This window comes from Quercus robur, chromosome 11 (assembly GCF_932294415.1).
Source record: "Quercus robur chromosome 11, dhQueRobu3.1, whole genome shotgun sequence".
NCBI classification, from domain to species: domain Eukaryota; kingdom Viridiplantae; phylum Streptophyta; class Magnoliopsida; order Fagales; family Fagaceae; genus Quercus; species Quercus robur.
This window is the reverse complement of record NC_065544.1, coordinates 24,242,285-24,314,373: the sequence shown is the minus strand read 5'-3', so window position 1 is coordinate 24,314,373 and position 72,089 is coordinate 24,242,285. Positions and strand designations below refer to the sequence as shown.

The following is a 72,089-nucleotide window of genomic DNA, read 5'->3' as shown; positions in this document are numbered from 1 at the left end:
GAGATTCAAATGCTGTGCAAAAGGGGATGCCGGACTGCTCAGGGACGCTTGAGTGCTTTTTCAAAAAATGGAAGCAAGTATCTCAGGAAATCTTATATAGCAGGGAGAAACTGAACAAGCTCACTCTCGCCCAGAGAAATGAGAAAATACCAACCGTTGATCTAGCGCCCCACCGTTGGATTAGAAGGACATAAAGCCGTCAAGCGCAATAATTAGCGCCATTAACAGTATTGAGGCACGTGGGGCCGCACCTCCACACGGGCGAAACAAGAATCTACAATAAATGACCCTATAGAATGTCAAAATCGCATCTTTTCTCCTTGGATGAGAGGGAAAGAGCCGAAATTTTGTGGGGCTATTGTAGGGGTAAAGTCCCCAGATCAAACAATAGGCCTCGGGCCCTCTATAGAGTTCAACCCAGTCCGAGGAGAAAGTGTGGGTGCCAGAAAGGGCCCCCAACCCAATCCTTATGGGCCTAAGCTTGTTTTAAAGACAATCCGAGGAGGGGTGTCTCCTTGGACGTGCCAGATATGGCTCAGACATGCATTCTACCAACAATAAAGAATTGCTCCACAACTGCCACATTAAATGTAGGGTAGCTACTTTTCTGGCCGCATTAATATGGAGAAGACAGGAGAACAGTGTTACCTTGGCCATAACAACTCACAGAAAGATAGGGGAGATGTCCGATGGGACGGACACTCAAGTGAAGGCCCAAATGATCAACAAGTGTAAGGCTCTGATGACTTTAAGGAGGCTATATAAGAGAAGGACATCCCCATGAAGAGGGGATCGGAAAAAAGAGCAAAGGAAGAACAGAAGAGAGAGAGAAAGACCATAGCCTTTGATCAGGAACAAAAGTGCACCCGCACGTCTCCTCGGACCGAACATCCAGTGGACATGAAGGAGATATTCTTACGTTCAATTGTTGCATGGCCCAAAATTAACTAACCCTCACTTCGTTAGGGCCTAGTTCTGTAAACCGCTCTCTACAAATTCATTGTCTAGAGCTCTTTGGGCCAGAATCACCTACCTACTGGGCCTGGGCCCCAAAATTGACCCTACAATAATAATAATAATAATGAGATGAAATTTGTTATGTAAAGCACCAAATCTACCAAAAAAAGGAGAGTTAATTGATTTAAAAGTAACATACAAATATTACACTTTCCCCTTTTGCTAAAAATACAAATAAGCTACACTTTAATATTTGCGCACATATATAAATAACCTTTACAAATAACAGATTTAGAGTAAGTAATACATCCTCCTAGAGCACGGTGGCGTACATAGTATTTACTCCTCTTACATTTATGGTACATTTCACTAATAAAATTAATATTACGATCTACTATAAATATGAGAGGAGGGACACCAAATTACCATGCTTTGGAAGCACATAATTTTCCTAAAGAATTGCACAAGAAGTACAAATGTTATTTCTTAAAAAAAAAAAAAAAAAAAAAATGTTATTGCTTTATATAATATGCATTCTCAAAAGTGGGAACACCACTATCATTGCACTATCACCCGAACAACATGAAGATTTCCATCAGTCTTATGCTTCCTTTCTCCTTCGCAATTGCATTGTTAGTTGTTTACATGCTAATATTACAACCTGACCAGTTACATGGCAGGGAATATGACGTTCGTGTGGTCAATGGCTTCACAAACAACGACTCGCTTCCTTTGGTGATTTGGTGTGCATCCAAAGACAGTGATCTCGGAGGACGTGCACTCCAAGAGCACGACGACTTCAGCTGGAGACTCAGGACCAACTTATGGGGCACCACTCATTTCTTATGCACCATGAAATGGGACCAAAAGAGGAAGAGTTTTGATGCGTTTAAGGGTCCCAGGGATATTTATCGCTGTGGTCCTCTTAGGAAGTGCTCTTGGTTGGTGAGAGAGGATGGGTTTTATTTCAGCAATGATGAAGTGAATTGGAAAAGAGAATTTTCATGGTATTAGCTTTCATGGTTCTTCGGTTCAAGCTATATATCCTGGATTTTGCAATGCTAATTGGGCTATGTTAAACTTGTATGAGGTAGATCAGATCAGTTACTGACTATAAAGGAAAAGTAAGTTTATGTTTCAGTTTTCACTCTAATTAAATGGGTCTGTCGTATTTTACTTTATATTTGATATTCTTCTCCAAAAAAATTAAAAAAATAAAAAAACTTTATTTTTGATAACATAGTATCATAAAGTAAGGATTCATTGAAAAACTGTTATGCAATCATTAGCTTTGAGAATACTAGAACAACTTAGTCATACATGGACTGGAATAGAGTACACTTCATAATTAAAATTTTATTTAATTTAACAGTAACATGACCTTAGATACATCTTTAAATTTATATTATTTGATCTAAATCATGAAATATATCTATTTCAAATTAATATAACATACAAGATTGAGCGGTAGAGATTTAGTTATTTCGGATGGAAAATACTTGTTGCACCACCTAAAAATTGCACTAAAATCATGACTAAAGTCATGGTTTTCAATTTGAAAATCGTAACTTCAAATAATGTTTTTAGTGCAATTTTCACACAAGTGTGAAGATGTGTGCAACAAGTAGTATATAATAAACATCACTCTATTTTGGAATGGAATATGATGGATATAAATCATAAACCATGGTAATTCTCTATGTTCTTTTACTTTTCCTTTTTTTTCTTATTATCTATTATTAGTATGTTTATAATTTAATAATTTCTTTAACTATCTCATCTTCTTTTTATTTCTTTCTAATCAGTGGTGGAGGAAAAAATTTTCCTGGGGAGAGGGGATGATAAATAAATAAATATATATATATATATATGTATATAAAGAAAAACCAACTTTTTGGAGGGCTAAATATATGTATATACATGTAAAGTATGTTTGTGTACATGATCTAACATATTTTTCTCAAAAAAGAAAAAATATATGTTATTGTATCATTTATAGTAAATTTTATATCAAAATTATCTTTCTACAACTCAAAAAAATATTTTCCTAAAAATTAGCTTTAACTAAAAAAATTTGTGTTCCTTGTTCTTTTATGGTACTAAAATCATTTATAGTGATGCTATACTAAATTTTCTAGCAAACTATCTTTCTATATGATTCTTATTATAAATTAAAAAAATTCTTTCTACATGCACACAATTTTTTTTTTTTTAAGAAACAAACACACACAAGGAAGAGAGAAAATGGTTCTAACACAAAGGCACACCACTTAAAATATATATATATATATATATATATTTATCTTGGTTCAATTCTTTGATCCTTTTTAAGTGGTTTAAAATTTAACATTCAAGATAGATGACGGGATAGTGATTTATAAATCTTAAACAAATTTTCCCTTAAAATATTCATCATTGACATGGTTTCCCATAATTTACTTATACCTTAAGACATGAATATTAAATTTTATAAACTAGTTAATACAATCAACTTAAGAAAAATGTTAAGTGTGTTCTACTTTTAAATTACTTTTATCTTAATTGATGTTCTTCAAAAGTTTAGGCTTTTGCTTTTAAAAGAGATTTTCTAATCTATTCGTGTAGTCATATGTTTTATATGCACCTTATTTGAGTTAGATATAAAAAGTAATATCAAAATGTACCTAAATGATATTCTAGGCCTTTGAATAGGTCATAATATAATTATTCTTAATATATATCCTAAGGGTCATTAAGTAAATTAAAACCTATTTTATAATTTTTGAAGTAAAAGGAGGGATGAAATTAAAAGGCAAGTTGAGGGGCCCATGGCCCCTTTGCAACCCTTCCCTCGTCCATTTTGCCAATTTCATGATCTAGGTTAGCTTCTACATATCTAAAAGTGTATATATAGTCTAGTGAATCCTTTAAAATTTTTAAATGACTTATACACTATTAAATCCAAAAATAAAATCTAAATTATAAAATGAATGAAAACAACAATTTTTTAAATGGAGATGATCATGTTCCCCTTTGCATTGCCACATCGCTATTATTAGTAACTATTTTTTTATAAAGCAAAACTTAGATACAATACTTATGTGCTATTCCTTAGGTTCCCATTTTAAAATTCTACCATGTGGATGTTTTTTCTTATGGGAATCTAGTGTACTTTTAAGTTAAGTAATCACATGACTAAATCTTAAAAGGGGAACCTAAAGTACTGTACTTAAATTTTGTCATTTTTTATATTTTGACATGGTAATATAGATAGATTGTAGAATCAGACACTTTATATATTCTTTTTTTAACTTTAATATTCTCTCCGCCATTGCCCTTCTATATTGGAAATTTCACCATTGTGCAGAAATCCTCTCTTATGTGGTTAATTAATTGTGAATAATAAGAAGAAAAGAAGTGGTGAATGTAAAGTAATAAAAAATTAATCATAATTTACCAGGTCAAAAAGATGTTACAAAAGTAATAATATAAAAATTGTGATACTAAAAGGAAGTCTTTCGACCATGTGTACGTATGACCAATCGTCCCTACAGTGCTAAACTTAAACGTCAAGATTTGACATACACATGTCAATATATATATATATATATGTTCCATCAGTACTCCGCCTAGAATTTGTTATCCATACAGTTTCCAAATTCTGCTTCATCGCCGGTCACATTTTAACTTCAGTCAACTTCAAAAATCCACTTTGAGTTTGATCAAGAGGGATACTAGAATACTTTATAGAATACACACATTCGTCTACGTTCTATCTTTCTCTGATCTTCTCTTTATATGTATTTTGGTGTTTTATATTTAAGAGTGGCAATTCTATAAGACCCACTAACCGAATATTCAACTAAGAAACTGAGCCATCGATGGCAGACATCAATGGGACATCACGGTAGTCGGTAGGATAATCAAAATCTTTCTGTCGGACGTTATATGGACCATGCAACTGATATATAACTGTGGTTGGTAAAAAAATTAAAGAAAGAGAAAAACAGGTAATATAATAATTAAGACTGCCATATCCATTCTTTTACCTCTAAACTACATATTGATTGATAGAGATGTAGGGTAATATGCTGATAGTATCCAAAAAAAAAAAAAGTATCAAATCTTAGAACTAGGATTGATACAGACCATTATATATAAATGCTGTTGGAATAAGACTTGCTCCATCAAAAATTATATCTACAGGGGCTTGGTCCTCCCCTTGGCTTTTTGTGAAGCATCCCATGTTTAGGAACTTTAACTGTTTTGAGTTTGAATAATCAGGATCGAGTTTAATTTTACTCCTACTGGATACCAGTGTATGCATTGCCATATGTATAACATTTTTCATATATATATATATATATATATATAAGTCTGTAACCCATGCATTCATTCACACAAAAGTTTACCATAACATGATTTTGGACATTTTTATAATTGTATTTGTATATGAAATTATATATTTCACTATTTAAAAAAAATTAATGTACCATAATTCTAAAATAACATATAAAATTGTGTGATTTTAAATTTTAATAACATGTTATATTATAAAATAACATATAGAATAAAATTTAAATTTAATTAAAAAATATATTAGAATATAACATGTAAAAATGTGTGGTTTCCAAAGCTTTATATATATATATATATATATACTAGTGTGGGTTGCACGTGCTGGCCCTTTAGTGAGAGAATTAATATAAATTTTTTTTGTTGAAGAAGTATGAAGTCATGTACTTAAATTTAAAATAGCTATTTGAATATCTATGTACTATGACAATTTTTTAGAACTTATTTACTAAATGTAATATCTATTAACCAAAAAATGCTACAAATAATGATAATGAATGTCATCATCTTTCAACAATATTTAAATTTTCGCAATGAATGATAATATATGCTACAATTTTTTTGAAGATCTTCATTAAATTAAATATTTGCAATCATCTACAATGAAGATTTTTTTATTCATATTTCATTCTTTATTATCTTAGTTTATGAGTCTAACTACGGTGTTTAGCTTACTTATTTTTAATGAATACCCTTTTAAGTAGGAAAATAAATTAAAATAAGAACAAAATAAGAAAAGACATATGTCATCAAAGTTTTTATTAGATAAAATTATAAGTGTAGAAGATTTAAATCTGATAAATTAGTGTTCTCTAGGTAACAAATAGAACACCATATATCATCATTCTAACTTTCCAAGCATGACTACCAGTCTACCACATAAAATTCAAAATACACAAAGAAATTTTTTGGGACATTAAAATTTAGTAGAAGTATATTAGACATTGCACAATAGAATATTTTAGGAATTATAAGATTTTGTTAGGGTTTAACTAAGAGAGAACAACATGGGTATATGCACATTTACAAAATATAAATGATGAAATTATTCAACTTTCCTTTAGGTGGGAATGCAACTATCCCGAACATAAAGGAGGAAAGTGTTACTTCGTCAATTTGTGTGTGTTATGTTTGTGTAAAACAATGTGTGTGTGTGTGTGTGTTTATTTTATTTTATTTTTTTTTTTTTGAAAACTTGAAACAATGTGTAAAAAAAAATCAACCTAAAAAAATTATGCATTAAATAATGAATTTTAGTTCAACAAATTGAATAAACCAAAAAAGAAGTCTAGAAACACAACAACAAGTGACGATATTTTTACAATACCTTTATTTTTAGCTATGATGAGTCCTAGTCTAATATTTTATTATTTTATTTTAGAGTAATGTTACGTTCACAATATTTTCATAATAAATCTTAGGTGGTAAATTGCTATTGGTTTTAAATTTGGCTAACCACTTTTAACCGTGTATTTAAAAATAAAATTAAAGGCCAATGGAAGAAAATTGTGCCTAAAACAATGAGTTTTGGCTTACTAAATTTGACTAAACAAAAAAAGAAGCCTAGGAACACAACAAAATGTCACACAAAAAAAAAAAAAAAAAGTTTAGGAATATAACAAAACGTCACAACATTTTCGTAATATTTTTTATTTCCAACTGTGGTAGGTTCCAGTTTGATATTTTATTATTTAATTTTTACGTCCACAGCATTTTCACAACAAATCTTAGATAAAAAATTATTACTGGCTTTAAAATTATGTATTAAAAAAACAAGCAAAAAGACAATATTAAAAAATTGTGCGTGAAACGTACAGTGAATTTTGGCTCACCCAATTTGATTATATATATTAAAAAAGAAGTCTAATAATATAACAAACTATCAAAACATTTTCACAATACTTTTATTTTTAGGATCTGAATAGATATATATATTTTTTTATTTGAGAGAAATGGTACATCCATAACATTTTTAGAACAAATTATAAATGATAAGTTGTTATTGGTTTTATCCACTACTGATATCACTTTTTTATCCTTCAAAAAGACCTTGCCACATAAAATTTGTTACAAAATTATTGTGAAAATGTTATGGACATAGCATTTCTTTTTATTTTATTTTCTTTTGATCTATAAGGAACTGAGATCTCGCGATTGTGAAAATATTGTGACAAGAAGAAGATGTTATAACATTTTCATAATACATTTATTTTTAGTTGTGATTGTTCTCAGTCTCTTATTTTATTATTTTATTTTGACCTTTAAAAAACTGACACCTCAATAATTATGAAAATATTGTAAAAATTTGTTGCGTCAGTGTAATTGTGTATGCACATATAATATTTAAAAGCACAAGCAAAACCAGCATATTGTGAAGAAAAAAAAAAAGGGCCAATGAACAGTGTAAATCGTCAATAATTGTGAAAATATTGTAAGAATTTGTTAAGTCAGTGTAACTATACATACACATATAAATATTTAAAAGAAAAGACAAAAACAGTACAACCAAAACTAGTGTACTGTGGTTTGTGGAAAAAAAAAAGCCTAATGAACAATGTTGTGAAAGTGTTGCAAAAAATGTTATAGAGGTAGCACTTCTTTTTTCATAATACCTTTAATTTTAGTTGTGGATAATTCTAGTATGATATTTTATTTTAACCTATAAGGAATTAACATATCAACAGTTGCAAAAATATTGTGACAATTTATTGTGTTAACTAACAGTTTTATATATAAAAATAAAATAAAAAGAAAGAGTGGACAGGATATTACCCGGGGAAAAAAAAAAAGCAAAGAAAAAGAAAAGAAAAAAAAAGCAACTGTTCAAAACTTGGGAAAAAAAAAACAAAAGAAAGGGACTCACTAAACCAAAGCACTGTAGCTATAGTGCATAAAATAAAGAGTGGACAGGATATTACCCCCCAAAAAAAAAAAAGAAAAAAAAAAAGGAAAGCAGTGTGGAAAAAAAAGCAGCAACTGTTCAAAACTTTGAAAAAAGAAAAGAAAAGAAAAGAAAGGGACTCACTAAACCAAAGCAATGTAGCTACAGTGCTTTAGCGCATTCGTGCGATATATATATATAGTGTATTTCTCTAATTAATTATAAGTGGACAACCTGACAAAAATCAGATCAGATTGTGTAATTATTTGAAAAGTATGGCTCCCTACATGTATAGCCGAATACAAATAATCTTCAGTAGAGCCCTGCATTATAATTTATAACCTGGCACCGCAAACACTTGTGGCATAAGTGTAACTATAAAAGTGTGGCACCAGTACTTGCGAGCCAACATCATTACACACTAACTACTAAGATCATCAGCTAAACCTGGAGGAAGAAGGAGTAACTCACAATGATCATATATACATTTGAGTTCCTTCGTAAAGCTGATATACACTTGGAATTTCTACTTGGCATTTGGTGGAACTGATTTTTCTCTAACCAACTAATTGACAGTGCCTTTGAAATTATTATTATTTTTTCTTCAAATTAAATATTATCTTGACATTCTAGTTCATCAGATAGATATTAGATATAGATAGTGAGGCTTCGGGGGTAGGGTCTTTCATTCATATATAAAGCTTTAGTTGTGCATGTGGTAGTCAATTAGTCAAGTCATTTTCAATATTCCCCATGAAAGCGCTTCATCAAATTTCTGTCACGCATGCCTGCTTTGCTGTTGCATCCGATATGTAAGAATATGATTAAGTGTAAGAAATAAAATGAAAAGAACTGTGTCAAGTGTCAACTCAACTTGCATCAAGCAAAAGCACCACACTACAAAACCAAAGAGGCATTTTCAATTTGAAAAGCTCTTGCACTATAGCAGCAGTCTCTTTCTAATTTCAATTGCCAATAAACATGAAAATGGCGGATGGGAATGATCCTCTTCTATAAAATTTATCCACTAACACAAAGATATCAACAATTCTTTCCAGGAGATCTTTTTATCTTTGCACTGTTTCCTTAACAGCGATCTATCTTCTTGGCTCAGTTGAAGTCAGCCATTACTCAACTCATAGTCGTTGCATTTCTGTCCCTAGTGCATTTGCTAGGGCCACAACACAAACGTGAAGGGTCACATGGCGCATGTACGACATAGAACTTTAATGGTTTTGGCAGCTTTAGAGAAGATGCTAGGAAGGATTTCTCTCTTATATTCTTGTTTTTTTTTTTTTTTGGATAATTCCATAGTTATAATAATAATAGGAATAGAAGAATGAAAGTCCATGTTCATGTTCGAAGTACCTAAGAATTCAATTCCAAATATTAATTTCATCAAAATTCAATTTCAAAGACCTGAGAATTCCAATGATTTGATTTTGAAAATTGCAGGATTATATATTGAAATAATTAACAGTTAAGTGATCAAATTGAACTTTGTTCAATAGTTAGAGGACTCAGTTAGGAGTTTAATCTCGTAATAATAGTGATAATAAACATTGAAAATAAGTTGAATTTATTAGAATTTTTCTTTTCTTAGATTCAAATATGAAAATAAGTATTTATAAAATAAAACAGGTGGTGCTTAGGCTCAATTGAATGAAGGTTTTGGGCTGATTTCTCCAATTTATTTGTATTGTGGGTCAAGAATATCCTACAATGGAAGGTCTAAAAAATGGCAATACAACTTCTACAAGAAACAAATGAGAGTTATCCTTTCAATAGGGCATCCTTTCTCATGTCCCCTCCCTTCTCGAGACCGAGAGCGTAACAGCGTGGCCTGTCCTTTTTTAAGAAATCCGGATTGGACTTCCTTATCCCCGGAAAGTATTTTTCCTTACCACACTCGTGTGCCTCTCCCTATTTTTTTTCAATCCCCTCCCCTTTACCCCTCGTTTTTATTTATAGGATCCCCTTAATGAGGATGTCATGATGAGAGGGCTACTCCCCAAGTTGGTGGGTCCCTCTGTGCTATATTCCTGACCATATGGGACCCGCCACTCGCAGCTAATGTGATTTTCTTAGAACTTGCATCAGGTACCAGTTAGTGCTCGGTAAGCGAATTCCTCCAAGACATTATCTTTTGATCTCGGTATAATAGGAGATGCTCAGTTAGACTGTGAGCTTAGGCCAAGCCCATCTAGCAGATGGGCTAGGTGCTCAGTTAGCAAGCAGGGCGGAAATGGCCCGTTGTAAAAAACGTGTCATGAGTTCGGTATAGATCGATAGCTATGGACCGGACAAAACAATAACACTTTTATGATGTCCTCTTTTCTTATTTCTCACATTTTTTTTATTTTTTTTATCAATTTTGTTATCAAAGGGATGTAACAACGTACCTCCAAAACACTTTTTAATTGCCGTTTGCTAAATGCTAACAAGACAGTTAAAGTCTTTTATTGCTAAAGCCTAACTTTTTAATTGTAGTTTGCTAACCGCTAACAACTTCTGCAACTTCTAGATCAATAAATTTTTTCTAAGTAAAATCTATTCTTACAGCCATCAAATCCCGAACTGACACAATTCTATTAGCATTTATTCACTATCTGCTAACCTTTTGTTATTTGTGAGAAGACACTATCTGCTAACTTACTTCATCCAAGACTAACACATTTGGTGAAAAACAAAAAACAAACAAACCTATTTGGGTGTCACACTACGTACCCGTTCGTCTAATTCATCATTTTATTTGGTTGCTTTTGTTTCATCTTGTTATGAACAAGCATCCTCTCAAGATTGGTTTGTACATCCACATGTACAAGTGGAGACTTTTAGAAGAAAATATATATCCTTGATAGCAATAACTGCATCAATGACAATATAAGCATTCTCTTCTTCTACCTAATACATGAATAATGAAAATCTTCGTCCTTAAAATCTACGTCAAATCCTTTCACACAAAAAAATAATAATAATAATAAAAGCTGCATCAAATTTTGTTTTAGTACTTATTAAGATGTTTTTCCCCCTCTTATTTTAATTGTCTAAACTATTTAACAATGGTACTCTATTTTTTCTGTACGTACATGAGATATATTGGGCTTTTTAAAACTATTTTTCCCCTCTTATTTTAATTTTCTAAACTATTTAACAATGGTACTCTATTAATTCAGCTTCCATGGTTGAATTAGCAATTCTTGTTTGCTTTTTAAATTTCCAACAAATAGCATCACTATCTGAAGTAAAAATATAAATAATGGTAGAGAGAGAATCACCTGACAAAGTATTCCAATCGACTTCATTAAAAGCTTCAATCACAGCTTTTTATAAAATAAGCCATAACTTTTGGTACCAATTAAATATCTCATGACTTACTCAATAGCTAACCAATGTTCTCTACCAGGCTTGCTAGAAAATCTACTAAGCACTCCTACTGCATATGCAATGTCAGGTCTAGTACAATCAGTAGCATAACGCAAATTACCAATGATGCTAGCATAATCCTTTTGATTAAAAATCTTATAATCATTATTCACAGGAAATAAATGAACACTAGAATCAAAAGAAGTAGCTACACTTTTTATCATGAAAATTATATTTTCTCAAAATTTTCTCAACATAATGTGATTGATCAAGAAATATTTCATCACATGTTTTTGTAATTTTCATGCCCTATATAAAATTAGCCTCACCAAGATCTTTCATATCAAAATGGCTTTTAAGCATTTTTTTTTTTTTTTTTGTCTCATTTATAACATGCATATTTGAGCCAAAAATCAACATATCATTCACGTAGAGGCTAATAATGACATGTAAATTATTCCATGATTTAGAATAAATACATTTATCACATTCATTTGATTTATAACCATTCTCAATCATGCAAGAATCAAACTTTTCATGCCACTGTTTAGGTTCCTGTTTTAAGCCATATAGGGATTTAGTTAGCTTGCATAGCTTTCTTTCTTTTCTAGGCTCTACAAAGCCTACGGGTTGATTCATATAAATTTCTTCCTCTAAGTTTCCATTTAGAAAAGCAGTTTTTACATCCATTTGATGAATTTTCAAATAAAAAATTGTAGCAATAGAAATTAACAACCTAATAGATGTAATTCTTATTACTGAAGAAAATGTATCAAAAAAAAAAAAGATCATCTTTTGGTTTAAAGCCTTTTGCAACTAGTCTAGCTTTAAACTTATCTATTGATCCATCTGGTTTTAACTTTTTTCTAAGGACCGATTTACAACCTATGGTCTTACAACCCGATGGAAGATCTACTAATTTCCAAGTTCTATTAGAAATTAGAGACTTCATCTCATCATTAACAGCCTCTTTCCAAAATATAGTATCAAGTGATGTTAAAGCTTCTTTTAATTAAATTTTAGGGATCTTCCTCAATATTAAAAAAATAACAATCATGACTAAAATCCTTTTCAACTCTAGCTCTTTTACTTATTCTAGATTCTATTTCAAAATTTTCTTAATTTTGTAAATGAGAAGTACAAGAATTAGGCTGTGACAAAACATTTTCTTCACCCCCACTATTTTTTAATTTAAAAGGAAATTTTTGTTCATGAAAAATTGCATCACTAGATTCAAAAATTATTTTTTTTTCAAGATCAAAAAATCTATAGGCTGAACTATTAATCACATAACTAAGAAAAGCACAGGTAGTAGCTCTTATACCTAACTTAGGTATTTTAGGGCCAATAAGTCTTACATAAGCAAGACAACCCAATACTTTCAAATATCCTAAATTTGACTTATGTCTCTTCCATATCTCAAAATGTGTGGTATGTGATTTTTTTATGCGGCGCCCTATTCAAAACATGACATGCAGTTAAAATAACTTCACCCTAAAAATGTAAAGGTGCACCAGATTCAATTAACATGAAATTTGTTAACTCAATTAGAGTTTTATTTTTTCTTTCAGTCACACCATTAGAAGCAGGTGAATTTGGTGCAATAGTTTAATGGATAATTCTCAAAAACTGAATAAATGAGTTGAATACACTTGATTCATACTCACGGCCTCTATCTTTTCTTATTCTTTTTATTTTTCCACCGAATTGATTTTCAACTTCTTTTAAAAAATCTTGAAATTTTTCAAAAGCATCACTTTTAGTTTTCAACAAATAAACAGTTGTATATTTTGAAAAATCATCAATAAAAGTGATAATATATCTATTTCCTCCACTAGTTAAAATTCCCTCAAATTCACATAAATCAGAGTGAATTAACTCAAGCAATTTGGTAATTCTTACAACACTTTTATGAGGCCAATTTGTAATCTTAGCTTGACTTTTCACATTTTTCAAAATCTTTTGACAGTCTCGGAATTAATCTTAAACTACTCATGATCCCCACATATCTACTATTTATATGATACAAACGAGCATACCAAAAATTAATAGAAGCAAGCATATAAACTGAACTAGTAGATGCTTTATTATTCTCAACATTAAACTTAAGCATTCCATAACAAGCATAACCATTGCCCACAAATAATTCCTTTTTAATGATTACATAATTATCAGATTCCATAGTCTATTTGAAGCCAGTCTTGTTAAGCAAAAAGTTTGACATCAATTTCTTCCTCATAGACGGAGTATAAAGTACATCTTTTAATGTTAGCACACGTCCAAAAGTGAATTTCAAATCGACCTCACCATTCCCAAGAACCTTGGTTTTGCTAGAATCACCAAGCATAATTGTTTTTTCTTCTTCAAAGGGAGTGTACAACTTGAACCAATCTTTGTCATAGCAGACATGCCTATTAGCACCAGAATCTGCCCACCATCCTTCAACATATTGCACCATATTGATGTCTGTAAATATAGTCACTAAAGACTCTTTGGTTACGTTAGTCTGCGGAACAAATTCATGTTTCTGATATTTGTAAAATCAAGCAATATGCCCACTTTTGCCACAGACAAAACAAGATCTATTAAATTGATATTGTGAAGGGGTCCTTGGTTCTTATTGTTATTTTTATTCGGGTTTCCCCTTCCTTGAGATTTATTATTATTTTTGAAAACTCTCTTTTTAGACTTCAATTGACCATTTCTAGGAAAATAATTTTTGAGCATATTATTATTGGCTAAAATAAGGTTTACCTTTGGGGTGAAATTACCATTGCTCTCTTGTGTCATGAGTGCATCTTATCCTCTAACCTCCTCCTCCACACGGATGTGTGTGATCAATGTCTCTAAAGATGTCCCTTTTTGTTTGTACTGCAAAGTCTTTTGGAACTCACTCCAAGATTGTGGTAGTTTATCAACTATGCCAACTACTGCCATATTATCTCCAATCTTTATGCCTTCGAATTTCAATTCTGCCATGATCATCTGGAAGTCTTGTGCTTGATCCACCACAGATTTCTCATCTACCATTTGGTAACAAAAAAATCTACTAGCAGTATAAGGGCTTGTTGAGATCTCCAACAGTCTCATTTAGCTTCTCTTGTGTAGGCTCCATGTGTGGAATCTCCTTAAAATTATTGGTGTAAACACAATAATAATGGAAATAATACAAAGAGGAACTGAATAATACTTCTGAATATTTTTTATTTATTGGCACTCGCTCTCTTTAGGGAGATTTAAGCCTTTGGTTGGCTAAACTTTGTAAAACAAAACACCTCCTCCCTTCACCTCCATTTGTGCACGTATCTAGCCCAATATCCGAATCAATACATATTAGCCCATTAATCACCACAATTAAAAGAATAAAAGAGTTTCTCTCCTTTTCAATGTGAGATTAAACATTCCATTAACTCCTTATCTTCCATATTAACTCCCATATCTTTATATTTATATTGTCATATAAATGCATTTTAATTAATTAATATTAAAATGCTCCAACATATAGTTTTATAGAAGGATCTTTTCTGCTTAGATTTCAGTCACTCCTTATATTGATTTTTATTACTTTTAGTTAACAAACTTATTAAGAACAACAATTGAAATAATTTAAAGAATTTATAATTTTAATTTTTAAAAAATTAATATATAACACCTCGAAAATTATAGGGCATTATATAAATTACTCAAATCTTTAATTAATAATATTTGTGTGTAACACTTGCCACGTAGAGAAAATAATCATTTAGTTTAACTATAATTATGTGGGTGTTAATTAGCTCAACTAGTAAAGTATACTATCATAAATAGATATTTAAGGTTTAAACCCCACTTACACAAAAAAGTGATTGGTGTCTTAACCTGATGATCAGAATAGTAATCTTATATTCACAATGGATTAAATCATTTACATTGGTAAATCGTAAAATAAAACAATAATTTATGAACCATGTTTTGAAGTTCAAACCCAATAAACCACTGAGTAGTTATTCAATATTCTGAGAATACAATAACATGATGTTCTCCTATAAATAAAAGAATAAAAAAAAATAACGGTGTTCTATATTTGATATAATAGTAAATTTCATTACTTAAATTCATGATAGATCAGTCATTCATATGAGAGAGGAGAGTCACATCATTTCTGGCAAACCTAATAATTTTTATAATCAAAGAGTTTTATAACTTGATAGCATTATATTATCTCCTTTACAAGGAGATTCAAAGTTTAAATCCCTCTCTCACTGGTAATATCAATTATAAAAAATAAAAGATAGATGACAAACCCCAAAAGGCCGACAAACCCCCCACCAAGTTCCATTCCTAAAACGCAAGCAATGCCATGCGACACTTCATACTTGAATGGCAAGTACTTTCTCTATTACGTTTGTATATTAAACTTCTAGAAGTGACAAAAAAAATACATGAATATTGGCTAGAAAGTCGACCATGTCTGCAATTGCCAATTATTCACATAAAGAATCCAACTATTGGTTTATCACACGTCTATTTTTTTTTTTTTTTTTTTTTTTGTTTCCCTTTTCCCGGAAGATTGCTTACTTGATAGCAGACTGCGGTAATTAGGGGTGTGCAGAAAGCCCACCGACCCGCCAAACCTGACTCGACCCAACCCAACCTGTCGGGTTAGGTCGATTTTTAGGGTTTGGTGGGTTGGGTTGGGTTACAAAATTTTTTTTTTATAGCAAGTCGGGTTGGGTTTGGGTCATAAAATTACAAACCCACCAAACCCGACCCGACCCACCCATATTTAATATATATTTAAAATATATTATATATTTAATAATTTAAAAAAAAAAAAAAAAAAAAAAAAAAAAAAAAAAAACCAGCTGTAGGACACTTAGATTCCTAGTATCATATATTATATATATATATATATATATATATATTTTTTTTTTTTTTTTTTTTTTGTTTATCAACTCAGTTGGATACTTAGACATATTTTGTTTACAACTGAGTTAGAATATTAGTTTATATATTAATGTATATTTTGTTTATCAACTCATGTGGCAAGTGTGATATATTTTTTTCTGCTCAATTTAATAATAATAGTAAAAAAAAAATTGTCCAACCCATGGGTTCAACCCAACCCATGTGGATTGGGTTGGGTTGAACCATAGTGGGTTGGGTCAAAAAATCTCCTCAACCCGACCCATGCACACCCCTAGCGGAAATCACAGGTCACGACATGCAGAAACAAGTACAGTAACACGAGAATAATGCTTCATCTTCACATATATAATAATTAGTTTCGTTAATTAAATTGAACTTACTTAGTTTAGATCCAATGCTTTAGTACATTGGACTCGTGTCTAATTTTGGTCTTACATATCCTATGTACTGGAGTAAGTGGACTCAAGTTTGTCCAATTAAATTTAAATTAGCGGTGGAATCCAGTATTTCTAATTGAAAAATTTTCGTGCATAAACTTTTGACAAATAATTGCGTACATGAAACACGTGGCTCCAGATACCATTTGAAGAGTTTCCACCACACCATTAAGAAACTCATCTATACTCTCCAGGTCAAGGCAGGGGCCAAGGGAGCCCTTCACATAAGTTTGTTGATTAGTGTCCCTCTAGTAGAAGTAGAATTAATAATTAAAGAAGCCCAATATAAATCAAAGGCTTTTCAATTGTTTTAATAAGTAGTAAGTAGTACTATAGTATTTCAATATGCCAAGAAAAGGGATGGCCTGCATTAGTGTGTCTCCTATCTTAATGGTGTCTATCAATTATAAAATTATGAATGATTGTTTTCACTAAAACTAGTTCAAATTTAGTTAATTAATTGATTCTACCGTTTTCATAATAATACTTAATTTATTGATAAGTTTCTGCAACAACTATCATATAATTCTTCTTAAAAAAAACTAACAGATAATTTAAACAATTATGTGCTAGTTACTGATTTTCAATTAAAAAGGTGGGAGAGGAAAATAAAGTGAGATAAAGAGCACTCATTATGTATCCCCTTTAGTTAATATAAAGGGTTAAATGGGCTCAAATCTTGGTTGACGAGTACGCAAAATCCCATCTTTTGTTTGTACTCGACAGTTATTACATAGTGACATATTTTTTCTATATTTATGTTGTAAATTTTAGGCTTCCATCTATGCATCTTCACAAGCGCAATATTCACAAAATGACTACATGGAGCTGCTTTCTCTTCCTTGCTCTTGCATGATCTTTCATTATTATTGCAATAGCATTTGAGAAGCATGACAATCATTTGGCCATCGTTCATGTCATCAGCGCTTTACCTAACAACTCCGAACTGATGAGGATTCAATGCACCTCACTACGTATAGATACAAACCTCGGAGAGTACATGCTCTACGTCAATGATGATTACCAGTGGAATGTTACACATAAGTCATTACATTACTGTGAAGCTCTATGGGAAAGATGGTTTGCTTCTTGGCATGCATTTCAACCTTGTAGAGATGTGAGCCATGGGACAGTCTATTGGCTAGTAAAGCACAATGGGTTCTTTCTTAGCTGGGATAATTCTAGTTGGGTGAGAAAAGAATCGTGGCAAACTGAGTAAGACTGATTCTTGTATTGTTTTAAGATCATTGACAGTGCACCAATTTGAATTTTTTTTTTTTTTTTTTTAATACAATATGTGGGATGAGAAGATTTGAATCATGGACGTTCCGTTAGAAACACTTAGAGGTACCAATTAAGCTACATGTAATGTGATTGACATTATAATCAAGTTTTAATAACACTTTGAATGAATTTGGTTGTTTTACAAGTCTTCTTTATTTTTGGTCTAATATTTTCTCATACTATCTCATACCACAACTTGCTATTTGTATGACTATTTTCTTAAATTTGTAGAAAGATAGCATTGCTCTAAATTCAATGACTTAGGCTCGTTCTTGGTCTCAAACTTCTCTAGGGTAATCTACTCCCTTGTCATACTGTCTTGGAAACTGCACCTTTGTGAGGGAATCCAGGATCTTGTTTAGGGCTTCTGGTCTCCTGCCAAAACTAATTGAAATAATGAATTACATTCTTTCATGTTGATTAGGCATGGAGGCTTCCATTTGCGGAATGATAAACTCATGCAATTCCCATCACATTTCATGCTACTATAGATCTCTTGATCACTTGATCTCAATTCTCATGCTACACATGGTACTACTTCAGTCAATAGCATTGCTTACCCGTTGTTCAGTTGGTAATGATAGTCGGAAATGGTGCGCATGTTTATGCGCATATTTGCCAGAGTAACTTGGAAGGACAGCAAGCTATTGCAGATAGCCAGAAGATAAGCAAAGCACTACGAGTGTTGTGCCTGCATTACAGAGGGCTGAATACAAGATCAACAATTGGGATTAGACGATAGATCAGTCATCAAAATTAAGGTTGTACATTTCAAGTCAAAATAATTCTTGTTTCAAGTGAGATGATCTCTCTCCCCCAGTAGTAGTACTTATTTCCTCTTTGCTGACATGATGATCAAGATAGATACAATATACAACTAGCATGCCTTGAAGACGGGTTTAAGTATATGAATGATGTCTATGGCGATCCTTCTCCCTTGAAGAATAAGAGGAACTGTGGTAGTCACGATCTGAAAATGAAGAGGTTCAGATAATGGACCTATGGTTAAACAAGAAACCATATTGAATATAAAATAACAGAGGGAAACAAAATGTATACCTCTTGAAGAATGATGTCTTGATTTCCCTGAATGTCCTGCATTCACAAGAGAAAAAGAATATCACTAGATAATCAGAGAACAATTAGAAAAGATTAGACCACAATACAAAATCAAAGAAACAACCTTAAAAAAAGTATTAACAATGGCATCAGGTTCATGAACAAAATTGGTTGTAAACATACCTGAATCCTTTCCTCTATCCTTGGAACGATGACTGCGATCCTTGGCTTTATCTCTGTCCCTCTCTGTTTCCTCTCGATCCCATTCACGGTCAGAATCCCTGCCCCTATCACGATCCTGAGCCTTTATTCGGTCCTCCCTCTCTGTCTCTCTCCCTCTCCTTCTCTCTCTCCCTGTTCCTTTCCCTACTTGCCTCTGTTTTGAGTTCAGAATTAGATTTTGGCAGAGGCTCTTCTCTTGCCTCTCCCTCAACAGACATTTTCTTTGATTCATCATCACTTTTCTTAGAATCCTTTATCTTGTCAATGGCTGCTCTAACCAATACTTCTTTGGCTCCAACAGGTTCAGGATTAATTGCTGCTGAAACTGGCTTAATATTAGCTGTAGGGCTGGTCTGTGAAATTTCCTGTAGAAGTAGAACAGCAATGAAACAAAAATCCCACCATGCTTAAGTGATTCAACTCTACCTAGTCTATGGAAGTTCTTATAGAACAGCAATGAAATAAAAATCCCATGCTAAGATGGACCAAATTTTCTAAAGTCTTTACAATTGCCATCCTTTCTCTAAACAGAGAATTCAAGTGCAGCTGCCAGGTGGTCTAACAACTCACCTCTATAGCAAGAATCACTGGAAATAAGACAGCAGTAGTTGACAAACAAAAATGCAACACTTGCTGAGGAATTGAAAATTGCAAAAACTGTAGAAGAGCATTTGTAGGCTTTATATTTCCAGTGAAACTCAAAATAGTACAACAATAAAATAGTAGTACCTTCGGAATTGGCTGAGATTGTGAATCCCTTGACTTGTTCGAAAATGTAAAAGAGTCTCCATCCTTACAGACTGGAATGTACTGTGCCTTAGGAAGGCTGTACAGCTCAGCCAGAACCCTGCATACTTCATCAATCCCAGATTTGTCTGCATCAAATACCTTCCACCATGGTGGATTCTCAGGAAGGGGTACTTGGAACCGACGAGCAGCAGCATAGACAACCCACAAGCCACAACCTCGCTCTTGAATCGAACACACAAAGTTGTGCGCAAACTGCCCAAATTTGAATGTTAAAATAAAATTACACAACAAAACAGATTACTAATGGAACTGTCAACCATAGTGAAAGACATGGAAAAACTACAACAATCGGCAGACATAAAACACAACTAGAAAAAATTAGGGAAAGGCTGTGTACATTGGAATTAGACCCATTATTCTGAAACATGGTAGAAATGCAACTGTCTTGCACACTATAGTATGGCTATCAAATATACAAATAACTTTCAGATGCCTTCTTGGATGTACATCACTCTTATGCTATAGCATCATCAGAACAGTGTTCTCAAATGCAGCTTTTTGCAAATTGCTTATAGCTTATTTGTTGAAAGTTGGGTAAAGTATGGTTGTCCCTAGAAGAAGTGAGGCTTTTAAAAGCAGGACATAAGCAAATAAGCTATAAATCTAAAAGAAAAGGCTGATGGAAAACGACAATAGATCAAACTATAAGCATGGCAAGAGTAACATACAAAGGCCATTTATAAGATTCAAGGAGCAAAAAGAATTAAAGAGAGGCAAAAAAATAACAAGGATCTAAACACCAAATAAAACATGATCATAAAAAACAAACAGAATATGGGGCTTAAATGGGGCTGATTGAAGAATACAAATCATTGTTTGTTCTGATAGTCAAAAGAAGGGGGAGAAGGCTCCATGGATTTAAAAATCAGACCAAATAGAGAACCGGAAAAGGGACTAGATCCCAGTTTTTTGGTCCAACTGAGGTTGGACCGGTAGTCGAAATGGTGACAAAATAAATATTTTATTTAATAATACAATTAAATTATATAAATTCTAAATGTATGACAATTAGCCATATTTAGTAAAAAAAAATTATCATAACATTAAAACAATTTTTTCAAGTGAAATTTCCCACGTTCCTATATTAATGAAAATAAAAATACTTAACTAACCAATTTAATAAGGAGGGGTGCACAAATAAAAACATTAATAAGTTTCTTGGGTATTAGATCCAACCTTAATCTACTGACTGTGGTACGTTGGTCAGAGGTAAGAGAGAGGAGGTATGGGAAGTGTCTTTGGTGAGTGAGCAAATTATCCATAATCTTGTCTTTGAATTGAGCTTTGAATTGGCGTAAAAGCCTTGAGACAGCTTCAGAGAAAGAGAGAGAGAGAGCCACATAAAACCAAGACAAAATACCTCTCCTCCAAAATCCACTTTATTCTATCATCAAATTTAAGACCTCACTCTGTACCATAATGTTTTTTTTTTTTTAAGAGCCAAGTCTCTTTCTCTCAGAGTCTCCTTTTTATGTCCAACCCCCTCTGGAGATTACTTGGACAACATTGCCAAAGTAATCCATTGGGTACTAGTATGGTAAGTTAACAAAAAAGAAAGACAGATTTTTTCATCATATTTTCAGTGATGGCAAGTTGGGATGAACCCACAGAAAATTATTGAATACTCCAGGAGTACCATACATGCATACTTCCCCCCCCCCCCCTTCTCACATGAATTGTGGGTCCCACCATGAATTTTATTAGTAAGACCCACAATTATGTGAGAGGGAGGGGGGAGGGGTATGCATTTATAGTACTCTGCAAGTATTCTATAATTACCCTAAACCCACAAGGTAGAATTTCCATATTTTGAGTGGACTTGATTGTAAAGTGTTGCATCACCATCCTCATGACCTGCCACACCCATTTTCAGAGAAAATGCTACTGTTTGGCTGCATTTTCAGAATCATCACCAGCTTAACCAGTCCAGTTCTCAATTCTCAATTTACCTATTGAATTTCCGGTTTCTGGTTTTTTCCAGATTTGATTAAATTTCCAGTTTTTTAGCATAACCAGGCTGGATTATTGGCCGGTTCATGGTTGAACCCGCCGGTCCAGTGTGGCTTTTAAAACCATGGAGGGGCTCCCACACATCAACATATACATATGTAAACTAAATGACACTTAGAGTGTATTTGGGAAGTGATGAAAGTTGAAGCTTATTAGAGTTTTTAGCTTATTTTTGCTACTATTTATGAGTCCTATTGCACTTTTTGTACTATTCGTGGATCTCACTGTACTATTCAGCTAACATTTAGCTTTTTCTACAGTATTTTTAGCAAAAAGTTTTTAGTTTTAGCTAAATAAGCTGTTCCCAAACAAAGCCAATTGAACAATAAAAATTCTAGATGCAAAGTTTTCGTGTTCAACGGATAACCAAACAATAAGAATAGAAAGTGCATAACTTGTGTCCGTGAGTAGTTAATTTATAAGAAGTACCTATCATTTGCTAGATTCCAAGCTTCCTGCCTCAGTTCTGGAGGTGTTTCAAGAGTAGCAAGGTAGTTAGATATGAATTTATGAGGATGTTCAACATGACAAACGAATCCCATCTCTTTCAATATATGTCTTTCTGTTCTGCTCAAGTCAGTTTTGAGGTCATGGTATTTCTGTTAGAAAGATACCAAAAAAAAAGAAAAGAAGGAAAACTTGAGAATGAAATGATTTTTTTAGAGGAAAAATAATAATTTTAAACGCAAATACACATGAACTGCTAAAATTAAAACCTATTCAACAAAGACATTATACTTGGTGGTTGCCAAAAAGAAGGGGGGGGGCAATAAAAAATAAGTAATTTGGAAAACTCAATTCTTGTGCCAAATAAGAAAATGAAAAACAAAAACCAAGGTAATATCATAATAAAGAAGGTGGATGCCTAACCTGCGAACCAATCTCCAAATGCTCTATTGGTAAGTTCTCCCTCCTACATTCCATTCTGTGTAAAACAATGAGGACTTGTCTTGCTTTTCTTGGACTTTCCTCAAGCTTCGATGCAAGCCATACACAGCTCGCAGCAACTTTCTGCAAAACAAGGTATAGAAGTTTTATAGAACTTTCTGCAGAGAAAATGGACCTTAATTCAATGAAGCTCAATGCAAATATTTGACTTAGCAGAGGTGCAATATCGATATGAAACTAGAACATGAATTTACTTCCAAATAAAAAATAAAAATCATTCCTTTTCCTTTGTTTATTATCTATATCTCAGCAAGAGAGTGATGGGAGACAAAGTTTAACCTTCACATTGAAGCAGGCAAATGATTTCTTGCAATAGAAACAATGGAATAGAACCTGCCACAGCTTGAGGTCTGTAAGTAAGAAGATTAAGGCAACATAATGAACCAACAAAATTAGGAAAAGTATACAATTTCATATACCAACATATATTCAATATATAAAGAAATCAAAACAGGATACAGTCTAAGAAAGATGCCACTTTCTTGGATGAGATCACAGCCATATATTCGTAAGATAGTTTCAGTCGCTTCATCTATACCATCTTTCCTAGATGGTGAGTTCTTTAGCTCCTCATCAGTTAAGTAGAAGTTGTCAATCGCCGTGTATATCATTCTAATCGTAAGAACTCAACAAGCTTTAACAAACCGCTACAAAATAACAAATCAAAATTTTAGTCTCAAGAATTAACATGCATAAACCAATAAGTGGAAACAAAAATTCACATGAATTATAACTACTGTAAAACCATAAAGTAAGTTGTGTTTGCACAAAATCCAAAAGAGGATCCTTCACTAACCTATCTATCTTAATTAGTAACTGGTTAACCAGTATGGAACCCAAGAAAATAAAACACTCCTCTAAACTGTGCCGAACAAGAACAACATACACAAAACAAAATAAAATTGTCAAAATCCAAAGAGTTTCCTTCATTAACCCCTTTCTTCCATTGTCAGTAAATTAGTTAAACAGTTTGGAAACAAAGAATACAAAATCATCTGCTAAATGTTTTAATGCGCTCATAGAGAGAGAAATATACGTGCTTAACAAAAACTTAAGGGGGGGAAATAAAAGAAATTAATGCGGCTTAGTTGTATTTAATTTTGGGGAAAATTTAATAAATCCGGTTTGTCTTCATTTCCAATAGATGAAAAAGACTTTACAATTCACCCCCCCCCCCCCCCCCACGCCCCTTCTTATTATTCTCAGTTAATTTAGACTTAACAAGACACCTCTGGACCTTGAATAAAAGTCTTTAAGGCCTTCTATCACTCATTTCATAAGGTTAAACTTAACTCTAACACTCATGATGTATTCAAGTGACCCACAGAAAGTCAAATTTTACTACAAACATTTATGTAGGATTCAGCAACATAATGCATTCTACTACAACTCATAGCAACCAAGTGTCAAGTGATCAACACAACAACAAAAATTCGCAAATGAAATCATCAAATTCATCCTAACATACACATTAAATAAATTTTAAAAATTCCACACTTGAAAACACTACTTCCATGGGGTTTTGGCCCTATAATCTAAAATCATGAGTTTCAACCTTTCCAGCCCTTTGAAAGGGCAACTTCCAACTTCCGTTGTATTTAGATTATTTCTGACCTAATTGTGTATAAATGTGAATCAAGCATACCAATTGAAAAAAATTGGAGATTACTTCAAATATTCCATGTGCCAAACCCGGTGGGTCTCCAGCTCCTATCATTGTTAAACTCGTTGGAAGGGAATCAGCGGTGGTGGTAATACAAAGACTAATGAGGGAAGAAGAATGATATTTTTAGGAGAAAAGAGAGCAAAACGATGGGAAACACCTTTCCTAAACATATACTTCCAATATCATTATACTTTCATACCATTGCAAGTAAAAATGACCAAATATCAAACCATTTATAAAACATAATGAATAGTCAAACATTAATTTCTTAAAAAGAGAAACATCTCAACATGAAGATTTTTGTAAGCATTCAAAATCACCAATTACAATACATTCTCAAAACATCATGAATAAAATTGAGCAATAAATTTCACAAAGAAAATAATAGATAATTGAGCTATAATATTTTAGAAACATGTATACATATGAAATGCCTCACCAAACACATGCATCACAACAACAGCAACAAGCCTTAATCCCAAATTTTAGGGGTCGGCTATGGATCCTCAATAAAATAGTTAGGGTTGTTGAGAATTTAACCTAATTCCCAGAATCTGTGCAATGCAAAAATAGAAGAAAGAAAAACGCGCAAAGAATTATACAACATAGAAAATAAAACACTCCGCTAATGTTATTCTGTATGAAATCGTACTTTGTTACTTCCTTAATTGATAAGTCTTTTTTTTTTTTTTTTTTTACTTCTACTAATGTTATTTTGGGTCTTCCTCTATCTCGTCCTACAAGATCTCATTGTAAAATGTATATTTGCAAAAACTTCCACATAATAACAAGATACTTAGCATAATATTTGAATACAAGTAGCACTCTTTTTTTTTTTGATAGGTAAAATACAAGTAGCACTCTTATTTCCTTTGAAAACAATAAGTTTGAGAAAACTAGTATGTCTTTAAAAAAAATCCTAAATCAGCAAATTCTGCTCACTTTGTAACGCTAACCAAGCTCAACCAAGTGATGCCAACAAGAACCTAATGAAGAATAGCACAACCATGTCAAATAGGCACAAGACTAAAACTGCCATTACATTTTTTAATAAGTAAAAATTGGTTGATAAAATATTAGGCTTCTACCTAGGTATAGTATACTAGCTTATTTTGGAGGTTTAAGGATTGGTTAAATGCCTCTAGTGATAGAAAATTAATTCAATAGGAAAATATAAGCACGGCATGAATACATATATAATATAATGCTTACTATTATGTGCTCAACCCTTCAAAACCATTAAAAATAAAAATAAATAACAAAAAAAACCCAAAGAGGTCCAAGGCACCACCCAAACTCCACTTTTTGTCCACCATAAACCTCAATGGCTCAACCACATGATTGAACTAAATAGAAACCAAAACCCAATCTTTACATATTAAACTAACCAATCCTTAAACCTCCAAAATAAGATTTCCACAGCTTAGGTTAATTTTTCAAAATTATTTTACCTATGCTGGCCTGAACCCTGGAGGGCCTGGACTTTAAACAGTAAAGCCTGATTTAAGGAACCCAGAAATATATATTTCTAAAAAAACCAAACTCCTCACTTAATAACATTAAAAAAGTATTTCAAAATGCCCAAGCTTTACCACAACAAGGCCAATTTTTTGGTCTCTTAAAGACCCATTTTATGCATTGTTGGAGAGCTTTAAAAGGGAATAAAAAAAACCATGTTTGTGTACCATAATGACAACCCTGATGACACTAAAAAACACTATAAAAAGGACCATAGGCCTCCCAACATCCAATAGTTACAAGTGCAACTCACATCCAATTAAGAGTTACAGCTCAAACATATATCTTACTATGGACTTTGTCCTCAACCAGCCCATGAAAACTTAAAATCCTAATATTTCCAAAGACATTACAGCACCATAACTCAAGGGATCTGTCCACTTCCTTCTCTAGTTTGCTCAATAAACCCAAAGACAATACACATCCTCAAGGCAATTTCCCTATATTCACTCTCAAACTCAAAACAGGTTGTAGCTCAACTGGCAGCTGCTGGTGTTTCCTACAGAGCGATCCAAGGTTCAAATCCCCCTCCCCCAACAATCGAATTATCAAAAACAAAAACGAAAACTCAAAACAGTCCAATTAATGAAGTGGACCCAACCCTTTTGCCCATTCGCTATGCTGTTCACATGCACATGCTCACCCATCCATTTATCAACACAATGGATGGGAAAAACTTTAATTTCTACCAAAAACAACTCAATCTCTGTCTCCCTCAAAAATTAAAATGCTGAGGAAGAAAAAAAAAGGTTAGTAGTACTTAGTAGTTAGTACTTAGTAGACTGTGACACATATTAAAGTAAGTTAGTTAAGACATATTAAAGTAAGTGGGACTAAAGTAAGTTACTTAATACATATTAAGGTAAGTTAGTTATAACCCAAAGACATTCATGCTTTCCCAAACTAAATCAAACCAACTTAATCATTCATGCTTTCCCAAACAAATGAAAACCAACTTCATAAAAATAAAAAACAAAACCCGAACACATTCATGCTTTCCCAAACTCAATCAAACCAACTTAATCATTCATGCTTTCCCAAACAAATGAAAACCAACTTCATAAAAATAAAAAACAAAACCCGAACACATTCATGCTTTCCCAAACTCAATCAAACCAACTTAATCATTCATGCTTTCCCAAACAAATGAAAACCAACTTCATAAAAATAAAAAACAAAACCCGAACACATTCATGCTTTCCCAAACTCAATCAAACCAACTTAATCATTCATGCTTAAACAAACAAATGAAAACCAACTTCATAAAAAAATAAAAAATAAATAAAAACAGACAAACAAACAAACAAAACAAAACACGAAAGGCGAGACCGACTTAGAGAGCTCAGGCCAACAAATGAAAACCAACTTCATAAAAAAAGAGAGTTAAAGCCTTACCGTTGGTTTGCCGTGACTGGTGAGCGACGGCGAGAGCTCAGGCCAGGCGTCGCTGCGTCAGGCGAGTGTCACTTCGTTAGGCGAGACCGAGAGAGAGAGAGTTAAAGAATCTTCAGACCGTTAAGAATGAATTTATACCCCTTTCAGAATGAAAACGCACCGTTTTGGTTTTTTTTTTAATACCACCCAACCCATACGACGTCGTTTCATTAAAAAAATTTAAAATCAAAACCTGTGAAATGACGCCGTATCGAAAGTGGGGGAGAACTCAAACTGGTGTCGGTTTGGTTCGGTGTAGATCGGTGGAGGCTGCTGCGATCCGATGACCGCCCCACACCGGCATCGGAACGGTCTTCGCCCTCCGAACGCCGGCCTTGACTCAATCGGTCGGCGCTGGTGTCGGGACGGTGTCATCGGCGCTGGTCGGTTGAGTCGGCACCGGCAACGTTTTGCTCACCCCAATATTCACCAGAAAAAAAAAAAAAAAAAAAAAAATCTAATCAATTGTTATTGGTAAAAAATAGGTAAAAGTTAGTGCCATCATTTCTTCTTTCTAAAAGTTTTATAAATGAAGACTATATATATATATATATATATATATATATATATGGGGGATCGATTGGTACGGCCGTATTTATTTTTTGCTGTACTTCTAGATCCTCTTATCCAAGTATCCCCAACCATGATGAAAAATGAATATGGCAGACTTTTTTTGCTAAACATGAATATGGCAGACTTGCAATAACATCTTATAGGCGTCAGAAACATTGTGCACCTTCTTTTATTTTTAAAATTTTTTTTGGGTAAATAAAAAATGGTTAGAGGACAATTAATGTAACTTCCCTATTTGGGCGTGATCATAATTACTCCTTAACCGCTTTCTTTTTTGAGGATCTCATAATTAATTGTTGAAGTTCGAACCTAAGTCTTGAGATTTGTTGACTTGATTTCTTATCAATTAGGCCACCTGAATGTTGGTGCACACTTTCTTTTATGCAGAGTACTAACTTAGGGTCTGTTTGGATAGAACTTATTTTGCTGAAACTGAAAACTTATTACTGAAAACACTGTAGCAATTAAGTGGAAAAAACGCAAATGAAAAAAACCAAACGTGGATACTGTAGCGGAACTGAAAACATTGTAGCATATAAATACCAAAATTAAACTCTTTTTTCCTTTCCTTCATTCACTCCTCACTATACCCTAGGTAACGCCTCAGAGAGTTCCACGCCCACCAGAGAAGACCTGCATCGGTCCGATGCCGGCAAAGAGCTCAGGTGAGAAATTCGATTACTAAAGAAGAGAACCCCAGTCCAACGTCGGCGTGTACTCTTCCTTCAGAACAGGGATATCGCATCAGAACAGCAATGACACGATTCACAGCCATAGCCCACCTGACCCATTCCTTCTTCCCCACAAAGCTCTTGAAACTTGTGAGGTAATGAATTACACAATCCCAAAGATTGTTAGCTGAGTTATTATTTTTTGGGTATGTGTTTATGAATTACACAATCTCAGGTGTCAAGAAATAAATAGCACCTAAAAGTTTGTTAGCTGTTTTTTTTTTTTTTTTTCTCGTAACATCCAGAGGAAATTTTTGGGTCAGATTGGCCTAATCTGGGTCAGTTGACCCTTTTTTTTTTTTATTGCTGTCTTTCGGATTGGGATCCATGGATTCCTTGAGTGCCTACTTTTATTATTTTGTTTCCAAGAAGCAGCCCTGTGTAGAAAATTTTACTCTCATACAGATTTGACAGTTGCAATTCAGTCATGCTTTTAAAAATTTTGCAACTGTCAACTGGCATGACAAGTTTTTTTTTTTTACTACAAAAAATTAGCATTCTTCCTTTCCCTTTTGATTGCGAATGGCATCATAACTGAGCTGAATTGTCAATTGGGGGTTTGCATGTGTTATTGTCTTACCAGCAAAATTATGAATTTGTTTGATATCAGTAGTTGATAATGTAATCTCTATATTCTTTTCTAAATCTTGAACATGGACCTTCAAGTTGTGACACAAATAGTTATGGTTAATAATGAAAGCCCTGTTTTAATTTCTGATGGTATATGTTTGGATGCAAGGGATTTATGGTTGAAAGTTTAAACCTTTTGCTGTTGATGTATAATTATACCAAGCACAGGGTTTGTGTTTTGGGTCTTCATTGTTTTTATTTTTATTTTTAATTCTTTTTTAATTATTTGCTGTAAATTTGTAACAAATGTAGGAGAAGAGAAGGGAAGACTTCTCTTTCAATTTTTTGGTTTTGGTTTTGCTCTTGAAAGCTGGGTTCATGAGAGTACCCCTGTGAAAATGGAAATTATGGGATCTAGATCTGTTGTATGAATATGATTTGAAGGAAGTCAAGGGATTAGTCTGTAGCTTAATTATATTGCTGAGATGGCATGGTTGTTGTTGTTGTTGTTGTTTCCTGATGGTGAGTTATTAAATCTGAAAAATAAAAAATCTCTACTTTTATAGTTCATAATGATAATTGCACTTATGTTTATAGTTCTAGAAGTATTCTGTTTGGTTCTAGTTATTATCCATAGGTAGGTGTTTGGGTAGAAACATCTTTACTGAAATGATTACTTTCCTGCTGTTGTGTCAAGGAATTGTTTATGCTGCAAGCAAAAATGCTGAATTGTATTAATTATTTTCATATGGTGCAGGAAATTGGTGCTTTGTCTTATGGTTTTTCTGATGCTTTTTCTAATGTCATCCCTGCACGTTTTAACTTTCTTGTGCAGTTAATTCATTGACATGAGTCGTCCACATGACTTACCCCATCCCTTCTTCCGTTTTGGAAATCCTTTCCGGATGATATCACCCAAGGGTTGCAATTTGTCTAAAAGGCCTCTTTTACTGTTGAACAATTTTGAGGAAACCTTGGGTGGGAGGCTGAGAAAGCTTAACCCAAAGGACAAGGTTACGAACTCAGCCAAAGGGAAGGTTTTAATGTGTGCTATGTATGGGGTTAAGGTGGAGATGGTATTTATCTGCAATGTCTTTTCTTCACCCTTCTCTGGTTCTGCAATAGAGTTGTTTAATTTGAATGTTGATGACAAAGGGTTTTGTGGGCTCAAGCTTTTACCGGTTTGCAAACTAGCATTAATAGCGAAATTAGAAATTTATATTCAAGTGGAAGATTTACAGTTTTGAAAAAGCTCGAAACAGTTGATACAAGTGTAAAGAAATTGTATCCCATGATCCAAGGTGGTGTGGACCCTATTAAAGTGGAAGCATTCCAAAATTCCGTTTCAGATTTGTCAAGGAGAGCAGAGGGACTTCCACAGGGACTATAGATCTTCTTACAAAGGAAGTTGATGGCTTTTTTCATGCAGTTTTAACTAGGCGTTATGCTTTGCTATGTAATGGTACTCTGTGACCCAAAGCTAGGTTGCTGCATATGTAGAAAGAGTACAATCTTAATTATGTTGAAGCTATACTCTCTCCTGTATACAAATGGGTTTTATGTTTTCTAGTATTGTTTATCTCTTGTTCAAATAAGATTGGGGTCTATTTATAAGCCCCTTGTAATCTTGACATCTACTGTTGCAATACCCATGAGTTTCACGTGTAACGATTATATACAAATGCATGCTGCAATGGTATTACAATCAAGTTTTGTGAGCCCTCAGTTGTGCTTACCAACAATATAACAAAAAATGGTAATACAATATTGAAGTTTGTGAACTGTCCAATTTGGTCCCCACAAAAAAATTTCCATAATGTCAATGGTATTTTCAACCACACTAAATTTCTATTGTGACAAAAATAATAGTCACCATACTCAATTATCGTCTGCACATATCGATGCTGTGATATTGTCACGAACTTGTTTCATCTCAGGTTCGTCCAAGATTGAGATTGCATGTGCCACGGCATCGTAATGACCTCTCTCGCCCCCTGTATATCTAGAACTATTAACATTATTGTTTATCTCATGTACTCTAACGAAATTGTGAAGAACCATTGTAGCAACAATGATTTTCGATTGACTATGTATACTCTTCCCTAGCATATTTCTCAAAATTTTCCATTTATTCTTCCAAACTCCAAAAGTTCGTTCTATGACCGAACGGAGTGACAAATGGAGATAATTAAATCTGTTCTCTGGACAATGCAGCACTTCATAAGGCTGAAATTCGGGGATGTGGTACCTCTCCCCCTTATATGGTGCAAGGAACCCTTTCTTCATAGGGTATCCTGAATCAACAAGATAATACTTTTCTATAGATGAAAACGTTTATTACATTAGCATTTTCACTACATTAATACATACTTTAATACTGTAATTAAACTGCATATTTACTAACCAGCTGGAGCTTTTGGGAAGTTGTCACTCTCATTATTGAGGCAGCTTAAAAAAATCCTCGTGTCTTGCGCTGACCCTTCCCATCCAACACATGCGAATGTGAATTTCATGTCAAAGTCACACGCGCACATGCAATTTGTTGTGGTGATCCCCTTCCTGCCATAGTACGGGTGTTGCTCCTCATCTGGTATGACCATGGAGATGTGGACCCCATCAATCGCACCAATGCAATCCTAACCAGTGCAACAAAAATCAAATGTGAAATTAAATACATGGTATAACCATAAAGATAATTGAATAAAATCAAGTGAAGATACCAAATTCAGAAAGCACCTTGAAATGTGGCCAATATCAACTTGAATGCTGAATATGTTGTGGCACATCTTGAAATGTACGATCAACAGGCTTGATAATGTCCGGTGCCATAACGGTGGCTAACAATTGCTGAAATCTTTCCTGTACCCATCTGTTACCATCAGCATGACCAAGTACCACCAATGTTATTGCCAAAGACTCTTCCAAGCAAATTCTTTTGGTACCGTTATATCCATACTGGCGCAATGTATTACACAGTTGTCCAAACACATGGCTTGACATTCTAAAATTTCTTCGACATTTCTCCTCATTTCTAGTTAATGTATACTGTACCCATTCATACCCACTTTGTATATTCGTATGCAATGGTATTTTGGTCATATAGGTATTCACGTAAACTGCATATGAACACCCTGCTATATATTCTGCGAGTACAATGTCGTCGCTTAGGTCGAAGTCATTGTCCCTGCATATGTACAAATACTAATGTGATACTATAATACATAGGTTAGTAAAATAAAAATAAAAATGTAGGCTAAATTAACAATCCTAAGTATATGCTTTCATGATTTCATCTAAGATTTCTACAAATTGTATATTCACATCTAGAGGGGAAAGTATAGAAACTTACTGGTGCTGGGAATCAGATGAGTCGTTTAGCAAATCCATCCTTTTGTATACCTTGAGTCTACATTAATGCCTATTTCTCCTTGTATATCCCAACACAACAAAAGAAACTCTCAACACTTAGGTGGAAGTATAAAATATTGAAATACATATATTTAATTATTATCTCTACTTGCTTACATATATATATATATATATATATATATATAGAAGTTTCCCAAAATGCATAAGCAAATTGATTTAAAACATTGAAATACAAAACCAATTCCATTGAACATCATGTCAGATATTAATACTTAAGCATTAGTAGAATAAGGAAAGCATGAAATGGAAGCCTTACTCCAATAATCAAACGATTGCATATAAGCATGAAATGGAGGTCTTACTTCCCTTGTTTTACATAAGTGTTGTAATTACTACTGCTGCAATGATATAAAATAATTTTATACAATGGGATGGATGTGGAGGGTAGTAAGGTGATGAAATTACTAAAATAATTCCACATTATAAGCATAATATATTACTTTGTAATTCTTTTACGACAATGATACCATTTTATGACTATTTAGGTAGAATTTGGTCAATCTAAAGGATTTATCCTTAAAATTCCTTTCAGATGATTAGTAGGTGGAAAGCATTTGTATGTCCTTTACAATGGCCTGCTAGGATTGAATAGATGAAGATCCACCCGTGATTAGAATGAAAAATTTTTAATTCCATTTCTTGTTTTAGTCCCTTTATTAACTCTCTCTCACATCTTCAAAACTCTAGGCTCACTGACTCCATATAGCATGTTCAATCTAGTAAATCATTCTTTCTATTTTCCCAAACAACCATGTACTATGACAAACACTATGTTTGTGTCTTTTAATTATTATTGAGAGGTTTTTCCTTTTCCTATATCAAACAACAGGATCCGAACCCATGGCATCTGCTTCATGAAGGTTGTAAAGAATCAGAAGAATAAGATACTTGTGGTTTAATAGATATTCAAATTCAGCAACACGGAATAACATGACATGTACCAATAATTCACTGTCCCTAATTTTAACCCAACAATAAGTGATGCTTGGAAAAGGCCCATATATCGTGTATTTGGAATAACAGACCTACAGAGGCTTTTTAGTGTCATCTATTCAATGGTGTAGAAACAAAAACATTGGCATTACTTTAGATTAATAACTATATACAAAGATTGAACTCAACCTGCATAGCTCTCTCCTGTAATATAAAAGTCTCTTCCTTTGAACTGAGGAAAGCGCTCAAGGCACTTCAATAAAAATGCTAGAGAGTCCTTGGTTGCAAACCAGAAAATGATGAATTTAAGGTACAAAAGCTAGCAACAATAATAAACTGTTCAAAGCAGAAGCACAAAATTAAGGGTGTGTTTGGATAGAACTTATTTTGCTGAAACTGAAAATTGAAAACTGAAAACACTGTAGTAAAATAATTTTTAAATGTGTGAATAGTACCGTGGGACCCATTTTTAATGAAAAAGTTGCTGAAAAGTGTAATTTGTGGGTCCGTGAACAGTGCATATGTGCACTGTTCACTACAGAAAGTCAATATTTGCGGTTACTGTTCAATGAACAGTAACCGCATTACTCCAAAACAAAACGCGTGAAAAAAAAAAAAAAAAAAAAAAAATAGAAACGCAGGAACAAGAAACGCAACGCAACTTAAGTCGAACCCAAACACACACTAAATAATCCAAGCAATACCAGTTTTTTTATCTCCATTATTCAGCACATCGGAGGAAGTGTTCGAATAAGAAAAACCAACTCCAACAGGAGAATCAAGAAATATTTATATATATTATCAGAACTATTACTTTATTTGAAACATTTGTAATTGTTTCAATCATGAAAAAAAAAAAAAAAAAAAAAAAAAAAAAAAAAAAAAAAAAAAAAAAAAAAAAAGTGTGTCATTTTGTAGAGTCTAACCTACTCTGATATGGTGCTTCACTATATAGGACATGTAGCATCAATAAAAATATAACTAAAGATCTCATGTGATAATTCACTAACATATTTGCTCGTTTCAGGAAAGATTTATATAGTATCTTTGCTCCAGAAAACTCTCTTGCTATCCTCTGGATTTTGGGGAGTATTGCATCTTAATTTTGCCACTAAACTTTTAAGCCCTTAAGCTTTCAGTTCAGTTTGATGTCCAAAATAATAAGATTTGAGGTTTTCTCTATACTACAATCTTTGTTGTAGCATAACAAACTCCGACTTCTAACCATGGCTTTTGCTCTGTCACACCATATCCATTACTTGTTCCTTCTTTGGCTGCTTCCCCCTTCCACTTTGGCTCAAACTAATGCAAACAATAGCTTGGGATCTTATCTCATTGCTCTTGATGATAACTCTTCCTGGAATCCACCATCTGGTGAGTTTGCTTTTGGATTCCGACCAATTTTTGCTATAAACTTTTTACTAGCTATATGGTTTGACAAAATCCCAGAAAAAACCATAATTTGGTCAGCCAATGGAAATAATCTAGTCCAAAATGGATCCAAAGTTGAGCTTACAACAGGTGGCCAGCTAGTTCTCTCCGACACAAATATGCAGCAGGTTTGGGCTGCTGATGTTGATGCTAGTGGAGTTAACTATGTATCCATGCTCAACACTGGGAACTTTGTGCTTGCAAGACAAGATTATGTCAACTTATGGGAAAGCTTTAACTCTCCAACTGCCACCATATTGCCAACTCAAGTACTAAATCAAGACAGCATACTTGTTTCTCGTGTATCAGAAACAAATTAATCAATTGGAAACTTCCAATTTCTTCTACAATCCGATGGAGATCTTGTACTGTCCCTTTTTGATGTCACACTTAATTTTGTGAGAAGTATTGGGAAAGCAATACAATGGGTACTGGCATTCAGTTTCTTTTCAACCAATCTGGCAACATCTACATTATGGCAAGAAATGGAACTCTACTGGACCTTATATCAAAGAACCCAGTTTCAACAATAGATTTCTTTCAGAGAGGAACTTTAGATTATGATGGAAATTTTAGGCAATACATTTACCCCAAGGCCAATGGCACAAGTGCTGGAGTGTGGCTTCTAGCATGGTCAATTACATCTAACATTCCTTCAGATATATGCTAGGCCTTCTCACTATATGTTGGTGCAGCACCTTGTGGATTTAATAGCTATTGAACACTAGGTTATCATCAGGAACCAATCTGCAACTGTCTACCAGGTTATGCTTATCTGGATTCAGATAATAAGGTAAAAGGATGCAAGCAAAACTTTGCTCCACAAACTTGTGATGAAGGATTGGAGCAGTCAGATCAACATTTCTATATCACAGTCACAGAGTTGATTAACATGGATTGTCCACCCAATGACTATGATTATCAAATAGTCAGTGAGGATGCATGCAAAAATTCTTGCTTAAGTGATTGTTTTTGTCATGTTTGGTTGTACTATTTTAGTCTAGCACTTGAAGCATACTTAGGTGTACTGTTTTAGATACTAGCTTGTTTGTTTCAATGTAGAGATATGTAATCTCTTGTCAATTCAGTAATTTCTTAATGCAGCTACATAAAAATTTTAGTCCCATTTATGGTTCAAATCAGCATTTTCCCTTCCCAATTCTTTTCTAATTTCATTTTGGAATATTATGTATAGAATAGAAAAAAAATGTCCCTCAAAGAAAAAAAAAATATCAATTGATAGCTTCTACTAATACACATGAGTAAAAAATTTCACTATCGGAGTCAATGAGTCATGCCTCAAGAGAAAGGCAGGGGAAGATTGAAACTAGAGATATGAATTTTATAAGGCTTTAAGATTGGCAACTGCAGAAGAATAAAAGTAGTTTGAGTAAACCATAAGGAATACCTTGATGTGATTTTATCATTCCAGAAAATGTAAAGCACAAAAGTGCAACATGTAAACAATAGTCATGCCAGTAAGTAGTAATGTTCAACCAATTAGGTCCTCATAAGTAGAAGATGAACAAAAGAAAGAGTCTTTAAGGAAAGAAGCATATATGCCTAACAAAAATATTGAAATTAACCAAAATACCTATTAGTGACTTCAGCCAATCCTACTACAGTTACATTTCAATTTATATCTTGATGCACCCCTTAATGCAACAGCTGATGCACCCTGATGCAGCACCTGATGTACTTTGATGCAGCACCTGATGCAGCGACTAATGCAGCCCTGATGCACCCCCTGAGTTTGAGTCTGAACTGCAAAATAGATATCCTACAACCATGTTAAAATCATGTTAATACCATGCCTTGAAAAGGAAGTTTAGAAATCAATGTTCAATGTTACTGCCAATATGGGCTGTGTGAACAATAGGGGCACAAAAATAGTAGGGGTTGTGTGAACAGTACCAGTGACTACTAACCAACACTCTCATATACACTCATAGCTTCTCTTACTGTGTATATACACTCATTAGGGTGTAAAGGTTGACTAATAAATGGCTGCAATCAGTCAAACAACCAGCCTTGGAGTTCAATTTGTACAGCCTAATATGTAATACTATGCTATATATATTTTTAATATAAATTATGACTAAAAGGTTTGTACTGTGACTAGAGGAGTTAATAAGTAAGAAAACTCTTTGTTAGCATAGAGGAGTTAATAAAAATGTGACTATTATATGTATGTGAGAGCACAGTCAATATTGCACAGGGCTGGAAACAATATTGCAACCCTGTTTGACTGTGCAACCAGCCATAACATTGTTTTTCCAGCCCTGTTTGACTGTGCAACCAGCCATAACATTATTTTTTCAGCCATTGCACAGTCAAACAGGGCTGGTTGCATGGTCAAACAATGTTATAAGGAGAAATATTGCACAGTTCAACAACCAACCCTGTTTAATACAAATGGCTAAAATCAGTCAAACAACCAACCGTGGATAAATATATTGACAGAACCAAAAAAACAACCACAACACATAGAACTTGCTTCAAGGATAATATATATCCCATGACTTCTTCTTGCCAAACATAAACGACCATCATCAAAGTTTACCACAAATAACAATGCATAACCATCAAAAATACAAAAAAGATAGCTAAAAGAGGCATTGGGAAAACATATATAAATATACCGAGAAGTTGACATAGGAATGATGAGCATTGTCTTACATACACACCCATGGTAAGCTTTAGTTTCTACCAATAAAAAAAAAAAAAAAAACAATAGTGCAACAAGTACAACACTGAAAATCCGATTACTACACCAAGCCCGTGTTCCTATCGAGACAATTTTCTTTCCTTCAGTCAATATAAAATTCAGGGTGCCTTTGGTACTCTTTTTCTAGCCACTTCAGTTGGACATCCTTGTTATCGCCAAGTGCAGGAAACATGTGCCTACTCCACTCTTTTTCCATGAAGTAGATGGTGCTGAACAGATGAAGGTAATGACCCGAGTACACCCCTGGAAGACTCAACACCATGTCCAAAATGGCTTTAACTTGAGTAGTTGCTGTGGAAGCAATATCCTTACGTGTACTTACACTTCTACTCTCAACAATAACATTTGAGATGCTCTTCAAAGAGTCGGACATCTCTTGCGCAACTGAATGCTTTTTTATTTATTTCTTGTACATTGGCTTGAAAAGGTGGACACTAGTTGCCAAGCCTTTCCCCTTACTCACTACTGGTCCTGCCCTCGATGATGATGGACCTTCAACCTCCATTGCGTCAACATTCACAAACGGTTCACATTAGGGGTCAACAAATTCTGTGCTATCAGCAGAGTCCCCAGACCCTTCGGTGGTTTCCTTTGGTAATTGACCGCTCGTGCAGAACGCATTTTTCCCCGTTGCAACCGTGCCTCCATACATGATGTTCAGGTAGTCACGATTCGGCAAAACTTTATTTTTAAAGGTTTTTGCAATGGGACATGCCTACGTGTGGACAACCAGTAGTTAGAACACAATAATATAGTTGTAGACAATAAAGAATTTCATAATTATGTAACGTGAATTAACCGCAATCTTTTGAGTCCACCACTCATCAGGGGCCTCAAGCATCCCAGTTCCAGCATCATAACCCAACCCAGTCTCATTGTCAAAACACTGGTTATAATCCTTCCACCCTTTTTTCAGATGATCCCATTTGTTTTTAATCTGAAGGTGAGTCACCACTTTTCCCATGTTACCCAACTGCTCAATCACGTTGTCAACCCCAATTTTGGTCAGAAATCCTCATTTCCTCTGGCCGGCTAGGACTTGAGCAGCACAGAACTGACAAAAAGCTTGTAGATCCTTAGGGTCATTCCAAATACAACAAAGGCTTACACGAAGGATCAAGAAACCTACTTTTATACTGTCATGGAAAACACATAAAAAAAAGGCACAAACATTGAACACAAACAGATCGGAGAAAACCACAAATTGATGAAATGCCTCATTGACGCATTTCAACAAGTAGTTTGTGTGCATAATCATAATCAGTTAGGCAAAATGAAAAGTAAACTCATACATATATCCAAATACAACAGAGGTTTACACGAAGGATCAAGAAACCTACTTTTATAGTGTCATGGAAAACACATAAAAAAAAAGGCACAAACATTGAACACAAACAGATCAGAGAAAACCACAGATTAATGAAATGTCTCATGGAAAACAATATAACCACACCAACAGATCAGAGAGCATGAGAAGTTATTTGACTCTTACCGGTGAATGCGGAGACCCACAGTGGCAGCAACGGTGTCCACAGCGGTGGCAATGGTGTCCACAGCGGAGAGGAGGTTCGCTCGAGTGAAGGAAGAACAGAGGGGAGTGGTTCAGAGAGGAATGCGTAATGGGTTTCTGAGTTCCTTTCCTTCTCTGTTTTGATGGTTTTGTGGTTTGTGGGTAGGTGCAAAGCATTGAAGACGATTCGGACGGAGCAACAACCAGCATTGAAGGCATTGAACCAAGGTAGTTGAGAGAGAGAAGAAAAGAAAGCTTTCAGGTTTGTGAAAATAGTTGTTGAGAGGCAGCGCACCGTTTTGATGGGCATCAGAACAGCTGTGTGGTTTTGTTCACACAGTATGCTCACAAGAATGAACAGGACGCGCAAGAATGAACAGGACGCGCAAGACCGGTTTTAATGAAACGCTGCATATCTGTGATGAGAATGAAGCAGCTTATTTTCAACGCATAAGAGCCTGGTCCATGAACAGTACAGAACGCTTTGGATTAATAAAATGGTGCGTTGCGAATCCATTTTTTGTGTTTCCCAGCTTTCAGCTTTGCGTTTCCCATTTCCACGTTTTGTAGTGTGGGTCCCAGCAATTTATATCAAACGTAAACGCAAACGTGGATCCAAACTGAGCCTTATTCTTCATTATTTGTCATCATTCATGAAATGATATTAACCTTATAGAAGATTTATTTATTTTATTAGCATGACTGTTGTTGAAATTAAGAGAGAGGGGAAAGAAGAGGGAGAAGAATACATTGTTTGCCTTCTGTATATTATTTGTGTGTCCCGTACATTTACAAATGATCTTTATAAATATACAATAGAAGTTGATTTGAGGGGCCCTTAATTATGTTTAAATGAAGAATAGGTGCATTTGAGCATGTGTCAAAAGCATATATGGCAAATGTCACAGCTATATGCTAACATCTCTCTTAATCTTGTGGTAGAGTGGAGAAAATCATTTGGATTTTGGAAACAAGATCACGAAAGTGGTTAGGCAAATGTTTTGGATAATGGAAGCAAGATCACCACCAAAGCAGTCAAGCAAATTTGATTTGGTGAAGATGTGTGCAAGTTGGTCTTCAAAAAAATCGAGTGGAGGTGGAGACTATACTACTAGAAGTATTGTCGAATGAAGTGACAATTAGGCTGTGTTTGGTTGGATGTAAAATATTTTCCGGAAAGGAAAATATTTTCATGATAGGAAAATATTTTTAAGTGTTTGGTTGCATTCCAAAAAATATTTTGGAAAATATTTTCTGGTGTTTGGTTGTATTCTTGAAAATGCTCTAGAAAACCCATTTTTATCATGTTTCTCACATTTTCTCAGCTTCCAAACAAATATATCATCAAATCCAACAAAACCCAAATTCTCAATACCTAACAAAAAAAGATTCATTAAATCAGAGATCAACCCAAAATCAGAGAACAACAAAACAAGAACCATCCACGCCACCACAACAACAACAAGAAAATCAGAGATCAAAGAGAGCAAGCGGATTGGCAATGAGATCGACCTAGAGCAAGCAGATCGGCGATTCGGCGGGACGATCTTGGGTTTGACGAATGGTGCGACGATTTCTGGGTTCGCGACGATCGGTGGCGAATGGGTTTGACGATTTCTGGGTTCGCGACAATCGATGACGAATGGGTTTGACGATTTCTGGGTTTGTGATCTGAGGAATGGGTTCGACGACGCGATCTCTCTCTCTCTTTCTCTCTCTCTTTGGGCATTGCTCGACGAATGAGCTCGGTCTTGGGTTTTCTGGGTTCATCGAAGCTCTTGGATGTGGATCAATCTCGCCTTTGCCAGTGCTGGGGTGCTGGTGTGATCTCTCTTCCTTACTGTTTCTCTCTCTCTTCTATTTTCTTGGGGCGGAAGTGATTTGAAGTGAAAATGAGAACGAAAATTATTTTCCGCCCTCTCAACCTTATTTTACGGTCAAACTGAAAACATTTTCAGTTTGACCGAATTTTCAGTAACAGCCAAATATCCACTTTTCCGGAAAAGCATTTCCGGAATCAGTTTGAAGGCAAAACAAACTGAGCCTTAATCTTAATATGCCTTGTTTGTTCATAGAAGACTTGTATGCACTGTGGATAGACTATCACATAACAGTGTTGTGCTAGTGGGCTAAGGAGTGCTCAAATAAGTGAGAAGACATGTACTCACATTCGAATTGGGTTTTATATTTAAAAGCTGTTGTCAAGTTGGGTCCAATAAAAAATCCATTTTGGAAAGATTACTTATTGTGGGGAAGATTGGTTAAGTTTCTTGGGTTATAAAGGCACTTGAGTTAAAGATCCACCGATAACATTTAGTATGCATTTGGCATTGGTTTAAAAAGTCAGTTTTTATTTTTACTATTTAACTTATTTTTGATACTATTTATTGGTTCCATTGCACTTTTTGGTACTATTTATAGGTTTCACTGTACTATTTCAGCTATCTTTAAGCTTTATGTACAATACTTTTAGCAAAAAAGTTTTCAGTTTTAACCAAATAAGTTGTTTACAGACAAACACTTAGTATTCTTAGTCCTACAATAATTGTATTTTCATGTAAAACAATATCAAGTGAGGATTTTTAGTTACACTTAAAAACCTTATGGAGTTAAGTGTTACACAATCAATGGTATTTATACATAAAATAATACCAAAATCAAGAGATTTTGTATATTAGGAAAACTATAGGAATTTTTGTGCATTTTTCCTTTTTTTTTTTTTGGTAATATCTAAATAATTGCTAAATCTATATTAATTCTTTATCAAAACAATACTATGAACACATCCAACTTTACAACTTGTTGAAGTAACGAATTATGAGTGATGAGTCTATGTACAAAGTGTTCATCACTCACCGAGCAATTCAGCATGTACATTTATTTTTTATCAACTCGGGTTGCTTTCTGCTTTGAAAGAAAAAAAAAAAAAACCTCCGGTTGCCTAAAATAAACTAGCCTTATCACACGCACTTTGCGTGTGTGATAAGGCTTTTTTTTTTTTTTTTTTTTAAGTGGTTGTAGTAAAAAAAAAAATCTATGTTTTTATTTATTTATTTTATATATATAATTTTTATTTTAAGAATCTAATTTATAAATGAATAAATAAATTTGAAAATCATCAGGAAAGTGACCCTATTTTTTAGGTAATGTTTTAGTGAAAGTTAGAATTATATTGTTATCGAATTGTCCTTTAATTTATCTCTATTTAAACATAAGGACGTTGAGGTATTTTAGAACAAAAAAAATCCGGTTTAAACAAGAAACCCTTAAATGGTAGGACAGATAAAATAAATAAATAAATCTCATCTAAAAAAAAAAAAAAACACTTATAAAGCGTGTGAAGGGGCAAATCGAGGTCGAGTGTTGGATCGAACAAAACCCTAAATCAAAGAAAGCAAAGACTGAAAACAAAGATGGGAGTGGAGAAGGAAGTTTTGAGACCCGGAACCGGTCCCAAGCCTGTACCCGGTCAGAACGTCACCGTCCACTGCACTGGCTACGGTTACCCTCTCTCTCTCTCTCTCAACCTTTTTTTATTTATTTATTTATTTATTATTATTATTATTTATTTATTTTTTTTTCAGGGAAAAATGGTGATCTCTCTCAAAAATTTTGGAGGTAAGGATCGTACTACCTTTTTATTTTTGAAAATTTTGATTTGAATGAGAAGTCTTATTTACTAATATATTTCATATTTGTCATGGTTTGTTTAGTACAAAGGATCCTGGGCAAGAGCCATTCAGCTTCAAAATTGGCCAAGGTTCTGTAATTAAAGGTAACTCTACCGATTTTGTTGTTTCATATTCTATGTTCTGCAAATAAAACATAGGCAAAATTACAGTTTTAACCTTCTAGTCTAGGGGTGTAACAAACTAATGTGGAATGACATTGTGTTTGGAATTTAATATAGGCTAGGCGTTTAATTTGTTGATTTTGAAACCACAAAGTTTATTTTGTTACGACCACAAAGTTCTGACCAGTTAGTGTCATTGGGTTGCTTTCTTGTATGATTTTGTTGTTTAGTCTGATAAGTTTAGCAGTATTTAGGCAATGAACTCTGGCTCAAATGATGTCTCATTTACTTGTAAAAGGAAGGTAGGGAATGAGGTCGTGGGTTCGAGATCTAGTATATCCGTGTGTTGTCACAAAAGTTTAGCAGTATTTGGTTTATGGGTAGAAAGATAGGCTTGATACTCCAAATTGAAGCTTGACCTTGTTTTGTCCCATCAACCTTGATCACCCATTTTCTCTTCTCTGTTGCTCTTTGCCTGATAAAATTTGCCAATCTGCTACTGTTGTTGATTAGGTGGAAGGTCTGAATATTCGGTGCTGTCGTATGAGAACTAATGGTTAAACATTGTAGCAAGTTACATATTTTCTATATGGATCAAATGTCTCAAGATAAATGATATGACCACTATGTTCTGTTTTTTCATACAGTTTAAAGAGAATTCACTATAAATAGCCGAATGGCAGATTTATCGTACAACTTGAATTTTTTTTTTCCTTCATATTTCATGTTAAGGAGTTCATTCTTTTTGGTTTAGCAGATTTATAGAGTATACCTTTGGAAGTAATTATTTTTCCCTTTGAACCAATTTGTAGGATGGGATGAAGGTGTGTTGGGAATGCAATTGGGAGAAGTTGCTCGTCTGCGGGTAATAATCAATTTATGTGCTACTTTTACTATTTCAAATTTCTATATTTTTGTACATCAAATGGAATCTGAAAGTATTTTGAAGTTCAATGGTGTCATCTTTGGAAAACTTCCATTATGGGACATGGTGTCATCTTTGGCATGTTTCACTTGTTTGTCATTTTTGGGGAATGAACATTATGAACTTTCTCATAGGTTGCGATTATATTAGCACCATACACATTTTTTGTAACATGAGGTCCTGGATCAAACCTTTTTTTCTTTCTTTTAACTGTCTAAAAAATTTGTATGTTCTGCATATTTGTTGGATTAATGTTCTTGATACATTCTTAACTAATGCCCTAGGCTTTGTGTGCTAAACTATGGAACCGGTTTAGTTTTTCATATAAATTGCTCCAAAGTTGAAACCTGATCAAATTGGTTTTATTTGATATCCAACTGGTCTATATATGAATTATATAGTTTTGGTTAATATGAAATTTCTCAAAAGTCTGATTGAAACTTTTTTAGTTTATATCTATTTTGTTTATACTCTATAGTGAACTTAACACACACACACACACAGACTATATTATGAAGAGCCACAGCATTTTAATGACATAAGTTGGTAATTATACAACCAAGAAAACCACACACATTAACTATATTGTTTTTCTTCTCACATACAACAACAACAATAATTAAACCCTAGTCCTAAAATTTGCAATTGCCACATCTGATTTGCAATGTCTCATTTGTGAATTATCACCCTTTTCTTCATTTCTGCTATGAAAAATTTATTGTTGAAGCCTTATTATAAACCTAATCCTTTCTATCCTCCTGGCTTATATTTATAATTATAATGTTGAAAGTTCAAAATTAATTGGGAAGGAATTTTTTATTTACTTTTAAAAGAAGGAAGTAGTTTTTGTAGGAATATTTATCTGGAAATGTAAAATTTAAAATATCTTTTGGGTGGGACTATGTATGCTTTTAAAAAAGTGAATATTTAAAATTTGTTTTGGTGGGAATGTCCATTGGAAAGATTAAGAATTTGAAGTTGATTTTTTGTGGGTATCTGCTCCAGTTCTAAATGGAGCAGAAGTTGAATTTGAAGGGTTTTATTTTAGAACTAGTTCTCTGAATCAAAAAATTTGGTCTCAATTATATTTTACAGTGTCTAGGTTTGTTTTGTTTTCATTTTAGTCCATAATGTTCAATTTTGTCCTTAAACTATGAGACCGTGTTCAATGTGGCACTTCCATCCACTAGCTAGTTACTGTTGAAAAAATGTAGTTTTGAAATTATTTCTCATTTTGCCCTTAATTCCCTTCCCCCCCCCCCCCCCCCCCCCCCCCACCCCTTTCCATCTGCCCCTTTCACATTACCTTGCCCACCACCGGCCTCTTTTATATAGTTGAATTTGCAACAGTTTTTGCCTTAATTTTATATAAAAATTTTCCCCTGATTCTTTAACTCAGATCACCTATCTCATGCTATTGTTCTCCAAACTAGAGGGAAATAAAAAAGGATTAGGAAAATGAAATCCTATTCTATTGAAGGAGGAATTTCTGGAATTGTATATCAGGATGGCTTTTTCACACACTGGCAAAAGATATTGTAAAGAAAAAAGAACATAGAAAAATGAATGACTACCGAAGGAAAAAAAAAAAAGCGATTAACCCACCCCCCTGGATATGATTGATATTGGAATTGAGAAGTATTGGGCTTTCGTTGGAGTAAGCAGAAGATTGGAACTTTTCAATGCAGCCAGTGGGATTAACATCTTCAATGATGTAGCTGTCAAACTTTGTAGGTTCCAATTAGCTTAAATGGTTAAGCCTCTTGTCTTCAAATAGGAAATTAGGGCTTCAAACCCTACCTACACCAAAAAAACCAATTGGTGTCTTGGCCTAATGGTAAAAAGCAATCATCATAGAGCGGACGCCATAAGTTGAAATTCTGTTGTATCTATCGGGCAGCACAACCTATTTTGATAGATTACTGCTGCACCTACAACATTCAGTCAAATCCAAGCTACCTCTGCCTGACACATGCTGCTGTCGATGCACCAAGCCAAATCACCACTACCATCATTGAACCTCCATCAAAGCCCATTGCTGGCCAAGGCTTCAAACACAGCCAATCCTGCTTATAACACATATACACTGTCAATTTACATCTATATCAACGCTGCTGAATGCTCAAACCGCTACCCCAATTTCCCTTCAACCCATTGGTGGCTGCTCATCATCCCAAATTGCCTCCAACCCGTTGCTGTTAGGCATCAGCACATCACTCCAAATCGCTTTCAACCCACACCCACACACAACCAACAACTCAAACTGAGAGTGAAGCTTAGTTTGGCTAGAGTAAGAAGTAGAGGAGTGGGGTGGCTAGAGGAGAAAAGAAAAGTGAAAAAAAAAAAAATAGAGAGAAAAAAGGGGGGGGGGGGGGTGTGGAGTGTTTAGGTAAAATGGGAAAGAATATGGTTCTACATTGTTTTGGGGCCTTAACAGCAGCCCAGTTGAAGGATGACATCAAATGCAGTTTGGAAGTTTAGGGACAAAATTGAATTTCAGGGATCAAAATGTAAAAGACCCAAATTTAGAGTCTAAAATTTATCATTGAAAACATTGACCTGGTTCTATTATATGCCAAACACCACCCTAATTTTGAATTTCTTTCATTACTTAACTCGACATCCTAAATTGTCGCTACTCATAACCTTATAAGCTGTTTCTCTGCCTCTTCAAGATAATTGCTTTAAGGTTACAAGTCCATTGTATGTCATTTTGCTTTTCATTTGGCATGCATTTTGTGAGTCATAACAAGAAATATTCCTTATCTTGTGTTCCTGTTTGATAATTTTTCAGTGCTCTCCTGATTATGCTTATGGTTCTTCTGGCTTTGCTGCTTGGGGTATAAAGCCTAACTCTGTCCTAGTTTTTGAGATTGAAGTCCTGCGTGCGGAGTGAAAACTCTCTGGGCAGTTGGTAGCTGTCAGTAAAACCATATCGTTATTCAGAATAACTTGCCTTGCAATGAAGATGTATGAATATCATGTCATAAGAATGTTATATTCCACTATATGATACATTAAGATGCTTTTTATGGAAAAACTTATGAGAAAACGGTATTACTCTATATGTTCAGTGAATTTCAGCTGCGTGCCAATTGCTGTTTTAAATTAATTGCTCCGTCGACACAGGCATAATTTTCTGACTAGGAGGGCACCAAGTTCTTGCTTTGCCTAAAATATGTCTCCAAAGGACAATAGCTTGGGTGAAGCAAGGTGCCAATTCTAAATATAGCTATTATATTTATAATGAAGTCAATTCATATGTATCTAATGTTTATCAGGCATGGTATGATTTTTTCTATTAATTAATCTCTGAATAGACTTGACAACTAGCTTGTTGGGCTCTTAGGACTGATCCAGGAAGTGAAGAGATGGTGAACATTCCTCTTCGGCTACAATTAGATGCCCAGCGCGCTATAGAATGGACTAGTTCGTTAGCATGCCTTCCGAAAAGAAGAGAGATACGTCTTGTCATCTTGATATCGAACTCGACGTGTTATTATTTCCTATTCTCAAAATGTTTGCAACTAACTCTGAGTCTTGTCATCTTGATATCAAACTCGACATGTTTTCATTCCTATCCTCAAAATATTTGCAACTAACTTGAGTAAAAAATTGAATGGATTGGTCTCCTTTCCACTGAATAGGACTATTATAGATTAACTTTGAACCCAATTAACATGGAGGTTTAAGCTTGAAATCTAGGAGGGAAGGAACCCAAGGTTTCTCCATCACATAACATCCAACCACATTTCCTTCTTTTAAGCAAACTCCCCTTTGCGATAAAATCTTACTGCCCAAAATAGATTTCCACTGCCAATAGCATTTTTCAGGAGCTCTAGCTTTCATGAGTTGCCTCAGATGTATTTCAATTTAGAATCTTCACCCAGCATATCTTGGTCAGGTAGCATGTTTCTACTCATTTTGGCTACAAGTGCTTTATTTTATGTCTTTCACGTGTCTCATCCCCAAACCTCCAACCCCTTTTGTCTTACAATAGTATCCCACGGGGCCACGATTCTAAATACAAGCATTTCTTATTCCCCAACCATTTCAAAGCAGGCAGATTTAGGAAAATCCAAAGAATACGGCAAGTAAAGAGGAGAAATAGGCAACCTCTTTAGATTGGGATAGCACCTCTTCCTTCGACTGTTGATTATTTATTTATTTATTATTTTATTGTTTTATTTTATTTTATTTTTTTAAAATGGGATTACGCATAGGGCTTCTGCTTCTACAGGGTATGAGAGAAGTGTTTGGTACGCGAAGTTACATCCGATTTTAGAGATGCTAATTCCCAAACTTTGAACTTTGTGATGCTTTCTTTTCCCCCCTACAATTTATGCTAGATATTGACTTCTGGATTTGTTGGGGTTTAATGGAAGGGCCATGTATCTTGACTGGAAGGTAGCAAGGCTTTGAGATTAAGGAGACTACCTAGTTCTGATGAGAGTCCATAACTAATGTTCTTGCTTAAGACCATTCTAGATCATTATAAATTAACTGTTTGCCCAAAGAGGAACCAAAATTGTTTTTTAAACTAGCAAATATTAGTAACTGCTGTGCAAATAGAAGATGCCCCATACTGGGACAAGATCTAGATTCTAGACACTTTTAAGCCATTCAAAATATGCTCGATTTTAGCACTTATTATAAAGAGGAAGGGAGAGAGGTCTCCTTGATGAAGCCCCCCTCTCCAGTTAAAAGAAACCATGCAGAGAGCCAATGACAAGGGCAGAGAAATATGAGACTAATATACATTCTTGGACTATATTTATCCTCATATAATTGAAGCTAAAACTTTGAGAATCTTATACAAAAAGCCAAAACTTTATAATATCATGTGCATTCTCTATGTCCAATTTGAGAGTCATAAAGCCCTTCTTCCTCTAGTTTTCTTATTTAGTTGATAACTTGTGTAATGATCAAGTTGTCTTGAATTAGTCATGGGCAGACAAACTTTGAAAGGATCAGCTTAAGTCTTGAAGTCATGATGTTATTTCTCAAAGTCATGTGGGTGATACATTTGAAGTCAGGACTCCAGCTGAAATTTATCAAGTTGTTGAGAATTCTATTTGCTGTCTGTTTAGTTAATTTGCTATCAGTTGGTTGATTTAATGAAATAAGAATTCATGTTATTCGTCATTATGGACAATTTCTCAAAAAAGAAAAAAAGAAAAAAGTGCTGACATAACGCCAGGGTAGGGAGATTTATGGGAACCTAGCCTAAAACTGCATGCTTGATTTCCTTGAAGTAGTTCTTGACAACCACATATACAAACCCTCTCATCACTCATATCTGTTTTGATTTGAGTGTATGGGTCTATGTTTGTATGTTTAAGAGGGTTTCTATATGTGGTTTTTGGGCATAGGTAAGAGGAAAAAAAAAAAAAAAAACTCTGAGACTTGGAGTGGGAAGAGAGGAGAAGTGGTGTTGGAAGTGGGAGGGAAATCAGTCTCTTGCTAGGTTTTGTGGTGTGCATAGGCGTAAAATTTGTTTCTTGCTGGGTTTTGTAATGGTCAATGCAGAGCAATAAAATGAAAGTAGTAGAGAGAGAATGTCAACCGCAGGTACCCTTGTGACCATTTTGTGTAGTGATAGTGGGTAGGCTCCACCATTTTGCCAAAAATTGGAGTTAAAGATTGAGAGATAGAACTTAGATTTGGAACCAAACACAAATTTTAGAGATATTTGAGTTAGTGTGGAAATTGAGATATGAGTTATGGGTTATGAATTTTGAGATATGGGTTATGAGCAAACCAAACAGGGTTTAAATATCACAGTTCTTTCTTTTAACAAATTTTTTTTATAATAATTTAATAGTTGAGCTATAAGGTTCTTGGGAGTTACAATTCTTGTGTTGGGAAGATAATACAGTTTGTTTTTATATTGGTCAATGCATGTATTTGAATATGAACGAACACTTAAGTTGTGTTTGGAAACATGGATTTGGATTTTAAATTAATAAATTTGAAATTAAGAGATTTCAAATCCTTTAATTTTAGGAGTTATTTCAAATCCAAGGATTTTAAAATGTTTAAAATCCTTGGTGGATTTGTCAAATTCAAATCTAAATCCAAATCCTTGACATTTTTAAAATTTTCAAACAAGTTATTTGGATTTTAATCAACTGAACTCAAATTCAAATTCAAATCTAAATGCCAAAATCATGTCATTCAAACATACTATTAAAGAATTTTACCTAAGCTTTACCCTTTCATAGTATCTCTAATGGGCAGGCATTGAATTTGAATATGACCGTGCTCACTAGTCATTACATAAGCAATTCTGTGGACTGAGCTTTCGTGGTCTTGCATTGTCAATTTGAGCCGCAATATGAACTATTTCCTCACTAATCATTACTATCGCGTGGCTTTTTAAATATTAAAATACTGATAATATATGGCTAAAAAGAAAAGGAATATTAACTTTTGACTTAGTAGTATTTACTATTTAACGCATTAAACTAACTTTAATAATATCTTTTATAGTTGAATACTAGTAGTATATAGTCAAAGGAAAATTATTGTGTACTTCCAGAATATCATAATTTTCCTGCCTATGTACTAGAAACCTAATATATACACTTTTAAAAGGATTTCCACAATTGTGCATATTAGATATCCTGTAATGACCCCGTCCCAACTGTGTAGATATTGTCCACTTTGGGGTCCATACCCCTCATGGTTTTGTTTTTCCCCAGGTTGCGATAGGGAAAAGGCCTCTACACATTGAAGGGAGGTCATTCCTTATAAACACATTCTCATGTGCTTTCCTAGGCGATGTGGGATTCCATGGAATGCAAGACCCCCCCTTTTGGGTCACTACAATATTGTGATGCCCCAATTTGATTGATTGTTTGATGTGTGTGGGTGTGTGATGAGTCTCACATCGGATATTTACTAGGTTGAACTGGGCTTTATTAACAACTACAAGGAACCTCAATTGTGACTAGTCCTTTTGAGGTATAGCGCAGATGTGGCTAGCGCTTTTCCTTAGGTCGTTACATATGGTATCAGAGCCGGCCTGGTAATCTCGTGTGGGCTCAGAGACATTACCCCACAAAGTGGGCCCTAATGAGGACGTTAGGGATTTAAGTGGGGGAGATTGTGATGCCCCAATTTGATTGATTGTTTGATGTGTGTGGGTGTTTGATGAGTCCCACATCGAGTATTTACTGGGTTGAACTGAGCTTTATTAACAACTACAAGGAACCTCAATTGTGACTAGTCCTTTTGAGGTATAGCGCAGATGTAGCTAGCGCTTTTTCTTGGGTCATTACATATCCACTATTTGGAGGTTTGGACACTTTACAACTACGAGATTTTCAGTATTGTGTATGTTAAACATCTATGCTTTGGTTAGGTGACACACAATCCAAAAAGAGGTTTGGAAACTTGATATCCACGATTTACTTGGATGATCAAACATCCACAATTTGGTTAGGTAACACAAAACCTAATTGGAGTCTCTCTTGAACAACTACATTAACCCATCTCTTGAATGGTTCAGTTGGACCCTTGGGGAAAAGAGATGGTGAAGTTAGAAGTTGAGCCTTAGCTCTTCCTCTACCATTGGAACCTTTGTTGACCATAGCCTCCATTACTTACGCTCTTGAAGACAACGGAGCCTTGAAGACAACGGAGCCTTGAGAGAGAGAGAGAGAGAGAGAGAGAGAGAGAGAGAGAGAGAGAGAGAGAGAGAGAGAGTTTTTGGTCATATGATTAGTTTATTCATGGATGATAGGAAAAATAATTAGGTGGAATTAGGATAGTTGTTGACTCATCAATTTGCCCAATTGGCCTTTTGTTGTAGCAAAATGAGTTCTAATATTAGGACGGTAATTAAACCAAACTATTTATGAATTACTCGAGTTTGGCTCATGAAAAAAATTTGTTTATGTTTGTTCATTCAGCGAATAAGCCAAGTTTAAACTCATGTTTAGTCTTGATTATTAAACAAACTAAACTCAAGCATAATAATGTGTTTGTGAACAAGTTCCTGAACATGATGCTCGATTTAACTATATGAAATATTATATTTTTATATGTATATTTGTCTAAAAATATAGTTTTGTATAGACTTGAGATTAGATTGTATATTTTTGTAAATAGATTAATATAATATAAAATTATTATTTGTAGTTTATAAATAATATAATTAATCCATTCTTAGTGAAAATTCATAGATTTGTGAATGCGTAAAATATTTTAGTCTTGATTTTTCTATATATATAGGAAAACAATAGGTTAATCAAGTAGCTTGTGAACAAACTCGATCTTATTCAACAACAAAATAAACCAAGTTTGAATATGTAATCTTGTTTAGTAGTGAGCTCGATCAAGCTCAACTTGCATTTGAAATGAAATTAAATGAACAAGTTTAAACTTTTAACGGCTCATTTATGGTCTTAGGTTCAATCTTCTATCCCCATCTTTGACTTGCTTGTTTTATGTTCATGATCAATTTGATATCTATTGAGATGGATAAGGAACCATTCTCTCTTGTTATTGTCAACTATTAATTTATTAAATCGTTATTTAGAGAAAAAGAAAAAGAAGCAATCATGCTTATATATGAGGAGAAATATTGTATGCGTTTACAATATTTTTACAAAAAATCTTATGTGACAAGTTGTTATTGGTTTTAATTTGGGTTTACCGCTAATATCATTTTTATATCCACACACCGTTAACAACTTGCCATCTAATATTTATTGTGAAATTGTTATGATGTAGGATTAGTATCATAATACTCTGGAAATAATGTTCATTTCTCACCTTGAATTAATAAACCCCTTGTTGAATTAAGAAAGCCCTTGTTAGGTAAGAGAAATGGGTATTACTCACTTTTATTTTACTAAGAATTGCTCCATATATATACGGTGGTGGTGGGGGTCAATCAATACACCTCATGCGAAGCACCCTATTTTATTCCAAGACACGTTAAACACGTATTATTATCAGGTCTGCGAAATGTCTAGCAAAATTTGCTTTAGATTGGACAGAAACGTATCTTGCTGATTTTATTTGGATTTCATTGCTTCCGATTAGAAAACATTTATAGAATTTCGTGGCTGTAGAGATAAGGTTTTCTTTTTTCTTTGTTTTTTTCCCCTTTCTTTTTGCTAACGGGTTGTAGATAGGGTTGGACTAACCTTTCTGTGACCCAATGATTATTATCATGGAGCCACATCATATATACATATATAAATATATATATATATATATATGCATATAAATAATTGTAATTTTACACAATATTAATTAAGATATTGTTGAAAATAATGTAAAAATCTATATAAATGCTATTAGTGGACCATCCATTCTATTTTTACGGAGAATTCAGGTTCTATATTCAGATACTACTAAGTTGATAGCTTTTTGTTAGTCTATTCAATTCAAATCAAGCTGCCCATGTTTTAGATTTTTGGTCTTTTAAAAATAAGTTTTCAGGTTGTTTTGTTTTTAGCTCTGTTCCTTCGGTTTTTTGTAATATATTAGCTCTTGAGCAAGATAAAATATTGCCTTCTTGTATGTAGTTTATGGTTCATTTATTAATAAAATTGTTTGATTATCAAAAAAAAAAAAAAAATTGTAATTATTATATTATAATTTCTGAAATAGAAAGTCTGTAGTTGTGTGGCTTCATGGCCTCAGTTCGATTTTGATTTTTGACACAGGAGAAGAGTGCGAAGCTTCAGGCTCACAAATAGTCTTGGGTGGACTCACTCTAACTGGTCAATCAGAACCAGTCTTTTCCAATTTGGTGCCCATTAAGTGTATTACTCAGCAACATACCTTCAGAATATGCAACATACTCACTCACCAGACCACTTCATTTGAAAATTATTGAGTGTCTTCCTCTTAAAGTCAAAACCGAACTGCCAAGACTAAGTCAAGAGTCATACAACACGCAAACGAAGGAGAAGAAACAATGAAACACAGAGAAGACCGCGTAACTTTGTTAACTCGCTATAAATATGCTTTTCCCTTTTGGTCTTTCTCAACAACTCACCACTTCAAACTCTCATTCCTCACTGCTCTGATCTCTACTCTCATCCAACTACAAAATGGGTTTGAAAGGCTTCGTTGAAGGAGGCATTGCTTCAATAATTGCTGGAGCTTCCACTCACCCTCTTGACCTAATCAAGGTCCGAATGCAACTTCAAGGCGAATCCAATCCTGCCCTAGTACAGCCCTATCGTCCCACAGTTGCTGCTCTAAACACCCCAAATGGATACGTATCTCTCCACGTCGCACCACCACCTCGCGTTGGACTTGTTTCCATCGGGACCCAAATCGTCAAATCCGAAGGCGCTACCGCCCTTTTCTCCGGTGTCTCCGCCACCATCCTCCGCCAAACACTGTACTCCACCACCCGCATGGGCCTTTACGAAATCCTAAAACAGAAATGGTCTGATCATCATTCTGATTCAGACGCTGCAGCCAAATTACCAATCATGAAAAAGATAGTAGCTGGCCTTGTTGCCGGCAGTGTCGGCGCGGCGGTCGGGAACCCGGCCGACGTGGCAATGGTCCGCATGCAAGCCGATGGACGTCTCCCTATTGAGCAGCGCCGGAGCTACAAGAGTGTGGTCGATGCAATAGGTCAAATGTCAAAGCAAGAAGGGATTGCTAGCCTGTGGCGCGGCTCGGCTCTAACTGTGAACCGCGCGATGATTGTGACGGCTTCTCAGCTCGCAACTTATGATCAGGCGAAGGAGATGATATTGGAAAAGGGTGTGATGAGTGATGGGATCGGGACCCACGTGACGGCGAGCTTTGCTGCTGGGTTTGTGGCCTCGGTGGCTTCGAATCCAATCGATGTGATCAAGACTAGAGTGATGAATATGAAGTTGGAGGCAGGTGGAGTGGCACCTTACTCTGGTGCATTGGATTGTGCCATGAAGACTGTGAGGACAGAGGGGGTTATGGCTTTGTACAAGGGTTTTATCCCTACTATCTCAAGGCAAGGTCCATTCACTGTGGTGCTATTTGTCACACTTGAACAGGTCCGGAAACTATTCAAGGATTTGTGATCATGGCAGAGTTGAAACATTCTCATTAGAGTCTAATCGAGGAACAAAGCAAATTGACATTTTTTTTTTCCCAATTTTTTTATTCTTTCTTTTGGCCTATGATATAAATATTCAGCTAAAGGTTGTGTTCTTGCTATCAGTTTCAACTAAATTGCATACAGTAAATGGCACTATATTGTATAAAACTGATTAGGATGGATTACTCGAATCTTCAAGACTTGGTACAATAAATTAAGGGTGTTCATTCCTATCTTGCCGAATTAGCAGTGTCTCCAAAATACAATAGTAATTTACTCTCCACTACTCACCATTAAAGAAATTTTCTGAAAAAGGTTCGACCAAATAGCTGAAGAGTTTTGGTTCTTTTTCAGCTGCACTAACTTATCATAGGTTAAGACTTCATTCTAATTTTTCCCTTCAATTGTCCCCAGAAGACAAAGAATGACAAATCTCTTTCAATCCTCTGTTTTACCCCTGTTTCTGAGAATTCGCCAAACTCTCTTGTAAATGCATAAATGGAACAAACTTTCCACACAACACAAGAAATCAATCAAACTGGTCAATTCCACCACGAGCTGAAGGAAATCTCACACATATGTCCAAAATTAATTGATATATTTGAAAAAAGGAGTGCCTAATAGGAGCTGGTTTACTTTCAATCCGGCAATTTGGATAAAGCATGGACTCAAACTGGGATGCAATACTAATACCCAAGTGAGGAACATAATATCTACGCATTATTCGCCCACCTGCCTCCAAAATGTTTTTCATTACTTTACCGTATATATGGCCAAAATGACCAAAAACCACTTTTTATCGAAATATATATCAATTTATCATTGTTTTGGAAAATATTTAGGGATTTATCACTTTTTAGGTACTCGAATTTGGGGAACTCGAGTTTTTCATTATACTTGAGTTCCATGAACTTGAGTTTTTTTTGAAAAAAATAGCCTTTAAATTTATCGAATTATTTTTTATGAAACTTGAGTTTATGGAACTCGAGTTCTATAGAAAACTCGAGTTTCTCAAACTCGAGTACTCAAAAAGTGATAAATATCTAAATATTTCTGAAACAGTGGTAAATTGATATATATTTCGGTAAACAATGTTATTGTGCCATTTTGGCCCCATATATACGCTTAATATTATTATGATTTTGTGTACCTTCCTTTTTAAAAGCTAAAGGGGTCACTAACTGAAAACAAACAAAGCGAAAGCTATAATGCAGAAAAGAAGAAAGAAAGAAGAGCTATAAGAGATAGAAATGAGAAATAAAGCTGTTTATACTAATACTAATTTAGTAATATTCTCACTGCTTATTTACAAAATGAGCTACGCTTGGAACCGAGAGACTGTACAAATAATTATACTGCATACATATATAATTTGTATTAAGTATCGATTTAAGAAATGAAGGACTATAATTATATAATAATACATCATAGATTCATAGGAGATTTATTTAATTTCCCATAATATTTATTGATGGTACAATTGTACAATAGTACAAAACATCCTCGCTTGAATGAAGATTTGTTGGCCTTTTGCCGTCCATATTTCTCACTTTCAAAAGCTTCTAGATTCCCAGAAGTAACATGTTTCTAAAATTATTATAGTTAATTACAACCATTAACCCTAAACTATAGGGGTATTTGTAACATGCACCCTAAACTTCCAACATTTTATAGTCACCCTACTATTTATTGCAATATCAATATGACATCAAGATGTTTTCATTATTCTTAAACCACGTAGGTGAAAAACGTGGAGAAAAAGAAAATGATGAACAAAAAACTTTTTCATTTTTTTATATATATAAAAACTCACATAATATCGGTGTACATGAAATTATGAAGTGTTAGATCTATCTTGGTCACACCCTCCTTCCACATAATCAAATTCCTACCAAACTTCACAGACCATGGTGGTTGGTGGCATGTGTTGCTGGCTACCATCAAGGTCAAACGTTCAAAGGGTGGTGGAAAGAGAAGTAATCAAGTTCCTAAGTGTCTTTCGATTTAATGACTTCTGCAAATTATTACGCCCTTGACAGTTGACGTTTTCAATATTTAGTCGAGGCTAGAAGAATCACTTATGATTTATAAGTCTCGGAAATATCTATTTTTTTTTTTTGTTGGGTAATTGTTTATTGTGGGGGATAGAACCTCCACGCTAATGGTTACAAGAGGAACTGGGTACCACTAGGCTACAAGGCCCAGTGGATCAAAAATATCTAGATTAACACACCACAGAAAGTAAGAAGGTACATCTCTAGTTTAAATGAAAAATTGTGATACCTAAGTGAGTTGGATAAGTGTGTATTGTGCAAACATGTTAAATTAATCTTGCATGAACTTTACAAACAACTTAAAGAGGAACCCTAATTACAAATTGACTAATCATTTTAAAATGTAGGCTAATGGGGCGTGACTAAATTTTCTTAGATTGTGAGAGAAATAATCAGCATAAATAAGTTTCTCCAAAGCATCGGTTATATACTGTTTTGAATCTAATGGACATTATTGATTTGTGGACTTATACTGTGCAAGTGGAATCACTCATAATAAGAATCAAGTGAAATCTTTGAAGTATGAATAAAATCTAATCCAAGGCTCAATAACATACCATTAGGCAAGAATTAATAAATTGCAATTTCTTTCAAGATTTTAAGTTTATGGGATAATTATCAATTTATCATAGTATCAAAGCATGTAATCCCGAATTTGAACATTGTTGCTACTTTATTTCCCATTAAAAATAAAATAAAATAACATGTGTTGTCCCAATTTTTTAAGAGGGAATTTGAGTCCATATAGAAGTATTAAAATAATGGTTAAATGATTAAAAATTATTTATTTCCTTAAAACTTATACTTTTAGGATAGATTATAGTTTATCAAGATCTATAATGTGTGAGTTGTGGTTTCCTGGCTATACAATAAGAATCTCTAAAGAAATTAAAAAGGTTTGAATATTTTTAGCAAAATTTTTCTTGTAATTTTGCAAGATTTTTTATGTGTAAAACTGAAAAAATGCTTTAAGTTAAAGTTAAAATTTTGAAACTTTGAACTAAAACTCTTTTTGATTATTATTCCAACTCTTAAGGGAAATGATATCGATACTTATTTTTCAAGAGAGATGCTACGTTCACAATATTTTCACAACAAATTATAGGTGATTGGTTGTTATTGGTTTAAATTTGAACCTAACACTAAGATTACTTTTTTATCTCAACAATAATAACTAATAACAACTTGCCACTTAGGATTTGTTGTAAAAATGTTGTGGATATATCATTTCTCATTTTTCAAAATGAAAATAGCAATAAAAACAACTAAAAATACAAACTAATTAATATGTAGTCTAATACTAATATTACTAAGAATAATAATTTGGTGAAAAATTCATATTAGTTTTATCAATTAGGTTTGATTACGAAAATGCAGAGCACATTTATTATGTCATTTTGTTGTTGTTGTTATTTCTCACATCTAAAAACTAATTATCAAGGTCACCAATCAGGTGTAACAACTTCAAAGCACTTCATTATTTTAGTTAATCTGCTAAATGCTCTAAATACTAAAGATTTTTCAATAAATTTTTTTATTTAATCATAAAGCTTCACTTCCTACAACAATCCCAAAGGGAATCTAGATCTTCATAATTGTGAAATGTGAAAGGATTTACATAATCCAAATAATTTAGTCCTTCTGAATTTATAATAAGAGTTTTCATACTTTACACAATTAAATTTAGGTACAGTTTTTTAGCTATAATATGTTAGGTTTTCCAATTAAATATAAACATGTGATTGTGTTAATTAAGAAAGCACAAAAAATAGTATCTTTTCTAAAAACAATTAAATTCAATATATTTATGTGTTTGAAGTTAATTGAGTTTAAGGAGATGTATTTTACTTCAACCCTTTTATACTAATAATGTACTGCATCAAGATTATTACTATTGTTGATTATTATGTTAACGTGTGCTCTTAAAATATTTGTTAATGGATAATTTTAGAAAAATTTTAACATCACTCTCATTGAAAATATAAAAAGTTAACAAAAAAAAAGAAAAATCTGTTGCCTTTTTATTTTCCCATAAAATAGTTCTTAAAAATATTTTCTAAACTAATGCTCATAGGACATCCATTAACATTTCTATTATTATTATTTTGGAATGTTGGCTTCCAAATGGTTTCTTCGATTGTGTCATTTCCTATCCTTCATAAATCCACTCTTTGACACTCCTATTTTTACTCCTTTCATGTAAATTTTTTCTTCCTAATTATGATTTTGCTTTTAGCACGAGTAGCCCGTGCAAGAAAAAAGGTTTCCACCGTCAAACGCTAAATCCCATCTGTCTAGACACTTAAAGCGTAAGTTACATTAAAAGGAGGCAAAATGGATTTCAAGCACTATGATGATAATATTCATTATTCTCCTTAGTTTCCTTAATGATCAGTTCCTTCTCCTTCTTTTCTGCCTTTTGTTAAATATTTTTAGTATTTTTCCTCAAAATGTTTTCGGTTAATCATCTCAAAGCTTCGTCAAGGTGTGCCTTAACTTGCAAACCAGCTTGATCATCATCTATTTGACAAACCACGAGACCAAATTACTGTAAAATCAATCAATTTTAATTTTTATTGCATTGGTTGAATTTCCTAACCGAGGAACTGATTTTCATATCTGTAATTTTTGCATGGTTTTACCCAAGTTCTTTATTCGTTAACAAAAGAATTTACAGTTAGAACTTAAAACTATAACTAGAACCACTTCACAACATGATTTAAACAAGCTGTAAAGGGATCAAATTCAGTACCAAGTAATTAATTTTTAATTTAGAACCAAAATGAAAATGTTCTGCAGTGTGCCAAACATCCCTTTAGTGATTCTATAACAGATCTTGGTACTAAATTCTGGATTTTTTCTATTTGTTTTGACACTACCATTTTTTGGAAAATGAATTATTTTCAAAAAAAAAAATTTCTTAAAAATTACCCCATTTTTCTATATTTGGTAGTGACTTAAAAATTAGTTGGAAAATTATTTTTTAACTTCTCTTATTTAACTTCGCGAGAGATAGAGATATTTTTCTTATTTAGCTTCGTGTGAAATAAATTTGTTTTCTAGAAAAATTTTGTAATAAAAGACTCTATTTGATACCAAGTTAAATAATGAAAATTAAGAGATAATTTTCCTTTAACTCATTTTTTTAATGATAATACCAAATACAAAGTGATGATGCCGAAAATCGTCAGTAAGTCACACAATCCTCACGTGCTCAAGACAATACCTGCACAACACAGAACAAGAAGACCTTAGGAGAGTACCGGTGTGGTACCAGCCAAAGACCATTTGAAAGTTAAGTTAGAAAGCTTTTCACAACTCTAGAGTGTTAGAACTAGGATGAATTATCCGTACCTTGATTTATGAGGGGTTTGGGGCTTTTATAGTAGTGTAGAACTAACTTTTTTTCTTTCTTGTGGAAGGGGAATTTTTCCTTATTAGGAAGATCTACATAAAAGCACTTATTTTTCAGGATCCTTTCCATATAACAACTTTGTTGATCAGAGTTAATTGTGAGATGCAAGATATTTCCTTTTGAAGTTTCTTGAGGACTACTTAAACTACATGGATGTCACATGACCTTGCCGTCGTCCTCATTGTATCCGTCACCTTGAGGACAGTTTACACCATGTGGAGGTCACGTGGCCCCACCCGTCGTCCACATTGTATCCGTCCACTTCCTCATTCGTCTTCTTATGTACACGCTCCCCGTCTTCTTCCATTATCTTGACCACAAGTTAAAGGTACCGTCTGTGACTGATTCAGTAGAATGAGACAGCCTACGTCTATTTCTCCCACTTCACAAAGAATTAAAATGTAAAAAATTATTTTTAAATAAAATTTTCTATTGAAACAAACGAAATGTAAAGCGAACCTCTCACTCACTAGCTATCAATGCCACAATCGGTGTTCTCTTAACCTTATTAGTTTGTTGCACATGCTTTCTGTTTTTTTTTATAGTTTTAGGTAGAGAAAAAAGTAGGAAAGAGTACTACCGCATAAGAATGGTTAATCAAACATGTTCTTTTTCTTTTTCTTTTCTTTTATTTAGCATATAAACAAAACAAAAAAAACCTAGTAAGTTGACCCACTTTCCACTAATACTTTCAAATCACCTTGCAAAAGTATACTTATTTGTTGATGCAAAATTTCAACGGTATGCACTTAAGATGAGATATAATTAAAGCAATCACATCCATTATTTTTAGATGCATAAGATGAAGAAGGAATCCCTAAATTCTTGCATGCCACCTGAAAAAAGCTTGAAAGCATATATTAGTGCCTCCAAAAGGGCAGACCTCATAATAAGATGAATAAATTAAATTGGGTAAGTGATACTTGTTCCCTCCACTCAAAGCAATATGTTATTGTACCATGCGTTTAAATATTCATAATTTATAGAATTATATAAAAATAATTGGGTGTGTTAAATCTTTTTTTTTTTTTTTCTATAAATATAGACTATGGTTATATAATGTTGTGTTTTCTCTTTTTGGCTTTTTATACACGGTGCCAATATGTTACATTTATGATGGCTGCTAGTGGGAAAAATATTATGGAATATGCACTTGATGGCTCTTGTATAATTCTCTTTTTTAAGGTCATTTTGTTGCATTATTCATAGTTTCAAAACTCGGCCCCTTAATGTTACTATACATTCATTGGTGTTGCCAATGTGGTCCATAAAATTTGGTAATGGTTAATGACCAAATTAGCTAAGATAACTAATGAGTGTATTAGATTATTAGCAAGTGAATGGCACATGTTGATGTTTATGGCGTTAATGTTCTAATATTATTAGTGTCATTATAATTGCTATTATCATCAACATCAGCAAACTCCACGATAATTAAGAATGCTGCACGCTTGAGGCAGTTGCCTGGACCTTATTTCATTAGACATGGTAGAAGTGATTTACGACCTGAGTTTCACCCTCTTACTGATGAAGGAAGGGTAAAATATTTTTGAGGCTAATTACTCTCTCTCTCTCTTTCTCTCTCAAGTGGAAAGCTCATTATATATATATATATATATATATATATATAGATTAACACAAGGTTGTATTTTGTGTAACATTTATATGCCCTTTTATATAACTGTGAGTCCCATAAGTGTAGATTTACTCCCATGTTAGAGGGATGTTGCATGCATGCAATGGTTACACAAAATAATAAATTAAACTACTTATGAGACTCATTTTTATGTGAAAGGGATATATACAACCCTTGTCAGTGATAAAGCTAGAAATTTATCGTTGAGGGACCAAATATAAAATATGTTGTCTACATTTTGATAACAAAACATTGGTATTCTATTATCTATCCATATAAATTTGTAAATTTTTGTCAAACATAGCAAACATCATTGTGCTAACAACATGTTTGTATATCATTATGAGTTGAGTTCAAGTTATACATAGTGTAATTCTAAATAATGTTACAACATCTAATAATTTGTTATTGAATTCATATTTTAAAAATCTTACTATTGGATTGTGTTTTCTATAAGATCTTAACATATATGCCAATCGGGTGTTATTTACCATTTGATTAATAAATTTATTTTTTATGCATAATTTTAAACTAATAAAACTTAAATTTAAACATTTGATTGATGATATAGTTATTGATTTGTAATCATTTTGAAATTTTGCAAGTATAAAAAATATATGAAGATAATGTAATTTAACGATAAATTTGTCAAAATTCGCATCCAAAAACTTGAGTTCAAATTGAGGGAAAAAAAGAACAGAGAAAAGACATGCAACACAACAGTGAGTGCTGGGCGGGATAATTAGATTGTAGGCATATATTTTGCCCATAATAGACCCAAATTTACCAGAAGCAAACATTGAGAGGGAAAATTTTATTTGGCAGTTCAAGTCAACCGCTTTTCATTCTACTAAAAACAATAGAGAAATATTGTAACGTAACTTTTGCCTTTTTATGAGTGAAACACCATCATGAGAGTGTTTTTAGTTTTGACACGTTAGTTTTATAAAGACCATTTTGTTTTTGATGAAGCGATCTGTTGTTTGCTTATTTGCAACTTCCCATATAAAAACACACACAAAATTTTATCAAAATCTTGGGGGGCCATGCCCCCCCTCCCCTCCCCCCAGCCTCCATGTGGCTCCGCACTGACCGTCCTACAAAAGAATTAATTGATTAACTAAAGCAAAAGTTTACCAAAGTTACGAAAAGTTAAGTATATACAATCTAACGTTAAATCTATCCCCAATAATAGGTATGGGGAAAGAGAGGTTAGACTTATCCTAGCAAATATGTATGATACAAATTCATGGGTAGAACTTATTTTTGAAAATTGACCTGCAAGGGGACGTTGCATTTTCTCTTTTTTGGCGGATCTACTTTCCTATCAATTATTCAATGACTTAGTAAGACATTTTAATTTAGCCTCTAGGTCGCCCCCTCCGTGATCTAAACACAAAATTGCAACTCGATCATTTGATCCCATACTCAGTGAGCTACATTAGATTACTCAACATAGTGGTTGGCTTTGATACCAAATGATACAAATCCATAAGTAGAATTCACCATTGAAAACCGGCTGTGTCACCTATATGTATTAAGGGTGTCTAAGAACTTATATACACATTGTTAAGCTTACACTAAAGTCATATATGACATTAGGATCATAACACAATATGTATTGATGGTTGTAAGTTTCTTAATAGATATCAGCTGAAACTCCATATATACTTTGCAAACCAATTTGTCACCAAATTTGCTTATTCATAAGGGAAAGGGAAAAAAAAGTTTGTCATAGAAGCTGCAAGAGTCAAAATTGTCCAAGACAGTGTTCACAAACTCACATTAACTCAATAATCATTAACCTAGTTATCAAACCAAAAATTGGTAGAAGCTCTAATCCTATTAGCCCATCAAGAACCTTTGAGGAAGAGGGGCCAACTTTAGAATCAAATATGAGGTAGGTGTTTGTTTTAGAGGACCTTTGCCCAAAGCTTATGTTTGTTGTCGTGGGTACACCAGTCCAACTTGGCAACAGAAGCAAGGTTTATAGGCTTTAAGTGTTTTCAAGGAAGATGGATAATCGAAGTTTCAGGAAAATTAGATCGCTAACCTGGATTAGCCCAAGATTTATCCAATTGCTTTTATATTAAATTAGTAGTAATTCATAAATTTAACCAAGTGAATGTGTCCCAAATAGGGATGGCGATTTTGCCTCACCCCGCTTGACTCGCCTTTCCCCAGTTCGCCCCACGTGAGTTTTCCCCGCTCGTAAAGGTAGTGGGATGGGGATGGGGGGAGATTTTAATCCCGTACCACGGGGCAGGGCGGGAATGGGTTTAGACTTTTTAGACCCAACCTGCCCCACCCCACATTGATAAGGGTTAAATTGTAAATTTTTCATACTCTAAAAGCCTATTATTTAAACAAACATATCATTAGCTTATTTTATTCTACTCAACAAGGTTTTCTACCTATTTTTCTCTAGCAAGGTTGGAAATAGGGTACCGATTTTAACATTTTCTTTTGTCTTTATTATAAACAAATTTATATACTATTGAATCATTGATTTTTGTATTATGAGATTTTTGTTTTTGTTGTGATATTGTCTTGTTAAACACTTTAATTATATTATTCAATTTTTGCTAAAAATTAGTTTGATTTGATGAGATAAATTTATTTGTAATTTCAAGTATATTATTAACGAAACAGATTTTATTAAAAACAATTGTAATAGTAGTGGGCAAATAAACAGGTAGTAGAGTTTTCCTGGATAGGGTGGGGTTTCGTGGGTCACCAAGGGGCGGGGATGGGGCAAGAAATTTTTCTCTGTCATGCGGGACAGGGCAGGAATGGGGTAAAATAAAACCATGCGGGAGGAGAGTGAAGACCCCATTGCCATTCTTAGTTCCAAAAAACCTAAATCAATGAGGCCACAATGAACCATATAGTATTGATAAGCTAGGAATCTTCTTTTAGATTAAGACCATTCCCCCCTAAACTTTTCACAGTTGTTTAAAATATCCTTAAAGTCACCCAAGACAACTTAGGGTAGATTATGACACTAAGAAACAACCCTCAAATTATTGCACAACCTACACTTTTTTTCTTTTTACCGAAAGTGGATTAGAATAGGAAGAGTACATTTATAATTAAGGGAAATAAACCTTACCTCTGCTTAGATTTCTAGCTCAAAGGACTTCAATAATTGAACACCCACAAACTCTGGCGGAGCCAGGGGGGCGAGAGGGTGCAATGCCACCCCCTGACTTCTCTTTAAAAAAGTCTTTCTATTATGTTTACTTACTAGCATGAACAAAAACTTAAATTCTTTGCCCCTCCTCACATGGAGAAAAAAAAAAAAAAAAAAAAACAATTCCCATTTACCATTTTAAACCAACCAATCATTGACTGAGTATAAAAAACCAAAAATTATCACAACATTTTTATAATAATTGATACTTCAGTAAAATAAAATAATGAAATATTAGAATAGAACAATAACAATTTTGTGAAAATATTATAACAATTTGTTGTGTCCCTAAATTTTTTCTCTAAAGAGTAACAAAACTTGTCTACTATGAATAATAATAAGGAAAATACTACCTGACACACCAATCTCTCATTTTATATTTATTTATTTATATTTTTTTAAAGTTAACTCCATCACAATTTTCACTTTACCACTATTCAGTATTCATGGCACTTTTTTGAGTTCTTCCTTCCTACTATCCCAAAATTTTCCTTTTTCTCACAGCAATCCATCCCACATTTTATAGAACATAATTATGAATTAAAAAAAAAAAAAACTTAATGTCCTTGTAATGTATTACAACCTTGAAGCCTCCACTATTATTATTTTTTTTCCATCCATTTCTTGACTTTATCACAATTTTAAAGTGTAGGTTTTTATTGTAAACCACTTTTTTCTTTTGTTTTTTGCCATTTAAGAACTTAGAAAAATAGAGAAAGAAATGTTGTATTCTACATTCTTTTTTTTTAAGCAATCAAGACAGTGAGACTATATAACTTTGCACATTTTTAGATTGACTTATTTTCTCAATTTATTTTGAGCAACAAATTAGATGTCTAAAATTTATGTATTGAGATAATTTCTTACTTTGATTGTTAGTAACTAAGAATTGGTTATTTGTGTTTCTTTATTTTAATGATATGAAATATATACTTGTAGTTAACTTAAAAAAAATGACAATGAATTGTTTATTTATTTTGTTATTAATATGGGTTAATATTTTAATTAAAAAAATGTTAATATTTATTTGGTTTTTTTTTTTTTTTTTTTTAATATTCTTGATAATCTTGCTCCCTTTAGACTAAAATTCTAGCTCAGTCATTGATTATACCAGAGCAACCAGAGGCCGCTAGCAAAACCCAATTGTCTTAGTGTAATGCTAGCCATCAAAAGTTAGGAGATCCACAAATGAGTGGCACTCAGCCTTGCTTAAAAAAAATGATGATTTTCGCAGCATGAGCTTGAATGAACTCCATAATTGTTCTACGAATTCGAAAGTTGGGGGTTAAGCAAACCCCTACAATTCCAACATAAAATCTTTGTAGGGACAGAATCAACAAGAGTTTGGGTGGGCATCCTGCAACCAATCCCCATTGTCTCCACTGGAGTAGGAATATCAGTGAGGAAACACCACCACAGGTTTAGGAGAAGAGCCACCAATTCGTTTGTTAGGTAACATATATGAACTGAGCAGAACGACATTCAATTGGTAACTCTAGAAGCCTGACCCAAACCACAACAGAAGAAAATGAGGCAAATGATGCCCTACAGTTAGGCTCTGAATGTCTCAAAGGTGAGAAAATGGTTGCCAATGAAACAAGGTTCGTCTCTAAGGAGTTGTTGAAAATCCTCAAGAGACTCAAATTTAACCTTGAAGAAATTAAAGTCTAGTAAATTCAAGTGAAGTGTTAGTAGGACACCAAATATATAGTAAGAAAAAAAAAATTTAAGAGGAAATTAAAAGAGAGAACTCCTTCCTCACTGTCACGATCATCATCTGAAACATCATCCTCTGCCAACATAACATCAGATAAAAAAAGCCTGTTCGAAAGTACTTGGAATACTATGAAAAGTTTCTCTTTATATTATAGCTATTGGAACTCTAAGAAATGGTTCTACACGGTCCACAATAGGGACAAGAATATAGCTCTCTGGCCATCTTTCTTTATGCATTTGGTACTTCTCTGCAGCTTGGTTGTTCCTCACCAGAAAACGTAGCTATTCCAATGAGTTCCATTCCTTAAGTGGTGGTAAGATCTGCTAATTAAGGTCATTAGTTACTTATTAAGTTGTTGAGTTCACTCCTTCCTTCAATTTTTTAGATTCTAAAAATTAGCAAACATATTGGACTTCAGTTGGAGATGATAAATGTTTAGGACTATGCAAATAAATGTTGGACAATAATACTTTTTTTTTTCGTAACTCTTGAAAATCTTATAATTTTTTTAGATTTTCTTTTGATGGTAATAGATTGTTTGAAGGAGGTTTCAAGTGTTGAATTGTTCCTATAGAACAATTATTTATATTAATTTATTATTGAATATCTTTTGCAAAATAATCTCTCTTTTTTTTCTTTTTTCTTTTGGTGAAAGGAAAGTTTAAATCCTTACGCGTTTATAAAATGAAATTTTATAGGTGTGCAGTCGTTGTCATGTGTCTCACTCGTAGCCTTAGGTCGGAAAGTGGAAAGGTGGCAATAATTTTTTCATTCTCTTTCCCTTTCTCTCTGCTCCATTCTCAAGGCTTCCCAACATATTGTTCATGAGCATGTTGCTCAAACTTTTTCTTTATTGAATAAAAAGGGGTTAAGAGGGAAACCAGTCATGGCAAACCTACGTGAACATGACTATATAATATAGTCTGTATCCATTGAACAACTAATGCTTACAAGACTTCAATAGAGTCATAAGAAGGAGATTTAAGTGGGTGATGGCTGATGGGGTGCCCTTTTTGGTGGATTGAGTCACTTAACCTTCACCCCAATTATGAGTAACAAGAATCTTGAAAGATATCAAGTTATCAACGTACGTCATGTAAATAACAAATTGCACATACTTTCTATTTACTTATTTATTCTTTTTAATTAAACTTTTTATATGAAGTCAAATATATAAAAGCAAATAAATTGTTACATGAAATCTGCACTAAAAGTAAATAACACTTCCACTTAAAGAAGACACCCTTCTCACACCTAAATCTACATTGTGCTAATGTGTCAATTCATGATTAGATTTCGGTATTTTCATATGAGTCTATCATAAGTACTTGAGTACATTGTTTTAGTTTATACATTAATCACGAGTTGATACATTAGGGGGTATAAATTTAGGTGTGAGAAATATACGTCCCCGATTGATTGTCTATCACTTCCACTTTTAAATAAACCTATAACTTTTTTTTTTTTCATCTTAGGATGTGGTTATTAAAATTAGATTTCAATAGTAAATCAATTTTGAAAAAAGTTTATTAGAAATTGAAAAAGTTTTGACATCTTTGAGCACACATTAATAAAATCCAATTTTGAAAAAAACTTATTGGAAACTGAAAAAGTTTTGACAATTTTTCAATTCCTAATAAAACTTTTTCAAAAATAAATTTGTTAATTTGTGCCTAAGGACACACATTAACCAGACACATTAAAACTTGCTACTTGTATAGCCGCCCGCCACCCTCATCATCAACGGCAAAACAAAAGTAAATTAACCAAGGTTTAAGACCTTAACCCTTCGTATTCATCAAGGTCATTTACTGTTCAAAAACAGTAAATGCATAGTAAATAAAAGGGCAGAATTGTCATTTGGTTCTCCCTATATAGTCCTAGCGTTCCCAAACAAAACTCACCTCTTTATAGGCTCTCTCAAAGCATTTGCACTATCTCTCACTCTTTTCTCTTCATTTTCTCTCTCTCCTATTCTGATTGAAAACTTTGATACTTTTTCCATTTCAGATCAGATTCCAAAACAAGATCTTTCAGAGCTTTCTCTAATTCCACTGTAAGTTATTGAATTTATTTATTTTTTTCCTTTTTCAAATTTGTGATTTTTTTTTTTTAATTTTAGTTTGGTGGGGTATGTATTCCCTGTTTGGCTTCTGAGAAAAAAAGAAAAAGAAAGATTAATAATTTGAATCTCGAAAATCTGATCTATTTGATTGTGCCTGACTCAGCTGCAAGGAATTTTCTTTTACTGTTTTTTAATCAATAATTGAACTTGATATTGAAGAGCTTGGGACAATTTTCTTACAAGCTCTGAGTTTTTGTTGTGAATAGTAAGATTTTCGTACAAGTTATGAGATTTTTCAATATTTTTTTTCTTTATCTGGTTGTAAAAAAATTGAGATAGTGTTGAATTTCTTAGCAGTTAAATTTCTAACTTTCATACTTAACTTCAATCATTAGGATTTCATATGATCATTTTCAATCTGATATATGCATATGTGTGTTGTGTGTGGGGTTTTGGTTTTAGTTTTTTTTGCTTGAAAAATGATAATTCAACTAAGCTGAGTTAAATTCAAGTCATAGTTGAGTGGAGGTCCAGGATTTCTTGGTAATCTAATTACGATAATTATGTTAGTTTATTAATATCCACACCCATTTCATAATTGGATCCAATTAGGTGAAGATTGCAACCTGAAAATGAAAATTCTCTGAAATTTGTTTATTTCTGTGCCGAAAATTTATTCTTTTGAACTGGATTACCAAATACTTTCTGCACTGAAAGCTAGTAAAAATTGTTTCCAGATCTTGTCTTTGAAAAATGTTTATGGGATCAGTGTTAAAAGAACTACCCTTATGTTTTTTTGTTCTTAGTTTTTTCAATTATGGAAGTACTCTGGTCCGGAGAGACAAGATGGGTTTGTATGGCTTAGTTTAAAGTTATTTTTTCTAAATCTCCTAACATTATCTTAGCAACTAGATGAGGCATTTGTTTTGTGTCGAGATTCTTCATATATAACTTTGGTAATGCTTTCTCTTTATCATTTTGATAATTTTACGCATCCTTTGATCTTATAGATATATTCTTTTGCTACATATATATGTTTTTTTCCAGGAATATCAGTTTCAAAACATAGCACCAGATTTAGCAATCGTGGATAATTCGGTATTTCAAGGAGGAGAACAGTATGCCTTGGTTGAGTTTATCGGTTGATGTGTTCCGCAAAGTCGTGCGCCTAAACTTATATTGCAGGGTTATTCTGTAAATTATTACTTAAGCGAGTCCTACTTTTTCTTTCTCTTGGCCTATTATTCTTAACTCAAATTTCCATGGGATCCAATCGATTTTTCATCGTTTCTTGTGACATGCATAGGATTAGTTGAAAAGATAGAAACAAAACCTAGCTAGAACCCAAAGCTCTTCTTATTGTTCTCTCGTCTTGGTTTTTTGTGACAAGCTCTTCTTAGAACTCAAGTACTCAAACAGAACCCCGTTTGTGTTTAATCTCATTTTGTTTGTCAATCTAGTCTGCTTTTTTGCTTAATATCTACCTTTCCCCAGTTCTTGCTCTCTGTTCTTTGGTATTTGTTTCGTGTCTCTATAGTCGTCAGATAAATCAAGTTTTTTAGTCAAGGGTTGAAAGAAGTTATGGTGTGCCAAGCAGCGAGCCAAACTAGATTTCGGGCATTAAAACATGAGAGTGGAATTGCAGGAAAACCTACAATTATAGTGAGAGTGATTGCATGCTTTCAACCATTACAGGATTGCCAGGTGAGTACAATAAACCTTTACATTTTTGCTCTCATTCCATTCTTCTTCCCCTGGATAATTGTTTCCATGATCAATTAATTAGCTTTTCATATCAAGAAGTTATTAATAATGCTGTGTTCTTATTGCTCTTTTCCAGGCTGAGTATTTCCGTCATTTGCTTAAACCTGTAACGTAGATTGATTCTGAATTTTCGTTATCAAATTCGGCTGGAATTCGTAGATTTTCTTTTTCTATTCTGTGTTCCTAAAAGAAGCAGCAAGCGTTTTAATATTCCAGATTAAAGCTCCAATCCTTCTCCTGGTAGGTTTCAACTGTCCAGCTGATATTGCAACTATAATGATCTTGTTTCATTTTTGAATGGCTTATCTTTTTTCCTGCTCATTTTTAGGTGATTACTTACCTGGATGGTTAAGGCCACTGAGCCTCGGCTTTATCCACAGCATCTTGCTTGGCAAGCATCTGAACTGAATTTCATGAGCACGACACTACAGCCAAGGCAACAGGAAAGTTTGCCAGCATGTATAAATCCTGGCATTTGTGTGTCCTCTGCCCGTGTGGCATTGCCTGGGGTTGTGGTTCCTGGTATACCAGACTTGAAGACAGGACAAACAAATGAAGCTCATGGATTGCTTCAAAGTTTGCCACTTCACTTGCAGAGCTTGCTTCCTACTCCTAACCCATATCATAAAGAAAAACAATCTGTGTTATGTTATGGGCTTGATGGGAAGGCTGTGCCAAATGCAAACTCTGGGTCTTCTCCAACGAGATTCCTTATTTTTGATCAGTGT

General features: G+C 33.8%; 6 protein-coding genes and 1 pseudogene across 7 annotated transcripts in view; 4 read left to right on the top strand and 3 right to left on the bottom strand.

Annotated features, from left to right (window-relative positions):
• The first annotated feature begins 1,539 nt into the window (after positions 1-1,539).
• Positions 1,540-1,971, top strand: LOC126704870 (S-protein homolog 5-like). Its single transcript, XM_050403863.1, has one exon. It carries the CDS (start codon positions 1,540-1,542, stop codon positions 1,969-1,971), a length of 432 nt encoding a protein of 143 aa, XP_050259820.1.
• Positions 1,972-18,875: 16,904 nt separating this feature from the next.
• LOC126706224 (cyclin-L1-1-like) lies at positions 18,876-27,982 on the bottom strand (annotated as a pseudogene).
• A 3,605-nt stretch (positions 27,983-31,587) lies between these two features.
• On the bottom strand, positions 31,588-33,096 carry LOC126704869 (uncharacterized). The gene is made up of 4 exons (XM_050403862.1): positions 33,059-33,096; positions 32,494-32,893; positions 32,114-32,345; positions 31,588-32,027 (listed from the first exon to the last, which is right to left on the bottom strand). Exons 1-4 carry the CDS (start codon positions 33,094-33,096, stop codon positions 31,588-31,590), a joined length of 1,110 nt encoding a protein of 369 aa, XP_050259819.1.
• Positions 33,097-38,762: 5,666 nt separating this feature from the next.
• Positions 38,763-39,194, bottom strand: LOC126704868 (L10-interacting MYB domain-containing protein-like). The gene is made up of 2 exons (XM_050403861.1): positions 39,030-39,194; positions 38,763-38,945 (listed from the first exon to the last, which is right to left on the bottom strand). Exons 1-2 carry the CDS (start codon positions 39,192-39,194, stop codon positions 38,763-38,765), a joined length of 348 nt encoding a protein of 115 aa, XP_050259818.1.
• A 3,847-nt stretch (positions 39,195-43,041) lies between these two features.
• Positions 43,042-47,553, top strand: LOC126706098 (peptidyl-prolyl cis-trans isomerase FKBP12). 2 transcript variants are annotated; one of them, XM_050405367.1, is made up of 5 exons: positions 43,043-43,241; positions 43,325-43,358; positions 43,454-43,515; positions 44,346-44,398; positions 47,253-47,553. In XM_050405367.1, exons 1-5 carry the CDS (start codon positions 43,154-43,156, stop codon positions 47,352-47,354), a joined length of 339 nt encoding a protein of 112 aa, XP_050261324.1. In that variant the 5' UTR covers positions 43,043-43,153; the 3' UTR covers positions 47,355-47,553. The 2 variants fall into 2 exon arrangements, with proteins under 2 accessions (XP_050261323.1, XP_050261324.1); XM_050405366.1 differs by lacking the exon at positions 47,253-47,553 and having other exon boundaries at positions 43,042-43,241; positions 44,346-44,623.
• Positions 47,554-54,448: 6,895 nt separating this feature from the next.
• LOC126706357 (mitochondrial uncoupling protein 5-like) lies at positions 54,449-55,639 on the top strand. Its single transcript, XM_050405776.1, has one exon. It carries the CDS (start codon positions 54,532-54,534, stop codon positions 55,498-55,500), a length of 969 nt encoding a protein of 322 aa, XP_050261733.1. The 5' UTR covers positions 54,449-54,531; the 3' UTR covers positions 55,501-55,639.
• A 13,791-nt stretch (positions 55,640-69,430) lies between these two features.
• Positions 69,431-72,089, top strand: part of LOC126707645 (transcription factor bHLH143-like) — a 4,345-nt gene continuing 1,686 nt past the window's right edge. The window contains exons 1-4 of the mRNA XM_050407400.1: positions 69,431-69,588; positions 70,645-71,301; positions 71,438-71,601; positions 71,690-72,089. The exon at positions 71,690-72,089 is cut by the window's right edge and continues 1,686 nt beyond it. Of these exons, the coding sequence (XP_050263357.1) occupies positions 71,706-72,089 (384 nt within the window). The 5' untranslated portion in view covers positions 69,431-69,588; positions 70,645-71,301; positions 71,438-71,601; positions 71,690-71,705. The remainder of the gene's footprint in view (positions 69,589-70,644; positions 71,302-71,437; positions 71,602-71,689) is intronic.

Excerpts from the sequence above, each read along its gene's own strand:
- LOC126704870 (XM_050403863.1), top strand. The coding sequence starts at position 1,540 with ATGAAGATTTCCATCAGTCTTATGCTTCCTTTCTCCTTCGCAATTGCA.
- LOC126704869 (XM_050403862.1), bottom strand. The coding sequence starts at position 33,096 with ATGGATTTGCTAAACGACTCATCTGATTCCCAGCACCA. Across the intron at positions 32,894-33,058 it reads TCATCTGATTCCCAGCACCA|GGACAATGACTTCGACCTAA; the intron begins GTAAGTTTCTAT and ends GTACATATGCAG. Across the intron at positions 32,346-32,493 it reads TTGATCGTACATTTCAAGAT|GATTGCATTGGTGCGATTGA; the intron begins GTGCCACAACAT and ends TGCACTGGTTAG.
- LOC126704868 (XM_050403861.1), bottom strand. The coding sequence starts at position 39,194 with ATGGGAAAAGTGGTGACTCACCTTCAGATTAAAAACAAATGGGATCAT. Across the intron at positions 38,946-39,029 it reads GGTGGACTCAAAAGATTGCG|GCATGTCCCATTGCAAAAAC; the intron begins GTTAATTCACGT and ends GTCCACACGTAG.
- LOC126706098 (XM_050405366.1), top strand. The coding sequence starts at position 43,154 with ATGGGAGTGGAGAAGGAAGTTTTGAGACCCGGAACCGGTCCCAAGCCT. Across the intron at positions 43,242-43,324 it reads CGTCCACTGCACTGGCTACG|GGAAAAATGGTGATCTCTCT; the intron begins GTTACCCTCTCT and ends TTTTTTTTTCAG. Across the intron at positions 43,516-44,345 it reads CCAAGGTTCTGTAATTAAAG|GATGGGATGAAGGTGTGTTG; the intron begins GTAACTCTACCG and ends ACCAATTTGTAG.
- LOC126706357 (XM_050405776.1), top strand. The coding sequence starts at position 54,532 with ATGGGTTTGAAAGGCTTCGTTGAAGGAGGCATTGCTTCAATAATTGCT.